General features: G+C 38.2%; 1 pseudogene; it reads right to left on the bottom strand.

The window, feature by feature from the left end:
- Positions 1 to 34,046: 34,046 nt before the first annotated feature.
- On the bottom strand, positions 34,047 to 41,609 carry LOC143885831 (pentatricopeptide repeat-containing protein At3g14330-like; annotated as a pseudogene).
- Between the last annotated feature and the right edge of the window lie 30,480 nt (positions 41,610 to 72,089).

The following is a 72,089-nucleotide window of genomic DNA, read 5'->3' as shown; positions in this document are numbered from 1 at the left end:
CAAGTATTTGGTTTTTTCCTTTGAATTTTCCTTCACTATATTGGGATTCCGCATGCCGAATCTCCTGGCCTTTACAATAATCCGCCTCCAAGGGAACAAACCCTCTTTGCACAACCGCCTCCAAGGAATCAACCCTCTTCTCACACCGCCTCAAAGGGTTCAACTCCTCTTCCCAAATACAAGAAAGAAAAGGAAAAATGAAAGCTCACAAGCCTCTAAATAGGCAAATACAAATCTCTCAAGCTCAACACAACTCCAAATGATTGCAAATCAAAGTCCTATGGAGTCCTCTTGACTAGGCGTAAATGTAAGGTTAATTGCTTTCAAGAGGTTGAAGAAGAATCCTTTTGATTTTGAGAGTACAAGCTCTAGGGTTTGCAAAATGATTGTTCAAAAGGTTCTTTGGATGGTCTTGAATAAGGTTTAAATAGCCCAAGTGCTTTGATGACCGTTTGGGGCCAATATTGTAAATATTTGGCCAAGAAAAAGTAAACTACGCAAGCCCCAACGGCTCGATTGCCAGACCGGGGTGATCGACCGAGCTACGGCGGTCGCCCGCCCTTATCGGGTACTCATTTTTAATTTTGAATTTTGAACCACCGCGGTCGACTGGGGTGGCTGTGGTCGTCCTCCGAGGGCTTCCTGTTTGTTTTATTTTTTTTATTCAAAACCTATACGCGGTCGACCGAGCCAGTGGCGGTCGACTGCAAAGACCTTCCTGGATTGCTCCAATAAATCCAGGAGCATATCCGCGGTCGACCGGATTGGCCTCGGTCGACTGGCCCGCTTTTGAAAGGTAATTGTTGGAATTCCAGCAACCCTTCCCCAGTCAACCTAGGTACCTCGGTCGACTGGCCCTGCTTTGAAATTTAGTTTTACAATTTAAAACTATGAGGCAATGGGCTAAGGTCTTTGGGCTTTTGTCCTATATTTTCAAATACTTTTATAAGTTTGTCAAAATATGTTTTAAAGGGTTTTGAAAACATAAATCCATGCAAATGACTCCATGTCAAGAGGACTCTATTACACCCTACATGAACCTTGAGTCTTCTTATGTCTTCTTGAGTCTTTGTCTTCTAGGCACTTGAAATACAGGTGTGACAATCCAAGAGAGAGGGTGAATTGGTAAATTAGAAATTTTAGGCTTAATTAAGGGAGACTAAAAATTAATCTATTTAACTAAGCACTAATTAATCTAACCCTTGTTCAAATAGATTTATCAATAGAAGCTAAGGTTTAGACATTCTAATCATGCACATTTAGCTAACCCTTGTTCAAATGGATATCATAATGCGATTAGGGTTTATAACATTTAATACAAGTGCATTTACTAACCCTTGTTCAATTAAAGCATAAACATAAGTAAGGTTAGAGATTATCAATCACCATACGTGCAAGAGAAGAAAATGATGAGAGAGAGAGACAATGCACACCACAATGAGGACACCAAGATTTATAGTGGTGCGGTCACAACTTGACCTACTCCACTCTTTCAAGTTTGGCTCCTTGGGTACTCCACTATGGTGAGATTTCAAGCCTAATCTCGAAGCTCTTACAACAAGCTTTTCCTTTCTCAATGGCTAAAGCGAAGTGCATCTGCACGAAGCCTTCATCGAGGGGACAAACCCTCATATGCCGTCTTCACCTTTCTTTACGGGCCGAAGAGGAGACCCTCAATGAAGAACCAAGAAAATGTAAAACTCTCAATGCCTCTTACTAGGCGGATTACAACTTTGTAGGCTAAAATTCACTCCAAGAAATAAACAAATAAAAGCCCTATGGAGTGTATCTTGATAACATGTAGAAATGGAAGATCAAAGAGGTTTTTAGCTTTTGAAATAAAATGTTGAAGCTCAAAGAGAAATGGGATTTGATCTTTCTCAAATGTTCAAAAGCTTATAGAGATAGGTTTTAATGATGTATATATAGTGTATTTGAAAATATGACTGTTTGGGGTAAAACTGTAAATAAACGGCTTGAAAAAGTCAAGCAGAAAACACCCAAACGGCTAGTTTGCTCGACTGCGGGGGTCGACCGAGCTACACCGGTTGACCCCCCTATCGGGCTCCCTATTATATTTTCAAATTTCTTACCGTCGCGGTCGACCGGCCACATGGTGGTCGCCCGGCGAGGGCTTACTGTTTCCTCAAACAATTTGGCTCAAAAACCTATCTCGGTCGACCGACCCACGGCGGTCGCCCACCATAGACCAAATTGGATTGTTCTGTTTGAAACAAAAGCGCATCCGCGGTCGCCCAGCTTAACCCGGTCGACCGGCCCGATAAAATTCGAGATGGCCTGGATTTTCAGGTTCCATCCCGCGGTCGCCCGGCCTAGCCCGGTCGACCGACCCTGAGTGAAATTTCATTTTAACTTTAAAATCTAAGGGCTTTTGGGCAATTGGCTTTGGGCTTAAGTCCAAGGTTTTCAAACACATTTTTGGGTGTGTTGATGGTTTTCAAAAATGTAAAATGTTAAATATAAAAACCATTTGAAAACCTTTTGAAAGTGCATTTAAACATAAAATCAAGAGGACTCCAAATACATTCTAAAAGTAAGAACCTTGAGTCTTCTTGGAATGTCTTGGCTCCTTTGCACTTTCTTGGACTTCTTCAGATTGTGAGTGAACTGCTTGACCTTGTTTGGCTCTTGTGACTTGTCCTCCAATCTTCAATGTATGTTGAGGTACATGAGCTGTCACCATGGCATGTTCAACTCCAAGCTCCTTCTTGACACTTGCTTAGGAACTTGTGGGATCTTCATGATGAACTTCTTTACTTGAGCATCTTCAAATGAGAAATACTCCAAGGTAGGTACAAGCTCTTGGTTCCTTTGATCCTTGCTCAAAGAAACCACATGAACAAAAGTAAGATAGAAGCATCTTCCAAGTGAACATCTCATGCAAGTGTTGTAAACCCAAGGGTTTTCCTGGGTTAATCATTCACCTTACCTTCTTGTTTTGATCCTAGCAAACTAAATTGATTAGCATTTATGAACTGATGGTTTCTTTGAGTCTTCAATGCTTGTAGGATGACCACCAAGGCTTGACTTGCTCCAAGTTGAGCCATTCTTCTCTTTGCTTCTAGTGATGACTTCAATGATTCCTATCTTGATCACAACACTAGAGGAACCATTAGTAATCTAACATCAATTTGGGTTTCTTGATCATCAAAATATGAATGGGTTGCACCCTTGGGCTTAGACTCTCCCCCTTTTTTATGATGACAAACTCAAATTGATTATAGGGTGGAGGCTCCCCCTAAATATGATACATATGTAATTTTATGCCCCCCCCTCATTATATGCTTATCATAAATGATGATTAATCATGATTTGTACTATACTTGTATGTATATCTATTAACGCACAAGATAAGCATAAGTAGTCAATTCAAGCATAGAGGAATTGCAAATATGGTTCATGATCCAAATAATCAAATTAAAGCATAGTCAAGAACATATTAACCATAATCAATATGTCATATTTCTCCCCCTTTTATTACATAAAAAAGAGTGAGGAGAGAGAGTCTCCATAGATAGCAAAAGATTCCCTTTTTTTATTTTTTTTTATTTTTGTTAGGAGTTCACTTTTAACTCCCCTTATCTAACTATGGATATGCTTATACATATATCAAAATAACATCCAAATAGGCATGTTCATGAACTAGATGTAGACATTTGCCAAAATTTTAAGTGTCTTAATTAGAGATGATAGTACCGTCTTCCTCTTAGTAACTAAGAAGGCTAAGGGCACCAATTGAGTGAATTTTATATTAAAGTTTGACATCTAGTCATGCATCCAATAGCAAGCACACTGTAAGCCCAATGGTTCCCACCTTGGCATTCCCATCTTCTTTTGATGATTCCAAAACACAAGTGATTTTATTTGGCTATTGTGTTTGAATGTCTTACTTGTAGATCATGATTGTTGGATATCAAGGTTGCTTGGATCGAGGCCAAGAAGCTCTCATTGGACCACATTTGGAAGGCCAAAGACATTGGTAATCCAAGACGCAAGAAGACTTGAAGCATTGCAAAGTGAAGATCATTTTATTTAAGTATCTTTAGATTGTATAAATCCAATCCTAGCTTAGATTTTGAGAAGCATAAAATGTAGTAAATCACACACCCCTAAATAAACCTATAATGGTAGAGTGATTGTCCTTGTGGTGTTCCAAGAGTTTGGAACCCTCATAACAACTCATCTATGTGTGAATTGAAAGTCCAAAATGTCCAAAAATCAAATCAGCAAAAAATCTGGAAAATCTGCTAAAATTAGGCTTCTCGGAACTCCGAGAGAATTCTCAGAACTCCGAGAATGTCCTCGAAGCTCCGAGAAATGGTTCAGGGATCAAATCTTTAATCCCTGGATGTTTTCTCGGAACTCCGAGACATTCTCTCGGAATTCCGAGAATGGTCTGAGTGCAAAAAAAATAGCCGTTGGGACTTCTGCGAAATTACCACTATGCCCCTGTAACGGTCATATTTGGCTTTTGCCTATTTATATGTGTTCTAAACTTCACCAAAACTAATCCTCACACTCTAAAATATTATTGGAACATCCTAAGAGTGATTCAAGCTTATTTTTGTGCCTTTCCACCTATAGATTAAGGATTTGGATTGTAGGCTTTATTTGTAAATCTTCTTCAAGTTTGTAAACCCTTGTGAGGGATTTTTCTTTTCTTCAATCATTGAAAGAAGGGCAAGTGTTGGGGAGACGCGTAGCCATCTCCACAGAGCGAGTGCCGAGGACGCAGAGCTATCCTCAATGTATTTGGGTTGATCCCCCTCCGTTAAGGGAATTGAACTAGTGAAGCCACCAAGAGTTCTTGGTGGAGTGAAGTAGGTCCTTGGTTTGGACCGAACCACTTAAAAATCTCTGATGCACTCTTTCTTGTCTCCTTTACATTTTATTGCACTTGTGATTTTTTATCTTCCGTTGTGCTTGAGTTTTAATTGCCATTTTTATTTTTAAGCTTCCGTATTTTTGTATTTGGCAAAAGTTTTAAACCCTATACACCCCCCACTTTGGGTTGCCATCTAGGGCCTACGAGTATTTCACACACAATCAAGTACATATAGTAGATATAGATACTCATGTAAGCAACAATTCATTCAAATTCTTTCACTTGATTTAGTGTCCACATATTTAAACCACTTCTAAGATCACAAAATCTTTCCTCACTTAGTGTTTTAGTAAAAATATCTGCAAGTTGATCATTTGTATTGATATAAGAAATAATGATATCTTCTTTTTGAGAATGATCTCTCAAAAAGTGATGTTTTATATCAATATGTTTAGTTGGGAATGTTGAATTGGGTTTTTGGTTAGATTGATTGCAATATTGTTGTCACAATGGATTGGAACACATTTCAACTTCAAGTCATAATCTTCTAAGGTGTTCTTCATCCATAAAATTTGTGCACAATAAGCTCCTGCAGCAATGTACTCTGCTTTTGTGGTAGACAGGGCAACAGAGTTCTGTTTCTTGCTAAACCAAGACACTAAGGATTTTCCTAGAAAGTGACAAGTGCCACTAGTGCTCTTCCTATCAATTCTACATCCGGCAAAGTCAGTATCGGAGTATCCTACTAGGTCGAAAGAATTTGACCTTCCATACCATAGACCTAGACTGGGAGTGTCTCTCAAAAATTTGAATATCCTTTTTACAGAGAGCAAATGAGATTCTCTTGGGTCTAACTGAAATCTAGCACATAGGCAAACACTAAACATGATATCCGGTCGGCTAGCAGTCAGATAGAGAAGACTCCCTATCATTCCCCTATATTTTTTCTGATCAACCTTTGGTCCAATGACATCTACTGCTAATTTTGAAGATGTGCTCATAGGAGTGGATTTTGGAGGAGAGCTTTCCATTCCAAATTTCTTTAGCAGTTCTTTTGTATATTTTTCTTGGTTTATGAAGATTCTATTTGCCAATTGATGGATTTGTAGACCAAGAAAATATTTAAGTTCTCCCATCATGCTCATTTCAAACTCATTTTGGATGCATTTGGAGAATTCTTCACACATACTCACATTAGTTGACCCAAAGATGTTGTCATCTACATAGATTTGGACTATGAGTATGTCTTCACCATTCCTTTTGATAAATAAAGTCTTATCGACTTTTCCCATTTCAAATCATTTGCGTAATAGAAATGAACTCAGCCTTTCATACCAAGCTCAAGGAGCTTGCTTCAATCCATATAGAGCTTTGTCCAATCTAATGACATGATCCGGGTGCTTGAAGTCTTCAAATCCAGGAGGTTGCTCAACATATACCTCCTCCATAATATATCCATTTAGAAATACACTCTTGATATCCATTTGATATAATTTGAAACCTCTATAACATGCATATGCAAGACGCATTTTAATGGACTCCAACCGGGCTACAAGGGCAAAAGTCTCATCATAATCAATCCCTGATTCCTGGTTGTAACCTTGGGGGACTAAATGGGCTTTATTTCTTTGGATATCACCATTTTCATCCAATTTGTTTCTATAAACCCATCTAGTTCCAATCACAGGATGATCACTTGGCCTAGGAACCAATTGCCATACTCTATTTCTTTCAAATTGATTTAACTCTTCTTGCATAGCAATCATCCAAAATTCATCATTTTCTGCTTCAACAATAGACTTAGGTTCAATTTGTGAGATGAATGCTAGATGACCACACACATTCCTAAAATGAGACCTAGTCTTAACTCCTTGTGAGGCTTCACCAATAATTTGAGTAGAGGGATGGCTTGCAATAATTCTTTTCCCTTTTGGATCCTCTTCCTCATTCCCTCTATCTTCAATTGACTCACCTTCAATGCTAAGATTTTTCAATGAATTAGTTAAGGTGGAGGTGTTATTTTCACATACGACTGGATTAATCTCATCTTCCTCATCTAAGTTAATTGTCACCCTCTTTTCCTCACTTTGTTCATCAAATTTAACATGTATAGTTTCTTCTACTGTCAAGGTCCTTTGATTGAACACTCTATAGGATTTACTTCTATTTGAATACCCAAAAAATATCATGTCATCTGCTTTAAGATCAAATTTGTGAAGATTATCCTTGATGTTTAGAATATAACACTTACATCTAAAGATCCTAAAGTAAATAATATTGGGCTTTCTTCCCTTCCACAACTCATATGGTGTCTTGCTAGTATGGGGTCTTATTAATATTCTATTTATCACATGGCAAGCTGTATTCACAGCTTCTGCCCAAAAATGTCTAGAAATATTGTTATCATGAAGTAGTGTTCTAGCCATTTCTTGCAAGACCCTATTCTTTGTTTCCACCACACCATTTTGTTGAGGGGTTCTAGGGTTGAGAAGTTATGATCTATACCTAATTCTGCACAATAGTCCTCAAATTGATGATTCTCAAATTCTATTCCAAGATCATTTCTAATTTGCTTGATGTGACACCCTCTATCTCTTTGCAACAAATTACACAACTTGTAAAATTCTTTGAAAGTTTCATCATTGGAAGCAAGGAATAGAACCCAAGTGAACCTAGAGAAGTCATCAACTACAACAAAGACATATCTTTTTCCACCAAAGCTACATGTCTTCACGGGACGAAATAAATCCATGTGAAGTAGTTGTAATGGTCTAGAAGTAGTGATAATATTCTTAGGTTTAAATGAGTCTTTTACTTGTTTACCAAGTTGACATGCTTTACATAAATGATCTTTAAGATAATTTAGTTTAGGAAAACCATCCACAATATTTTTCCTAGAAATTCTAGCAATAATTTCTATATTAGAATGCCCTGGTCTTCTATGCCATGTCCATGTATATTTTTCAAAAGATGCAAGACAAGTAACATTTTGAAATACAACTTCTTCAAGCATAAGAGTGTATACATTTCTATCTCTAGGAGCAATAAATTCAGTTTTATTTTCATTTGAAGTCCTAACAATGCATTTATCATTTTTGAAAAGTACTTCATTACCATTATCACATAGTTGACTTATACTCATCAAGTTATGTTTAAGTCCATCAACAAGCAATACATTTTTAATGGTAATACCTTTGAAATTAATTGTACCTTCACCGATGATTTTTTCCTTGGCATTGTCTCCAAATGTCACTGGCCCTTGATCTTCCATGTTGAGAGTAGCAAATTTGGAGGGATCGAATGTCATATGCCTTGAGCATCCACTGTCGAGGTACCATTTATCCAAGGTGGAGTTGCTACTCAAGCATACCTACAAAATAGAGAGTCAAGTCTTGGGATTAGGTACCCAAATTTCTTTGGGTCCTTTTGGATTAGTTTAATATGAGTTAGCCTTTATTGCCCATACATATCTGCTTGATTTCCTAAAATTGCAATTGTATTTTATACGTCCAAGTTTTCCACAATAGTAGCAAGTAGGAATGACTTTAGGACTAGCATTATGATTCAAATGAGAATGAGATGTTCTGGCCTTTACATTGTGGGTATCATTCTTGTATGAGGATTTCTTTTGGTGAGGTTGGTAACCAAGACCACACTTATCATAAGAAACTTTCATATCAAGTATTTCATCTAATTTTATTTTCCCACACTTGAATTTCAAACATAGTTTTTCATTCTCCTATTTCAACTCCTTGTTTTCCAAATATAATTTTTGAATATTCAAATATATTTCTTGATTTTCTTTTAAAATGTCTTGATTTAAAACTTCAAGATTTTTTACCTTGTCTAATAAGATTTTGTTTTCATTAACTATACATGTGAGTGCATTACATTCTTTCTTAGATTTTTCAAGTTCAAGATTTAATTTTTCTATTTCCTTCATAAGCTTGATGTTCTTGGAAACTTCAAGAATATGTGCTTCTTGAAATTTCTCACAAGCATCATATAAATCATCATAAGTAAAGGAATTATTTTCATCTTCATCATTGTTTTCAATATTAATAGCGGATAAAGAATTTACCTCCTTAGAAGCAAGGTCTTCTTGAACTCCCATGAGGCATATGTGGGAAACTTCATCGTCGCTTTCTTCGCTTCCAGATGAACAACTGAGGCCATCATAGGTTGCACTGAAACTCTTCTTCTTGTCCTTTCCTCTTCTCTTGTTGAACTTCTCGTCGAGCTTCTTGAGAGGCAATCGGATCTTACATGTCCGAGCTTGTCGCACCGGAAACATCTTAATTCATCATTGTCATCTTTCTCTTTTTCTTTTTCTTTTCTTGAACTCTTCTCCTTTTGGAAGTCTCTCCTGTTTGTTCTTGTAAACTTCTTGAACTTTCTCGTGAGGAGGGAGATATCTTCTCTCATAGCTTTAAGGTTTTCCTTCTCGTTTTCACTTCCACTTCCATTTTCTTGAGTTTTGAAGGCTATGCTTTTCTTCTTGGGATCTTCTCTTGGAGCTTCTTGCTCTTCCGTCTCCCTTTTCTTCATCTTCAATTCAAAAGTAATAAGAGACCCAACTAGCTCCTCCAATCTCATGGTCTCTACATTTTTTGCCTCTTCAATAGCAGTTGTCTTGGGATCCCATGTCTTCGGAAGTGATTGAAGAATCTTGTTAACCATTTCTTCGTTCGAGAAGACTTTACCTAGACCTTCCAACTCATTCATATATTAGTGAATCTAGTATACCTTTCGGTGACGGACTCACCGGGTTTCATTTTAAGGATTCTAGATCACTTAGAAGTAAATTAATTTTGGTCCTTTTCACTTGGGTAGTTCCCTCTTGGGTAACCTCAAGTGTATCCCAAATCTCTTTTGCGGTCTTAAGGGTAGAAAGCCTATTGAATTCATCCGCAGATAGAGCGCAAATGAGGAAATTCATGGCCTTGTAATTCAAAGTGAATTCAGTCTTTTCAATATCTTTCCAAGTCTCATTATGGGTGGTTGGTTCGCTATACCTCTTTTCTATAATCCTCCAAATGCCAAACTCTTGGCCTTTTAGGTAAATCTTCATCATGGCGTTCCAACAACCATAGTTGGCACCATTGAAGTATGGTGGCCTAGATGAGGATTGACCCTCATGATATTGAGTAGAGGAAGATGAGGTTGCCATGGATCTTTTCTCTTTTATATTTCAATTAATAGAAATCTCTATTAAGAGCCTTTAGCTATGATACCAATTGAAATCCCAAAGGGCAACCCAACAGGGGGACAATTGGGTTACTTAAAAATTTCTCCTAAATAACTACAGGGAGTGTGAGATTTAAACCTAGATTATGCTAACCCTTGTTTAATATAAAATTTCAAATTAAGGAAAGAAATTACTAAACACCAAGGAGAAGAGGAGAAGAGTAAAGAGACCACACGGAGATTTTTATAGTGGTTCGGTCACAAACGGACCTACTCCACTACCCAAGGACTTGGTCTTTTTCTTGGGATTTTCCTTCACTATATTGAGATTCCACACGCCGAATCTCCGGGCCTTTACAATAAAATCCGCCTCCGAGGGAACAAACCCTCTTTGCACAACCGCCTCCAAGGAATCAACCCTCTTCGCGCACCGCCTCAAAGGGTTCAACTCCTCTTTGCAAATACAAGAAAGAAAAAGAAAAATGAAAGCTCACAAGCCTCTAAATAGGCAAATACAAATCTCTCAAGCTCAACACAACTCCAAATGATTGCAAATCAAAGTCCTATGGAGTCCTCTTGACTAGGAGTAAATGCAAGGTTAAATGCTTTCAAGAGATTGAAGAAGAATCCTTTTGATTTTGAGAGTACAAGCTCTAGGGTTTGCAAAATGATTGTTCAAAAAGTTCTTTGGATGGTCTTGAATAAGGTTTAAATAGCCCAAGTGCTTTTATGACCGTTTGGGGGAAATACTATAAATATTTGGCCGAGAAAAAGTAAACTGCGCAAGCCCCAACGACTCTTTTTCCAGAGAGGGGCGGTCGACTGAGCTACGGCGATCGCCCGCCCTTATCGGGCACTCATTTTTAATTTTGAATTTTGAACCGCCGCAGTCGACCGGGGTGGCCACGGTCGTCATTCGAGGGCTTCCTGTTTGTTTTATTTTTTTCATTCAAAACCTATACTTGGTTGACCGAGCCAATGGCGGTCGACCGCAAAGACCTTCCTGGATTGCTCCAATAAATATAGGTGCATATCCGTGGTCGACAGGATTGGCCTCGGTCGACCGGCCCGCTTTTGAAAGGTAATTGCTGGAATTCCAGCAACTCTTCCGTGGTCGACCTAGATACCTGTAGACACCCCATTTTGCTTTGCCTTAATCGATAAAGAAATTAGTGTTTTTCCATCGGTTTTCCAATGTCTTTCCTTCCCGCGTCCGTCTGTTACATTTCTAAATATTTTTGGTCGTTTCCGTCGTGTTTTGCATGTTTCCGCCAATTGTTGAGAGGGGTTTTTCGGAAGAATCCAAACCAGAGAGAATTGGGACCCATTTGGTGGGCCCGCATTGAACATTTGTTTAGAATGGGATAGGCAATCCTTGGAATTTACCTTTCCTCTTATTCGGTAGGGCCCATTAGTGAATTCAAAAGGAATACATGTGTAGATAAGGGGTGGGCCCCTTATGTAGGCGAATATTGTAAGGTCCTTATGTTAAAATGGTCGGAAATTATTGATCAATGATCAGACAGCCAAAATTTCTTAGAATATTAATCAGCTCCCTAATCGGCAATCGATTCGTTCGAATGTCTTCGCCCCGACACTTGCCATTTTGAAGAATCTTTAAATTTTGACAAATTTCCAATATTGAACCATAGAAATATTCTCTAAAATCCGTTATTTTGGGAATATTTTACATTTAGGTGTTTGGCCTAACCCTTTTCTAGAATTTTATTTCTCAAATAATTTTCTATTAGGAGTTGTTTGGCCGAATACTTTCTTGGGATTTTATTTTCAAAATAATGGTCTTTAGATGCTTTTCGTCATCATCCAATTTAACCTGTCAATTAAGGGACTAGATCCATCCAAGTCAAATATTTTCCCTGATGGCAAGTCTCCATTTTATCAATATTTTTCCTTAGTGGCTAGGAATATCAATATTCTTTTTGGTAGCATTCCACGTATGGAGTTGCTATTGCATGCAAAAGCACCGTTTCTATACAAGTAAGCATGCAAGTTACTTTTTTTGATCTCATTGAGGTGGTAAGATAGAATACAATCTATGGCAAGATGTGCTATAAATGTTAAGCCTTTACTGGTGCAAGGAAGGTGTTATAAAGGCAATGCTCAATCACCTTGAAAAGGAAGGTCGTGCACTTCCTGTTTTTTTTTTTTTTTTTTTTTTACTTATTGGATGGAAATTTCGAGAGACTTTCTTTCTTATCATCTCTGAATATTGGGCAATCCCTCGTTATTGCTTGGCAAGTTTCCATAGGTACTCTATAAAAAGAAAATTGCACAAATTACACCAAGGGGGGGGCTCTTAAAAAAGAAATTTTTTTTTATTATCAAAGCTCGGTCTAATTTTGGGAGGAGGAGATGAAGTCTTTCCCTGGCATAGAAAGAAAAGGCACAACTCTCTCAGTTCCCAGGCTCAGATTCTGCGGATATAAGGGAGAAGGAAGAAAAGCCCAGGTTTGGGGGATGATTGCTCCACAAGAGCATCAGTTCTAATAAAAAAATACAGGGGATCGTATTTTCTACCTTATATTCACTCATGCTCTGTTTTCACCCTCTCCTTTTGATCCCTCTGTTTTGAATCTTTCTGTTAATCTCACCATCTCTGTTTTCAATCTCTCTGGTAATCTCACTCATCCCTCTCAGCCATCTCTATCGTTCCATCCCTACTTCTCAGAAAACAGAGTGTTGGTTTATTTCAAAAGAAAAAGAAAAGTGAAGAAAACCGAATATCGGTTGTTTCACCATATCTCTCGACCCTTCTGTTTTCTCGCTCACTCTCTCTACCACTTTGTCTTTGCTTCATTCTCATACTCTCTGTCTCTCATTTTTGCTCACCCTATCTACCCATCTGTATCTATCTCACCCACATTCTCAGTTTCTCTCTGTCATATCTCTCTTTGTTCTCTCTCTCAATCTACCTCTCTCTCACTCTCAATCTCTCACCATCTCAAATTCTCACTCTCAACCTCTCACCTTTTTTTCAAAAACAGAGCATCTCTATTTTCATCTACATCTCACCTCCTCTCTCTCAACAGCCCCTCTCAATCTCCTCTCTCTCAACAGCCCCTCTCTATCTCTCTTTCTCGTTCTATCTCCCCAACAGAACCAATCTTCTCATCTCTGTATTTCGTTTCTCTCATCCTTATAAAAAATAGAGTATAGTATTTCATCTCTCTCAACAGCCAACTTTTTCTCTCTGTCATCTCTCACGACAGCCAACTCTTTCTCTCAGTCATCTCTCTCAACAGCCATATCTCACCAGCCATCTCTCTCAATAGCCATCTCTCACAACAGTCAACTCTTTCTCTCTATTATCTCTCTAATTCTCACTCTCTCTCTATCACCTCTCTAACTCTCACTCTATCTCTCTTATCTCTCTCTCTCTACCTCTCTCTCCCCATTCACAGTGGGAAAAACAAAGAAAAGAAAAACAAGAAAAAAGAAAAAGAAAAAAGGAAAGAAAGCGGAGAGGATCGCAGCGTCGGCAGGATTTTCAGATTTTTCGGCTCTTGGACTCGGCAGAGATCTCGACTACAGGTTAGTACACTATTCTCAGATTTTTCCCGGATGATTCGGTATTTTTTTATATTTTTGCATGATTTTTAAGCATTTAAATGAATTTAATTCAATATTAAATGTGTGTGCTCAAAATCACGATCTGCATGGGTGTTTCAATTCCGTTCTGTCTCGAAATTTAATACAATGGTCTACTTAAATAGACTAAAATAACTATCGGATCGGATCGGACATTGGATCAAAGGTTTTCAAAAATTTGAGTGAAGAGTGGAATTTTATTTAAAATAATGGCTGAGAAATTACGAAATTCGAAAAAATAGCCATCTCAGGATGATCTATTTTTTGGAATTTCAAAATTTTCTTGTGTTCATCATGTCAGAAAAAGATTAAAGGACGCTTTCTGGAGTCGTAATTTTCTCGAAAATCGTGTTTTAAAAATAGAAAACTCTTCAAATATATCTTTTTGACGAAGAAAAATAAATTATATACTAAACGGATTCAAAAATTAATGAAATTTCGTGGGAAACTAATATGATACTGGTATATTCTACCATGAAGTTTTGAGAATTTTTGGAATTGGTTTGGTATATTATTTTATGCTTTCTTTGAAAATTATCATATTTTGGGAGAATTTTTATAGACATCAGATCATAGATAAAATTTCCAAAATTTTTACAATAGTCTTATATTCCATATTTGTATTCTCTGTAAAATTTTCAGGTGATTTAGATCTTGTTTCATATGGGATGTAGTGTTAATTCATAATCTGGTCTGAAAATTGAAAAATCCAAAACTGATAGTAAATAGTTTCCAAAATTCATGAAAATCTTACAGCATGCTATTTTTGCTTATATCTTATTACTGTATAAATTTCATTGAATTTAGATTTCTACTTCTAGTAGTTTCTGTGTTATTTTTGTAATCTAGTCTTATTATTGTTAAATCAAAATTAAATATAAGCTTAATGTAAAAATCTGCAAAACTCTTTTAATAAGCTACATCTCATTATATCTTTCTGCTGTAGAAGTTTCAACTCATTTCGAATTCGTTTGCAACAGTTTCACTTCTAAAATCACTCATATGGTTTAAAATTGATAAAATCCATTAAAATATTGAAATTAATTGAAATTCATCTGAAAATCACTAAAGAACCTTAAATCTCTGTCACATATTAATTCCTTAACCCATTGAAACAGAAATCTTAGTATCTTTAGATTTCCCTGGGAAAATGGCCAGTGCATCAATAATCGTATCTCAATTGCAACCGATCTTTGACAATTTGAATATTTAAGCTATAACATGTTGTTGCCTCCGAGGTTACTGTCCACGGAAGTCCTGAGATATGCCAGGCAATAAGATGCTATAACCTAAGTATCAAATTGCACAAAGAAAGAGCGCACGATTCCCTTCCTTGGATGCCATTCTGGGCCGAAATTGGTGAACCCTAGAACCATTGGTATTCCTTAAATGTCCAGAAACCGAAAATCCTTGAAATCTGAAATTAATTAACTTCAAGAACTGAAATCGATTCATCTCGTGTCTTTCGGAACCGTTGGATTACGGTTTCTGTCATAAGAACCCTTAGAGCCCAATTTAGGAACACTGGTGTCGTGTCTTGTCCTAAGTTTTAGGGAGTCTTAGGTTTTAGGAGTCCTAGAGTTAGGAGTCCAGCCTCATCACGTACGTTTGCTATGGATAGCAATCATGCCCTAGGTCTAGTTACACTAGTCACCCAATCTTTCCCTAGGACAAGCCTAGTAAACTAGGATGTAGGCTAACCTGCATTAGTCTAAGGAACAACTTGCATTTAGATAAGAATCATATAGCATCTTAGATGAAATCCTAGGATAATAAAATCCTCAACTTGAATTAAATAACTTCTTTTAAAACTGTTGAAACAGTCAATCCCGTCAAGGTCGGTGTCTTAGTTGAGTTAGGCATAAGTAGCTTAGCTTAGGTGCACCGAACTACGTCGACTCTGATCCCAGTGAGGCTTGGGTACGTAGGCAGCTTGGATGTCTGATGGCATACCAACCGCGAGTCGGCTCCACAACAAATTGTGGGGTTTTGTATATTAATTTTCTTGTAAATGCTTAATTAAATCACTTAGGATTTTCCATGAAATTAGAATTTTAGGAGAACTTTCATTTAGATACAAATAAATAAATCAAGATACACGTTTAGGATTCACACTGAAATTAGATCATAGGATGCATGTCACGTAGTTCGCACATTAACAGAGAGTTGAATGAGCCATTTAAAATAAATTTAAAAGAGTTGGCTTTTGGAATCGAAGACCGATTATCGGGCAGGAATGGTGCATGTGGTGGATAATTCCCCATACCTTCCATTCTTGTAACCAGGTAGCGAGTCTAGATTTCTGGTTAATTATGGGTCCTAGATCTCACATCTAGGTGGCGACTCTGTCAGCCTCTTTTATGTGGAATTCGGATTACCTCAGTGATCCCAAGTTCATGTAAAAGACGAATTAAAATCAATAATAAAAATGCACACGCCAATCGCATGGGTACGAGAGACCAAGAGAGAGCGTGGCGTCTCGCGCGCCGCGACCCTCACGCGGGATCGGGTCCCACAATACCCCGGTCAACTGGCCCTGCTTTGAAATTTAGTTTTACAATTTAAAACTTTGAGGCAATGGGCTAAGGTCTTTGGGCTTTTGTCTTATGTTTTCAAATACTTTTATAAGTTTGTCAAAATATGTTTTAAAGGGTTTTGAAAACATAAATCCATGCAAATGACTCCATGTCAAGAGGACTCTATTACACACTACATGAACCTTGAGTCTTCTTGTGTCTTCTTGAGTCTTTGTCTTCTAGGCACTTGCATGAGATGTTCACTTGGAAGAGTCTTCTATCTTGCTTTTGTGCATGTGGTTTCTTTGAGTCTTCAATGCTTGTAGGATGACCACCAAGGCTTGACTTGCTCCAAGTTGAGTCCTTCTTCTCTTTACTTTTAGTGATGACTTCAATGATTCATGTCTTGATCACAACACTAGAGGAACCATTAGTAATCTACCATCAATTTGGGTTTGTTGATCATCAAAATATGAATGGGTTGCACCCTTGGGCTTACAGGTGCTTATTACCTTCCCCAATTGTAACCACAATCCTTACCTGGATATCTGTAATGACAATGCCTTAAGCAAACAGAGTAAAATATAAGGTTCTAGGCCCAGTGCAATGGAAGCCCTGATTACTATTCTTCTAACAAAATTCGAGTCGTTACTCATTTCGTTGGAAGAATAGACACGGGTCCTAGGCCCTAACCTAGGTGGCGACTCTGAATTCTCTTTATCTCGTGAAGTTAAGACCTTGGTCCCGAGTTCGTAAGATACGCAGATCAAATAACACCCCCTATGTAAAACCCGATTGTGGTGATCCCCTGTCGTCCTGCACAAACACGGGAAAAAACCGGCTTCCACAGACTGGCGACTCTGCTGGGGATGATAAAAGAACACGATAATCCCTTTCAGCAGGTCTATTATTAAAATGAAAAAGTTGTAGCTCTATATGGCTACATTGGCATTTTTCAAGAATTTGAAATCAACTAATTTGATTTTTTCTCCGTTCTTAGGGTTATCCTTAACCTGATATAGCCTTCAGGGGTATTCGCAAGCTGCAAAATTTTTCACAAGTTGCGAACGCTCCAGACAAACGAAAATAAAACAAGTGTTAGATTTGCTTTCCAGTACATATACACTTGCTGTGCCTTTTTACAGGGATTGCTAAGAGCCAATGCTCAAAATTATCGCAAAATTGCCGAGAGCCAATGCTCGTAATTACGGAAAAATTGTTAGAGTCAATGCTCGCAATTAAAATTTCACGAAAAAGCCCCGGGAGGCACTTAGGTTTACCCCTTCGTTTTAATTTTCATGCACACACCATGGGAGTTCATTGCCCAATTGCATACCTATTTACCCGGGAGTGACTAGCCCTTGGAATGAATTCAGTTGTATTTGGGATTTCATCACACGAATCTGCTGGTCTCGCATCCATTTGCGGTGAAAGCACCACCACTTTTCACGTTGCCCTTGTGGTGGCATTAAAAAGATGATGTATTAACTTCACACCTGTAGACACCCCATTTTGACCGGACTCAAATTCGTAGCGTTTGTTTGAAACCTTATCAAATCAGTGAGTTGGGATCCCAAATTGAACCCTAGGGTAGCTTAAGGTCTCCCGTGGGTCTCCGTAAAATTTTGTTGAGATCGAGTGCGTTTGCTCAGTGAACGAGCCAAGAGAGTAAGTGCAATGCAGACCAGAAGGGAGGTGAAACATCTGAAAAGGGGGTTGTCCACAAGAGAAGGAGGCGATTATATCACGTTTGTATAAAGGAAAAAGGGGGTTGAATCAGCCTATTCGGAGCCGAGCCAAGTTCGCGCGCTCAACAAATTTTGTGCGCCTAGCAATTATGGGAGTGCCAATATCAGCAGCCATTGTTTTAATATATATATGAAAAATCAAAGAAAAAAAAGGGGAGAATTCTCATTTTCGTTCCAGAGAGAAAAGGAGCGAGAGATTTTGTTTCATTTTCTTCATTCTCTGATCTAGCTCCGATCATCCGCCGGCCATCTCCTTTTCTCCGGCCCCACCATCTTCTCCCCTCCGGCTCCATCTCAGCCGCACCACCTCCACCTCTATCCCACCACCTGCAACCACCCAAACCCTCTCAAACCCACCTCCAAAACCCGAGCACCATCGGCCCAATCACCCAGCTTCGGCCAAGACCCATTCTCCGATCATCTTCTCCGGCGGTTCCGCCGGAGATACAATCCCAAACCCCTTTCTTCACCGAACCCCAATTCTAGAACCCCATCCCATCTCAGACTCTCTTCTTCTCTATTCTCAAACCCTAAACCAGATCTGACGATTTCTCCTCATTATTTCGTTTCCAGCAGAGAGAGAGAGAGAAAAGGATATTCTTCTCCGACGAAAATTTCGTCGGAATCCGATCATCACCACTTTAATTAATCTCCTACTTCAAACCTCATAAACTCTGCCTCAGATCCGAGATCTCAGATCCGAGAATAGCGAGGGAGGAAGAGCTGATTTTCGCAAAAATTCGAAAGAAAGAGTGAGAGAGGTGGAGAGAAGTTTCTCTTCTCCGGTGGCTTGACCGGAACTCCGGTCAAATCATGTTTCACAGGTTATTTTCTTCTTTCCTCAGCCTATCTCCGGTTTGAAAAACTCTAGATCTAAGCCTTAAACGAGATCCGAAACCTTTTTTCTATTCCGATCATCTTCTCCGGCGGAAATCCTGTCGGAATCCGGTAATTTTGCCCAAGATTCATTAGATCCGGTCATTAATCTTGGAAAGAGAGAGAGAGAGAGAGAGAGAGAGAGAGAGAGAGGGATAGAGAAAGTTTGAGAGATGGAGGTGAGCAAAGAAAATCTCAGATCTGAGAAAGAACCCTCAGATCTAAGATCTGAAATGGAAGGATTTGTTTCGATTAGGTTTTCCCTAATCTGAAAAAGGATAGAAAGAGAAGAGAAAACCTAGCCCCAAACCTTAATCCATTCATCTTCATCTGTAACCCTAACTCGGGATCACGAGTTCAAATCCACCATCTGCTTGTGAATTGAAGCAAAATTCTAGCTAGGAAGGTTTCATTAGAGGAGGCTTGGCGTGGAATTGCAAAGGTCAGAGCTAAAATTGTTGTGTAATTGAGATTCAGGTAACATTTCTAACCTTGCTTGTATTGATAAAATGCTTGCGATGGCTGACTTTGCTCTGTCGAAAGTAGGGTATCGGTTCATAAATTTGGACGTAATATGGTGTAAATTGTGTTGGAGGTGAATTGGAAAGTTATGTGTGTTCAATGGATGTAGGAAATCAGATGATCGCTCTACTCCATGTCGAGGGTATGAGTACCATCTGATTTCACAGGAGATCCCTTGTCGAGGGTTTGATTGTGTGCTTTATTTGATCTCGTTTCTTTACCCCATGTCGAGGGTGCGGGAGTAGGAATTATTTGATCCCTTTCTTTTCTTTTATCTTTAGAACATTCTTGGGTTTATTCAAGCTTGATATTGTTACACTTGGATTGGTCATTCCCTTGCAAAATTTCTAGATCTGAATTTCATTTGGTCAGGTTCTATGATTTCCTTTAATGATGTGTGAATGAATATTCATTGAAATTAATATTGTGGGAATCTGGAGTCAAATGTATAACTTTGTAGCTACTCATATTCAATCATGTTCTTCCACTTGATCTGTTGTGAGAATTGTTTAGAAGTGCTGAAATACATCACTATTCTGTAAGTAGTAAGATAGCAAGTTGACATGAATTGATTTAGTTCGGTTTGTTTATTTGGAAGAGAAATGCCCCATCAGTTAAAAAGTGGCTAGGGCATTGTTGCAGATTTGATCCCAAATTGTCAGTCATATGCTCGGTATTTTGGAAGTTTATTGATAGTATTATATGCTAGTGATGCTCCTCTCATAGTGTTTGTACAGTAGAACTGAAGCTTTCATATTCCTTCATTACTGAGTCAAAAGGATACAGCATGAATTCACTTTATTGTGCTTCTTTAATTAGCTGAAAATTAATGTAGTCTAGTGTCTGAATTGAAGGCTATGGTTTCATTTCAGTTGGAAGTTCATTGATTTTTGAGATATTCTGAATAGTCCATAATGAATTCTCTTATTATACCATTCCCTTCACAACAGATAATGCTTATGCTATGAACAGGATGGAATAAGTATGGTGTTGCATTTTGGAAATGGTATAGTACTACTCATGTATGTCTGTTGAATGAGTTGATAAATGGCTGTGAATTACTTTTCTATGGAATCCCTTAACAAAGCCTCATTTGATATTTAGTCCTTGGGTAGGGGATGCTTGAATGTTCAATTGTATCAATACCATGTATATAAAAAAAATGTATTGGTATTATAAATTGCATCAGGTTTTAGTCTGTTCGAAGAGTTATGATGACTTTGTATGGGTTGGCATTCCTTAGGGGGACTTGCCTAGTCTTTTAGATGTCTTTTAGATATTAATAGCCCCATTCATTGCTGGGGCGATGAAGGCGTTAGCCCAAGCCCATTCTTAGGGGACTTGCTCAGTCCAAATAGAGCTCCCCTCCCTTTGTATAGTAGACTTTAATAGTCTTTTAGACACCGATAGAAATTAGACCCCTACTAGGAGACATGCTATGTCTCATTAGGCCATGCTCCTTTGGAGACGAGCCTCATTTAGAGCCTACCCTCAGGGAGGTTGCCTTGATTTTGATAGATAATGTACCCATAGGAGGCATGCCTTGCCTCATTTATAGAGCCCCTATTTGGAGACAAACATTGTCTCATTTAGAGGATTTCCATTTTTAGAAGGCTTACCCAGCCTTATATTAGAGCAGATCATTTTGGAGAGTCTTTGAATCATTCCTCCTTTAAGTTGTAGTATTAGAGAGCCTTTGGCTCATTTGTCTTCGTTAGTGGTTTTTATTAGAGATTTGTTGACTCACTCGTCCTTTGGATAGCATTGTTACAGAGTCGTTGACTCCCTCGTCCTTCAGGTAGTGTTGTTGGAGAGTCTTTGACTCAGTTGTCTTTAGGTGGTTATTAGAGAGTGTCTGACTCATTTGTCCTTAGTAGGGAGTCTTTGACTCGGTTATTTGACTCGGTTATCTTGCTTAGCAGTATTATTGGAGAGTCTTTGACTCATTCATCTTTTCGTGGTGTTATTAAAGAGTCCCTGACTCATTTGCACCCCTCTTTAGTGTAATTAGTTAGGAGTTTCTCCTTTAGAGTTGTCATCATTCTACTTTGATTAGAGACTAACTCAGTCTTATTAGAGCTTTGCTTGTTTGAAATCTTAGATTTGTCTTCTCTGTTCTTGGGGCACTTCTTTACGTGTTGTGGTTCGTCTCTTTAAGACGCTTGTTGTTTGTTCGGGGTTTCCCCTTTTGATTTAGGGCTTTGCCCTAGTTTGTGGTTATGCTTGCGTATCCCCTTGAAGGGTGAAAACATTTAAGAATCCAAAAGCATTAGAATATTTTAAAATCCAAAAACATCAGAAATTCGAAACTCAAAAACATTTGAAAACTTTAAAAATGTCAAAAACATTGAAAACTTTAAAAAATGTCAAAAACATTTGAAAAACATTAAAAACCTTAAATCTTTTGGATTGTTAGGTTTTAATTAGGAGAGTTTGTTTCGAACTACGTTAGCTTGATCCTCTTTCACGAGGTACGTAGTGCAGCTTGGGATCTTTATCCCAAGTCAAGCCAAACTTTTTGTAAATAGCATTTTAAACCTTTTTGAATAAGCAACCTTTAAAACCCTGTTTTCAAAAGATCTTCCTCTAGAGTTAGGAGTTTCTCCTAGATAGAGAGTTTTAGAGTTAGGTATTTCTTTTGATAGTTTGTTTGTTTGTTTGTTTGTTGTGTGCTTGTTTTAGAGTTAGGGGTCTGTCCTAGAGTTATAGGAGCGCCTCCGTCCGGTCAGTCGACGATCCACATCGCCGAGTGATGATTAGAATAGGATACGTTAGTCTACCCTTTGTTTTCCTTAGGAAATATAGCCTAGTTACACATAGGTTGTAGGAATCACCTGCATTAGCTTATGGCTAATCTGCATTTAGTTAGGGCATATAGGGTGTCCTAAAATTCACAATTCACTGGAATTTAAATAATCGTACAAGAAACTTTAATAACTGGTCCGGTCTTTTAGATCGAGTCTAGGATAGAGGTCTAGGTGTCTTAGGCATCCTAGCTTAGAATAGGCGCGAAGAACTACGTGGCTCTGATTCTTGCGGAGGCGAGGATACGTAGGCTTCTTTGGATGAATACCAGACCATCAGAAGACTCGGGCCAATCATTTAGAGTCTTAGGATTTGTTGTGTAGTTATTGTATGTTTTGATGTGTTTTCTTACTTTCTTGTATTGATCCTATACCTTTAGCTATAGCTTGCATGTGTTTGCACATCACCCATTAGGCATGTCACTCATAACCTAGCTATGCTTAGGTGACACATCTTTCATTTTATTTTATGTGTGCTTTTTATCTTTATCCTTAGAAAATGCATGCTTAGGTAGACGACTCCTGAGGATTGTTCCCATTTCACATGATTTTTACCCAAACTTCTTTGAAGTTAATAATAAATGGCATAAGAGACCAAGTGCTTGCACTCGGACGAATTGGAGGTGCTCTTCAGACCTTCTCCATTCGTAACCAGGCACGAACCCATATATATTTCTGGTTATCCATTGCACAGAGGATTTGATTTTAGGGTTCCATGGCATATCCATGGATGGCGACTTTGAGTTTATTTTAGGTATGTCTCGGTTTCGAGCCTTGGCTCCGGATCAAGACATATCTCTTTCTTTTTATATCGCCACTCATGCTATGCTATGAGGGTGGCATCCGTTTTGAGAGTTCCTTGGTAGAGCTCTCCATTCACGTGGATGATCCAGAGGGTGTCAGGGAATAGTTCCCTCGCCTATCTCGGATCGAGGTCCACAACACCGTGCTGGGTTACCCCTGGCAAGTGTCGTTTAATCACATTGGCAAGAGGGACCTTCAAGCCTTCATCCCCTGCATAGCCCAGCATATTGTGCACTTAGATGTGACCGTGTCCTGTCTAAGGACATGTTGAGCTTAGAATTAGGTAAGCCTACTAGTTACTCTCGAGATATGTGAGTGTCATCCAAAATAGGAATACAATATACCTCTAGCCCACTGCGGGCATGTTGAGCGAGTCTAGAAGGTGTTCCCGGGTTGCCACAATTATTGCTTGGGATGTCATTACCCTAGCCCGATGCGCACTCGGTCGCAGCTTACTTTTACCTAAGGGTGTCAACGGATCCACTTCGGGTCGGATCCACCTGTCACAGTCATGATCCATTCAAATTCCTTATCGGTCAGGTCGGAGTCGGTTTGTTCTTTGGATCCTAGTTTCCATGTCATGATCACGATCCATTTTAATTCGGACCGTCCATCGGAGTGTCCTGTTATGTCCCAGTAAGCTAAGTAAACAATTATTTTAAAAAAAAGAGTAAGAATTGCAGTCCACTATTAGTGTGTCTCTATGCATTTTCTTCAACTAAATTAAAAATTTATCTATGTTTAATCTATGTGTAAAATAATGCTTGTAAACAATAAAACTAATCAAAATTACATACATGAATATAATGTATAACTATTATCAAAGAATAAATTACCCTAAAACACCTCTCTCTTTTCTTTTGTGAAAGTATGAAATGAAACGACTGAAATGAGTGAAATCGCATTACCATCCAATTCACTAAGTGATAAGAGAGATTTTGACCAAAATACCCTTCATAGAACGGTTAGCATTAACAAAATTTGGAGGGTATTTTTGCAAAACATTTCGGATTGTGACTATCCAATGGGCATCTGTGGCGTGTCCATACCCAATCCAAAATTTTTCGGATCCCAGATTTGATGATCCAAAAATGCCCATGGATCCTATTCATATGTTTAGATCCCGTTCATTAACTTTCAGATTTGGACGATCCATCGGACCGTTCGGATCCATTGACACCCCTACTTTTACCCAAGATTAAAGGTTACTTTTAACCTTTATTAGTCATGTTTGCAAACCCATACTGTCGAATTCCTTGGATAAGCAACCATTGTACCTTGGAGGGATGTTCGTCCTACGGTTAATACGCTTAACCAAAAGACCCTCATTCTGGTCCCATCTTTCAAAAGTTATTGCAATCCCTCAAATCACCTCCTTATCCAGACCATCTTGGTCTCAGCCTCGTCCGGCTCTACTGCTTTTTGAGTCTCGATTCCGCCCTAACTATCATTATAGTCAAGACAGCGAAGCTCTGTCCAAATAATGTCCATTTGTCCATAGACCTGCCTAGATCACCCTGGTCAAATCCTTTTGGAGTCATCTCTCCACATAGAGATAAACCTTCCTTGATCTCTTTTTATGGTTAAGAGCGGAGGAGCTCTGCCCAAATAAATATGTCTTCTTGTACGAAAATGATCCTGTCATGACCAATGTTATGGTCACAGTACCGAGCTCTGCTCAATCCAGGTCAGCCTTTTCGAAAAGTTAGACTCATTTCCTGACCTCTGTTTTGGTCAATAGCAGCGGAGCTCTGCCCAACTTAACCCATCTTCTGGTACGAAGATAACCCTGTCATGACCATTTGTCATGGTCACAATACTCGAGCTCTGCTCAAATTCCAATCCGTCTTTTCAAAAAGTTAGACCCATTTTTGAACCATTTGTTGTGGTTCATGGCGGCGAAGCTCTGCCCAAACTAACCCATCTTCTCATACGAATATAATCCCTGTCATGACCATTTGTTATGGTCATAGTACCCGAGCCCCGCTCAAATTCCAATCCATCTTTCTGAAATGTTAGACCCCTCTTTTCCAAACCATTTGTTATGGTCTGTGGCGGCGAAGCTCTGCCCAAATCAACCCATCTTCTGGTACGAAGATAACCTTGTCATAACCATTTGTTATGGTCACAGTACCCGACCTCCGCTCAAATCCAATCCATCTTTCTGAAAGGTTAGACTCATTTCCAAACAATTTGCTTTGGTCTGTGGTGGCGAAGCTCTGTCTAAATCAACTTGTCTTCTTGTACGAAGACAATCCTGTCATGACCATTGTTATGATCACAGTATCCGGGCTCTGCTCAAATTCAAGTCAGTCTTTCCGAAAGGTTAGACTCATCCCAATCACACCATTAAAGTCAAGACAGCGACAGAAATTTGCCTAAATTGTCTTCATCTTCCCCTCGGTAGATGGTCTTTTTCTGACCAGTGTTTTGTTCCTAAAGTCAGGAGTCATAGTCAGGTCATGTTGTCTTCACTTTTTGAGACAACCCTATCCCGTCCATTTTGTCATCCAAAGTGTCGAATCTTTGTCCATTTACCATCTCAAGATCAGGGTGGTCTCAGGTCTCAATTCTAATCTTTCCAAGGATATTTTCCCAGTCAGTGACTGTAGGGGTGGACCTCGCTTTCAGCTCCTCGAATGTCAAGATTCTGTCAAAATTCTGTTAAAATTTGAGAAAATTTATAAAAATTACAAACAAAATACAAAAATACAAAAGCAAATGTTTTACCGTGTTTTTTATCTCTGTCTTATGTATAGATAGATCATGGACAGCAAGGAAGAATTGGATGATTGGATTCACAACTTCGATTTCGTTGAAAATTTTAGTTTCAGCCGATGTGTCACCAACCCCTTCGAGCAGTACTTTCCTTTACTCCCTTCCATTCAAGTCGATTGGAATTTTCTCAGAGCTACTACTCTGTGCTGGGATAAAGACAGCCATGTTTTTCGTGTCAGATTAGAAGAAATCTGTCCCACCTATGAGGAATTATGTACCTTGCTCAGGGTACCAGAGGAAGGACCCTCTGTCAGACTTGTTGTCAGGTCATGTTATGTTCAACGAGTTAAGCAACTTTTCTGCACCCAAGGGCAAGACCCCTCAGACTTCATGACTTCAGAAGGAGTTCTCGTCAACCAGTTAATTGACGCCTTTTCTCCTGCTCGGGACATGGATGATCTTGTTTATCAAGCAGCTCGGCATAGGGCTCTCTTATTTTGAGTACACGCCAAATACCTCATAAGGCAGAGTTCCGGCGAAGCTTCTTTTGGCATTCTTAGTATATTGGATCAGGTCCTGATAAAGCCAATCCCGTACCTATCATTGTAGCCGAAACTCTGAATGGATTAGACAAAGTCCAAGAAAATTCTGCCCGTCAGTTTACAGGGGTATTTTGGTTGCTTTTGGTCAAATAGGGGTATTTTGGTCGAAAAAGTTGTTTTTCTTAAAGAGGGTGGCTCAACCATGTGTTGGAGATGCACCATAATTTCAAATGGGCTGGGTGCATCCATAAAAAATTTGAATTTAAAAGATTTCATTGAAAAAGCTCGAAATACCCATCATAAAGCCCAATGGGTTAAAGCCCACAAAGTGGGAGGCCCATGTGGACCCACCCATGTGGGTCAGCCACATAAGTGGGCGCCCCACATGGGTGGTCCCACATGGTTGGGCGTCCAATACTTGTGGATAAGGATGAGTTTTTTTTTTTTTAAAGAAAGAAAAAGGAAAGAAGAAAGAATGGGATGTTATTTAAAGGGTTTCCAATCAAGAAGCAATCTAGAATATTCTTTTGGTATAATTAGAATACCTTGCTTTGCAAGGAATCCTAATTAGAAGCAACTCTAATTTAGATAGAGGAAAAGATTGGAAACTAACTAAAGTTGGAGTCCTCACATTGGAAGCTTCCTATTCTAATGAAACTCTATCATTTTTTCTATGGAAAACCAACACAACCCTAGGGGAGGGGGATCCAAGAACATCCTACCTTGCTCTCCTTCAAGAAAAAACGTCCCACTTTTCTTCGGTGTTGAGGTCATCTTCCATATTTGTTCTATATAAAAAAGCCATTGGATTTCTTCTTCTTCTTCTTCAACACACATCATATTGGATTATATTCAACGATCCTTGGGGTTTTCTATTACGTTTATAAGGGTGTGTCAAACCGTATATCTTGGATATACACACCCTAGAGACAAGGAGAACGATCAACGGTTAGTATTCATCCTCCATCTAATTTAAGAACAAGAAAAGCATTTTAGGTTAGAATTTTGGGATTTCTTTGTGTATATGGTGTATATGGATGTATTTTTTATTGAAATTATGATATGACATGTGGTGCATCATATTATTCTCAAATCTAAATTTTTACTGGAAAACTAAAATTCTATAATTAAAAATTAATTTTCTTTCGATTTTCTTTCGGTACGAGTTAAAACTCGATTTTCAAAGCAAGTGGTTCAAATCATGGGTTTTTTCCAAATCTAATTTTTTTTTAGATTAAAATACATTAAAAACCTCTGGAAAATAAAATTTCCAGCCACGTTTGATTCGTTTTGATATCGATTTTGTTTTTCGAACGGTAGCCTAGAAAGGGGTATTTTTCGACGACTAAAATCAAATATATAGCAAAACAACTCAAAATTGGATGAAATTTTGTTTCCAGTCATTTTTTCATATTTTCAGATGATTTTTTGAATTAATTTAATGCTATTTTTAATTGTTTTAAAATTGATTAAATCTTAATAAATACCAACGGATTTGAAAAGTCACGAAGCTTTCCAGATCATTAGTTTAAACATATTTGAAATTTTTTGTAGAGTAAAATTCTGAAAATTAAATTTCCTATATGGTGATATATTTGAAACATCGTTTTGCATGCGGTAAGGGTTTTTCATATTAAAATTAATATTTTTCAGAATTTTTCTATTCCAACCAGTAACATCTGTTACTGGAATGATGAAAAAAAATATTCATTAATTTTCAAGAGGTTTAAATATGTATTTTAAATTTTTTATGATGCTTCAGCTTAGAATTTCAAGGAAACCATTGATTTTTCAATGAAAATTGAGTTCTTGAAAATATACTGATTTTTTGAATTCTGAAATTTGGAGGTAAAATAATATAATTTACATCTGATCTACCACGATTTTTTCATAATTTTAGGATAACAGTAAGTATTACTTATGATTTTATTTTCTCAAATAGCCCGTTATTGTTAGGTCTGGAATATGCAGCAAATCGTAATAAAAATTAAATAAATTTTTACAGTAGGCTACTATCATTATTATTATATTACTGTAAAATGTTGAACTAATTTGGAATACGTTTACAATATATTTCTTTATAAAATCACCAATCTAGCCTAATTTTGATAAAATCATTTAAAAATTCAATTTAATTCTAAAGATCATGAAAAGTTCCAGAACGCCCTAATTTTCTATAATACATCTAATCCTAAAGTTAAGTAAATAGAAACCTTACAAATCTATAACTTCCTTTGTAAACCTGCTATTCTAGATTAGTTTTGATGCAAGGGTTGAATTCATAATTGTTTCCTTATTGCGGTCAACCTAAGCTTTTTATCATCTAAACTAAATATATTGTTGGCTCCGAGGTCTTTTTTCACGAAAATCCTGAGAAAATGCCAGGTGACAATATATCATAGTTTATTTGCTGAAAAGTGTAAGGGTAGAAAGCACGATTTCCTTCCATGAATTCGACCTACGCATGGAGTTATTCAACCCTTAGAGCCTTAGGTTTTTCCTGAATTTTAGATGTTGGGAATCCTTATAAAATAGAAAAATCATTCACTTAATAAAATTGGGTTGGGCAAACCCAAGTTCAAATTGATCTTGGAACCGTTGAATTGCGGTCCCACCTCGTAGGACCCCTTGGAGCCCTTTTAGGAACAATTACGCCACGTCGTGTTCTAGGTTTCAGGGTGTCCTAGAGTTAGGAGTTCAGCCTCATTACGGCCGGTCGCTATTATTAGCAACTGACCCTTAGATTAGTTTCACTAGTAAACCTCTTTTCCCCAATAGGACAAGCCTAATTAACTAGGATGTAGGGCCCACCTGCATTATTTTAGGGAACATCTTGCACCTAGATAGGGCCATAAAATATCTTAGATGAAGTCCTAGGATAATAAAATCTACTCAACTTGAATTAATTAATTTCTCTTAAACTGTTGAAACAGTCAGTTCAATCTAGATCGGTGTCCTAAATGTCTTAGGCATGTAGGTTAGTTTAGGCCACCGAACTACCTCGAGTCTGATCCCAGTGAGGCTTGAGTACGTAGGGAACTTGGATGCTTAGATGGTATACCAAGCACGAGTCGATCCTACACACACTTCAGTAGGATTTTAGGATTTTCTTTTATTTATTTCTTGATCATTTTCAAACCCTAAATTAAATTAATTAAATCACTTAGGATTTTTGCCAAATTAAATTTTAGGAGAACTCTCACACAGATTGAACCAAACCGAATCAAGAGAATCGAAAGATACATTTAGGAATCACATTGAAATTAGATTATCTAGGATGCATGTCCCTTAGTTCACACATCAATAGAGTTTAAATGAGCCTTTAAAAGAAATTTAAATGAGTTAATCTTTAGAATTCAATACCGGATTATCGGGCGAGAATGGTGCATATGGTGGCAATCCACCATACATTCCATTCTCGTAATCATGTAACAAATCTTGACTTCTGGGATCGCAGATCATTGCAGTGTCAGTTGTGGGTCCTAGGTCCCTTACCTTGGTAGCGACTCTGGTAATTCTCTTTTGCGTGAAATTCGAATTTCTTTTGTGATCCCAAGTTCACGAAAAAGATGATTTATATTAATAATAAAAAGCACACGCCATTCGCGTGGGTACGAGAGACCAAGAGAGGGAGGTGGGTCGTGCTCCTCTCGCGAGATCGGGTCCCATAGACTGGTGACTCTGCTGGGGACCACCTAACGTCATTAAGATTTCAAAGGATAACTCATTTGGATTTATTTTAATTGGCTTATAAAAACTCTATTTTATATGCTTGTGTTGCTTTTTGATATATTAGTTTGTATGTTTTGCTCTATTTTCTTATCACACTGTACTGCAAACTAAATCTAATAAAACTTGAAGGCATCGTAGATTGCGAGAACTTATTTCACACACTTATATCACTTGCATCCAAACCCTTGCATCTCACATACACATACGTCTTATTTAGGAATCCGGAGTGTTATCTAGCATGGTTGACTGGAATTTCATCATCTGATGCCTCTGTGTTATAGAAGCATTCCACTCTTACAAGCGTAAACGGATCCGCTTGTTTACGTACTGATACTCCGGATACTAGTACAGTATATCGAATACGGATTCGCGCTAAGGGAGCCCTTCGCCTTACTCCTAGATTACTCCACACATGCATATAGTACGAACACGCGTGCACCACGTGTGTGAGCCTAAATTAAAATATCATACCTATTTGTGTCTAGATTAGGCCAGAGTCCATCTTCCAATGGCTACGATCGGTCCTTAGGTACACAAACAAAGTCATGAGTCGAGATCCTATCTCCACTCCGCTAAATTAGGATTATAATTGATGCCTTCAGGTAACACCAGATAAGATGTAAGAAGATTAAAAGCTTTTCCTTTGGGATTAAGATATAAATCTCATCTTTCCCAAGATCTCATAGGTTAGTCTCTTCTTGATCTATCCTTCCACATCGATCATGCGCGATCTCGCCAAAGCATTCGATCATAAATTGTGGTTTCTCTCCTAGTGGTCTAGCCATACCTCTGTCATCCCTCATCTCTTCCTATTCAATCCCACCATTTTAAAATTCCCTCTTATTCAATTCCATAGTTCTCAAATTCTATAAATTCCTTCTTTCATTTAGACATGTCATTCCCTATCAATGTGTTCCATCATTCTTAGTCTTAGGTTATCCCAATTTGTCTAATATGATTAGCCTTGGCTAGGAAAATCCATTTTTTGGGTTATATAGTCTTCCTCGTGGATCGTTACCTTAACGTCAACCATCCAGTCTTTATCTTCTAAATCTTATTCTATGTGTGATTTAATTCTCCTTTTCCTATCATTATATGTCATGCATCTGGTGTCTTAGAGTTTTCCTAAACCATTTTATTCATTTAGGATAGGGTTTCCCTTCTCGGTCGTTCAACTTAGGTTATCATTCTCTTAGATTCATTGCATCCCTAGTTTAAGGATAATTCCTTCTCACCCTAGGGGCAACCCTGTTCATGATAATATGTTAGGCCCTTCAGAGTTCATTCTGATAGTCCTTAAACTAGGGGCATTCCCCTGCACCGTTATGTCTTCATCATCATATTCACCATCCCTATTGTGTGCTTGGCCTATAATCATTTTTCAGTCATTGAGTAGAAAACACTCCTTGAATGTTAAGCTTATACCTTGTGTTCATTGTTTCCATTTTAGGAAGTTGACACCATAAATAAACCCACTACTCTTAGGGTTCAGATCTCTTCGCGGTTGAGAGGAGACTTGTTGTGGACCCCGATCCTGAGATAGAGGTGAGGGAACGGGTCCCTAACACCCTCTGGATCATCCACGTGTGAATAAGAGCTCTGCCAAGGAACTCTCGAAACGGATGCCACCCTCATAGCATAGCACGAGTGGCGATATAAAAAAAGAGATATGTCTTGATCCGGAACCGAGGTTCGAAACTGAGACATACCTAAAATAAACTCAGAGTCGCCATCCATGGATATGCCATGGAACCCTAAAATCAAATCTTCTGTGCAATGGATAACCAGAAATATATATGGGTTCGTGCCTGGTTACGAAAGGAGAAGGTCTGAGAGCACCCCCAATTCGTCCGAGTGCAAGCACTTGGTCTCTTATGCCATTTATTATTAACTCCAAAGAAGTTTGGGTAAAAATCATGTGAAATGGGAACAATCCTCAGGAGTCGTCTACCTAAGCATGCATTTTCTGAGAATACAAATAATAAGCACACATAAAATAAAGTGAAAGATGTGTCACCTAAGCATAGCTAGGTTATGAGTGACATGCCTAATAGGTGTCTAAGTTCTGATGTGCGAACACATGCAAGCTACAGCTAAAGGTATAGGATCAGTACAAAAAAAGAGTAAGAAAACGTATCAAATCATACAATAACTACACAACAAATCCTAAGACTCCAAATTATTAGCCCGAGTCTTCGGATGGTCTGGTATTCATCCAAAGAAGCCTACGTATCCCCGCCTCCACGAGAATCAGAGCCACGTAGTTCTTCGCGCCTATTCTAAGCTAGGATGCCTAAGACACCTAGACCTCTATCCTAGACTCGATCTAAAAGACCGGACCAGTTATTAAAGTTTCTTGTATGATTATTTAAATTCCAGTGAATTGTGGATTTTAGGACACCCTATATGCCCTAACTAAATGCAGATTAGCCCTAAGCTAATGCAGGTGATTCCTACAACCTATGTGTAACTAGGCTGTATTTCCTAAGGAAAACAAAGGGTGGACTAACGTATCCTACCCTAGTCATCACTCGGCGATGTGGATTGCCGACTGACCGGACAGAGGCGCTCCTATAACTCTAAGACAGACCCCTAACTCTAAAACAAGCACACAACAAACAAACAATCAAACAACCTATCAAAAGAAAAACCTTAACTCTAAAACTCTCTATCTAGGAGAAATATCTAACTCTAGAGGAAGATTTTTTAAAAAACAAGATTTTAAAGGTTTTTGAAGAAGATTTGAAACATTATTTACAAAAAGTCTAGCTGGACTTGGGATATAAATCCCAAGCTGCACTACGTACCTCGTGGAAGAGGATCAAGCCAACGTAGTTCGAAACGAACTCTCCTAACTAAAACCTAACACTTCAAATGATTTAAGGGTTTTAATATTTTTCAAATGTTTTTGATATTTTTAAAGTTTTTCAAATGTTTTTGACATTTTTAAAGTTTTCAAATGTTTTTGAGTTTCGAATTTCTGATGTTTTTTGGGATTTTAAAATATTCCAATGCTTTTGGATTCTTAAATATTTTCACCCTTCAAGGGGACACGCAAGCATAACCACAAACTAGGGCAAAGCCCTAAATCAAAAGGGGAAATCCCGAACAAACAACAAGCGTCTCAAAGAGACGAACCACAACACATAAAGAAGTGTCCCAAGAATAGAGAAAACGAATCTAAGATCTCAAACAAGCAAAGCTCTAATAAGACTGAGTTAGTCTCTAATCAAAGTATTCAATGACAACTCTAAAGGAGAAACTCCTAACTAATAACACTAAAGAGGGAATACAACTGAGACAGAGGCTCTCGAATAATACCAAGAAAAGATGAAAGAGTCGAAGACTCTCCGATAATATCGTTAAAGAGACGAAAGCGTCAAAGACGAATGAGTCAAAGACTCTCTAATAATACCAACTAAGAGACGAAAGCGTCAAAGAAGAATGAGTCAAAGACTCTCTAATAATACCAACTAAGACAACTGAGCCAAAGACTTTCTAATAACACTATCTAAAGGATGAGTGAGTCAACGACTCTCTAACAAAAAATCACTAAAGAAGACCAATGATCCAAAGGCTCTCTAATACTACAACTTAAAGGAGGAATGAGTCAAAGACTCTCTAAAAAGGAGCTGCTCTAATATAAGGCTAGGTAAGCCTTTTAAAAATGGAAACCCTCAAATGAGACAAGGCTTGTCTCCAAATAGGGGCTCCACAAATGAGGCAAGGCATGCCTCCTAGGGGTACACTATTTGTCAAAATCAAGGCAACCTCCCTGAGGGTAGGCTCCAAATGAGGCTTGACTCCAAAGGAGCATGGCCTAATGAGACATAGCATGTCTCCTAGTAGGGGTCTAATTTCTATCGGTGTCTAAGAGACTAGTAAAGTCTACTATACAAAGGAGGGGAGCTCTACTTGGACTGAGCAAGTCCCCTAAGGATGAGCTTGGGCTAACGCCTTCATCGCCCACCACCACATAAAATGCATCTATTCACATTAGACAGCCTTACTAATTAATATTGAGTGGAAGTTAAGGCATCAGCAATGTTGGTTTATACTTACAACTAACCTAATTATGGCAGATCAACAGACATGATGTTGTGTAAATACCAAGTGCATCTACCTTGAGTTTGGGATGGCATTCACCAATAATCCTTGCAGAAGCATGCCCCATCCTCAAAATGGTGGAACCGATTTGTGTCCCTCAAGACGATGACCCTCTTTCCAACCCTTGAAATAATCTTCATCGAAGAATGGCAGTCCGAACAGACTCGAAGGTTTTTAGTGATCCGAATGGGCATGCCAATGCCAGTGTGGATGAGCCCAAACACGACAGCATGCCTCTCACTGTGCTCGCACACCCACATTACCTTCATTTCCGCACGTACGTCGTGGAGCACAACGCTAGTGTCGGGGACATAACCAGCTGCCTTCATTGCCTCCATGACATCCTTCCAAACTCTTTTGTACTCTGCCGAACGATGGAACCCTGCACTTCCTCCCGCCACAAAAGTATGAATTCTATTATCAAACTGAATCCAACTACATCCCACCTCTTTTCTAAATCCTCTTTTTTTCATCATATCTCTCACCTCCTTGACACCCTCCCACCTACCAGCTGCCGCATACATGTTCGATAGCATAATGTAATTTCCAGCATTGTTTGGCTCCAGATCAAACAACCGGTTTGCCACTGTCTTTCCCAGCTCAAGTTTTTTGTAGAGTCTGCACGAATTGAGCAAAGACCTCCATATGCTACCACTTGGGCTCATGGGCATGTTTGCTATCACATTTAGTGCCTCCTCGATCAGTCTTGCTCGGCCCAACAGATCAACCAAGCACGCATAATGATCTACCATCGGTGAAACACCGAAATCCCTCTCCATTTGCTCAAACAATCTCTGCCCCTCTTCTACGAGCCCAGCATGGTTGCAACTTGAAAGCAAGACAATGAAGGTGACCCCATCTGGCCTAAAGCCCCCTTTGTCAATCATCTCATTGAATAACTTTAAAGCTTCACTCGCACAGCCATTAACCGCATAGCCCATGAGCATGATATTCCACGACATCAAATCCCTATCGAGCATTTCATCGAACAGTTTCCGACTATATTCCACAGCCCCACACTTGGCATACATGTCCATAAGTGAATTCAGCACCAGCACATCAGGTCCCAATCTTGCCCTAACAATCTGAGTATGTATCTCTTTGCCACTTCTAATGGCTGTTAGTAGTTGTGGACCCCGATCCGAGAGAGGGGCGGGGGACGGGCCCCTCACAGCATGAGTGGCGATAAAAGGTGAGATACCTCTCGATTCGGGGACTAGCCCAGATTCGAGGCGTACCTTAAACAAAGAAGAGTCGCCATCCAAGGAAGTGGGCCAAGGATCCCATACTATGCTCTGTTGCAACGGATAACCAGAGATTATAAAAAGAGGGTTCGTGCCTGGTTACGAATTTGGAAGGTCAAAAGAGCACCTCATCCGCCCAAGTGTAAACACCTGGTCTCTTATGCCATTTATTTAATGATTTTGAAGAGTTTTGGGCAAAAGTCATATGAAATAGGAATCAATATCTCCGAGAAGACGTCTATCTAATCATGCATGTCTCGGAGATGAATAATGAGTACACCTAAAAGAAATGAAATAAGTGTCACCTAAGAATAACTAGGTTATAAATGTCATACCTAATTGGTGTCTAAGTTCTGGTGTGCAAACACATGCATGCTACAGCTAAAGGTATAGGATATGTACATGAAAGTAAGAAAACGCAGCAAAACATACAACACAAATCAATTCTATACACGACTTGACAAAATGAGTCCTAACTCTAATGCGACTTGACTCGGACTAAGATGGCCGTCCATCCCAGCTGCTCTACGTATCCCGGCCTCGGGAAGAATCGGAGTTAACGTAGTTCGATGCCCTATTCCAAACTACTATGCCTAACCATCTAGAACCGCTATCCTAGACTCGATTCCACTAGACTCGACTGATTTTTAAAGCTTTTTTGTACAATTGCTTAAGTTCATGTGAGTTATAATTTTTAGGACTCTATATGCCCTAACTAATGCAAGTTGGTTAGCCTTAAGCTAATGCAGTTGGGCCCTACATCCTATGTGTATCTAGGCTGTGCAATCTACTGAAAACCATGGGTTGACTATATGCTTCCTAGTCTAGCCATCGGTTCGACTAGATGTCTAACCGATCGACTCGAGGCCTCCTAACTCTAGGGACACTCACACGATAGGACACACCATATCAATACAAATCAGGATAGACTCCTAACTCTAAAACATCCCAAACAGCTAGGACAGACTCCTAACTCTAGGGGAAGATCTTTTTAAAAAGGTTTTGAAGAAGCTTTCTATTTTTTTGAGAATTTGAAATGCTTTATTTTTAAAGTTTTTGCTGGACTTGGGATGTGGATCCCAAGCTGCACTACGTACCCTGTTGAAAGGGATCAAGCCAACGTAGTTCGAAACAGATTTCCTAACTACTCTCGTAAGGACTCAAGATTTTTGAGATTTTTGGTTTTTCCGATGTTTTTGAATTTTCAAGTGTTTTTTTAAATTTTTGAATGTTTTGAGTTTTTGACACCAGAGAACAAACCCCTATCATCATAAGGGTAGGACAAACTCATGAATATCCCGCAAAGGTTGGACAGCATCCTATGCTCTGCGGGGGAAAAAGATAGAATAACAACTCTGCAAGGGTTGGACAGCATCCTATACCTTGCAAGAGCGGATAAAATCACATGATTTGGTGAGAGGTTGGAAAGAATCCTAACCTCTATGATGATAGGACTGACTCCTGAAACTGAAGGACTGACTCTCTAGCCAAGGAGAGACTCCTATGCTAAGGAGTGACTCTGAAATTAGGAATTCTAAGAAGGATGTGCTACTGAGACAAGGCATGTCTCTTAAAAAAGATGGAGGACAACTATGACCAATGAGACAAAGCCTGTCTTCAAAGGGTATGATTTTCTCTGCACGAGACAATAGCTTGTCTCCCTAAACAGGGGCTCTAGATGACTCTTTCATCACCCTGGCAATGAGAAGGACCTTATGTTTTAAGGGATACAAAAGACTGGGCAAGTCTTAAAATGAGAGAGGGGATTGCTACTTGGACTGAGCAAGTCCCCTAATAATGGGCTTGGGCTAGCGCCTTCATCGCCGCTGCGATGAATGGATTATCTAAAGTATAAGGGCATCTAAAAGATTACAAACTCTCTACCTAAAGAAAGGAAGATAAGAGCAGAGGGTACTACCACATCAGGTAAGTTCTTCTAAGACTGGGCTTGGGCTATCGCCTTCATCGCCCTTTGCGATCTAAGCTGTCGATATCAAAATGGTGAGGGCTTATCAGCCGACAATCTTTTCAACAGTGCAATATTTTGCTATGACCCTCTATCATCATCAAGCACATTTGAACTAATTGAGTGACTTATATAACTCTTCAGGAACCATGTCCTTATCATGACAGAATATAGCAAACAATAATTGGAGACCAAACAAATTGGCTCACACCACCTTATGACCCAACAAAGGAAATTCACATTATTCGGTGGTTGAGGGACAGGGGGTTCACATTATTAAATGACCATCAAATAGTCCATCCCCAAAGGACTAAATTGATACCATATTCAGATGAGTGAACACTGGGTTATGATTAGGGTCCAAATGTAAAGTAAAGGCCCCAAGATGTCCCCCTTTGTGAATCTGATAACAACAGGCTTCCATTTACATAACCATGAGATTAAGAAAGTATGCCTATTCAATTTTTGAACTTTCTATATTTTAGCAAAGGCATTGCCACAGGCATCATATTTTAGCGACAATATTCATCTTGAACACAAAATATCAGAGCTTTGACAACTTCTAGTGACTACTTTATTGTTTGATGGAAATGGAAGGAGACAAATTGACTAAAATTTAAACATGACTAGTCATTCAAACCAAGGAAGTATACCAAGTGGATACTGTAGAAAACTTCTACAATCATCAAATATTCTTGAAACAACTTCTCAATGGAACTTCGATTAAAACAGGTGATAAGATTGAATTTCACATTTCATTGTAGAGGGTCGACTATAGCATGGGTTCAAAACTTGGGGTTTCATCACTTTAAAACCTCATAGAAATTATTTTTTCTTTCAAATTCTAGTGCCCCAAATTACTATATATAAAAAAAAAAAACAGATGACCAATGCACTAGAACAAAATAAAATCCGTGGATGCACCATTACAGTCAGTCTATATCAGAATCAATGGTTTTTAACACAAGAGAAATCAACTAAAGAAAACAATGCATAACAAGGAAAATAATTGATGGATTTAACGAGAGAATAACCAACATGTACATAACAAAATCAAGCTTATGAAATCTCTGGTTACTCTAGAAGCATAAGATTAACATGAAATTAGGTGATTCATCCATTTTTATGCCTGCAACATGAGGTAAAAATTATCACCTAATTTCCATTCTCAATTTAACACAACTAATCTCATGATCCATTCACCTCAGATGTTAAACCTCAAATTATACTCAAGAGTCAAATTCAAATTCAGGAATTAATGCCATAATATCGAAAAATCAAGGCAAACAACCATGAAGATTTCAGTAATTCAAGTAGGGTAAGAAATGTTACCTGAACCTGTTGATGTAGCTCACCCGGACGTAATGTGTCTGAGACTTGCAGAATTTGCCAAAAATTCAACGAACAAGGTCCGATCTAGAAATTTTAAATCAGAAAAAGCTCTAGATCTATGAGAGAACATGAGGAAGATAGTGATATTTCTGTGGAATTGGAGGAGAAAGGTTCGGATCAATGAGAGATAGTTATATATCTTATGAATTAAAAGGTAGCAAATGAGGGTTTGAATACAAAATAAAATAAAATGGGGTTAGATCGAGATGGAATTTGAGGCCAATGGATCTGGTGGTTGATTAGCACTTGAAGACGGCTACAAATCCCTTTCTCTTCTCTATATTTTTCTCTGTAGATCTAGGATTTTCAACAAATCAGCAAGGCTCCCCTCTCGATTTTCTCCTTCACAGAAAATGAGCTCTCACAAGTTCTCTTTTTCTCTTTGGTTACTGTGATGATCGAAATAGCTTCGAGAGTCAATCGGCCTAGCTCAGTAGAATCCTAGGATTCCGATGAGATTTCCACCGGAGAAAATGAAGATTCTTCTTCCCTTTCTCAAACTATTTCTCTCTTTCCATCTCAAATCTCTTCTCCTTGATTTCTCTATGCTCTCACCTCTCTACTCAGATTTCAGATCTTGGCTAAAAATTGATCGAAACAGAGAGTACGACCGGTGTCTTGCAGACGATCGACCAGAAAAGCACCACCGGAGAAGAAGAAAAGAAAGAATAGGGTTTGAAATCTCAGATCTATTTTCTCTCTCCCCTTTTCTCTGCAAAAGCTTTGATCCCTCTCTCTCTCTCTCTGTTTTTCAGATCTGAGAATAATCCTCCGATCGGATTAGAAAACAAAGATCTATTGGAAAAAGTAGGAGATCTGAGAGATCGGAGCTCGCCGGAGATCCCGATGGAGAAGGTAGGTTTGGGGATTTTCTCCTCTGTTCTCTCTCTTTCTCGCTCAGATTTTTCGATAAAATGAAAACAAAAACCTCCTCTGCCTTAGATCTGCAAGTTCTCTTCGCACGAATTTGAGATCCGAATTTCACAAATGCTTAAAATCCGAAGAAAAATCGAATTACAGAGATAAGCTAGGGTTAGAATTTGAGATCATTGAGGATGATGCTGGCCGATGGCCGGTCAAATTCCGGCACGAATCCGGCGAGAGAAATCATCGGAGAAGAGGATTTGGGCTGAGATCCCCTTTTCCCTCCCTCTCTCTCTCTCTCTATGAGATTTTTTTCTTTTTTTTTTTTAGAAAAAGACTTAAACTCGTATTTATAAAAAAAATTGGGTGATGATATTGGCACTACTGATTGATGAGCGCGCGGTTCACGCGGATTTTGATAAGGCGTGCGAAGAAATTATGTCCTTTCTGGAGTAAAATCTCCCCCTCTCTGGATAAACTCACCCCCCTCTCTGGATAAACTCACCCCCCTCTCTGATTTACACTACGAACACCTCTTTGGCTCGTTTGCTAGGCAAACGAGCTCGGATTTTGACGAAATTTTAGAGGGACCTACCTGGAACCCTAAGCTACCTTGGGGTGAAATTTGGGACCCTAGTTCATTCATTTGATGGGGTTTTTCTCAAACTTGGAGGGTTTAGGGCACGGTCAAAATGGGGTGTCTACAGTAGTGCACACGCAGGAAGAACCGTAGTGAGAGTAACCCAACTGAAACTCAAACTCTCACTCTACATCTTCCTAAACACATCCAGACACTCCCCAACTCGATCTCAACGGACAAACCCAACAAGTAGAGTATTCCAAGAGAAAATATTTCTATGAGGCATATCATCAAACAGTTGGCGGGCATCATCCAAACACTCTCCACATTCAGCATACAATCTAAGAAGAGCATTGTTCACTACCTTATCAGGAAGAGTAACATCTCTAGACTTTAAAACCTCCGCATGGACCGCCCGGCCGAGGCCCAATTCCGAAAAATCGGAGCATGCTTTGAGCACAGATGAAAAGACAAAATTACCAGGCAGCAGGAGGAGAAGCGACCGGAGGTGGGGATGATGGACGGCGGCTGCAAATCCTCCTTCTTCTACTCTCTCTTGCGGATCTCTCCCTTCTCTCCGATGCTCTCTCTGCTCTTCCCCCACAAAAAAAATAAAGAAAAACCTCCTTAATTTATGAAAATCTCAGATCCAAATCTGAGATTTTCCTTCCAAATCTCATTCTTCCTCTTAAAATCGGTGGTGGGATGGATCTGCTGGAGGTTGGAGGCGAAAATGTGGAGAAGATGATTGGGTTTGATCGGATTCCGGCAAGCTTGCCGGAATCAATGGGTTTGCCGGAGGTGGAAAGGGGGCAAAAACAAGGGATAGGGTTTGAGGGTTACAGATGGGGTGGTGGTTGATGGTGGAGGTGGTGCTGTGCGATCGGAGCTCCGGCACCATTGCCGGAGGAGAAGAAAACCTTCCCTCTCTCTCTCTGCAATTCTTGCCCAAATGAGAGCTCCCTCCTCCAATGCCCTAACCGAATGGCCCTTTTTTAAAAGCAAGAGGGTGTGCTGATTTTAGTACCCCCAAAGCTTTGATAACTACACCCATCCAATTAGTCTTTTTTCTCTTTTGTATATATACACATGAGCACTAGTATGGGCACACCCCTAGCCTGATGATTCACTCCCCTATCTACTTCTTTTCAATAGGGCAATGATATTGGCACAACCATCACTCGGTAGTTGCACCTCCTCCTCCGCCCTTTCTTATTTTATTGCCTTGGGGAAATGATATGGGCACAACCTTTGATTTTATAAACCGTCACCCTTTTACTTTAGATGAGGGAAATGACATATTCTACCCCTTTTTGGACAGCTCCTCAATCTTGAAAATGAAAACCTCCCTTTTACTTGCCCCATCCGAATGACTTCTATAACAAAAGGCCAATTCTATCATACCCCCAATTTAATAACCACAACCCCATTTGTCTTCTCCTCTTCACACATTTAAACATGGGGAATGGATATTGGCGCATCTCTCCTTCTGATTCTCTCCCATTAATAAACAATATCAGCACATCCCTATCGTGATATTAGCACTACCCATCTCGATAATTTCAACCCCTCCCTTTTAGTGAGATAGAAACTTGGTAATGGCAGCCCCCTCATGCAGTCTTTTCCTTCTTTACTTGTGTACACTATCCCGGCTCGTCCGCTAGGCAAACGTACCGGATTCGGACGAAACTTTAGAGGGACCCCTAACCTACCTTATAAATGAATTTAGGACTCTAAGACCATGGTTCACTAGGGTTTCCTTCCAAATCAAGTTATTGGGGTTCGGTCAAAATGGGGTGTCTACACTTGTTTCTCCACCACCCTCTGTGATAACCCTAGCATCTTCTCCCTCCTCCCCTTCCTCACCGATGACAGAAAACTCAAATAATCCTTCACCCATCACCGTTGCTAATACTCTCGCCTTAGTTCTCAGGCAATTGCAAGAGATCAAGGATGAAAACCAAGCCATCAGAGCCCAGCTTGCTGAGAAGCTTGGGCCCTCATCTTCTAAGGACAAGGGGCCCATGTACCATACAACTACTTCAGAAGCGCCTATCCAGCTTGTGTTTTTTCCTATTCCTGATAAGACCGAGGAAGATTTTGAGAAAGAATAGTATAGCGAGGACAACAGTAAATCTTCTCAGACGATGGTTGATAAGACAGTTATGGAAAAATGAGACAGCCTTACCAGGAAAGTTCAAGATATTCAGCTCAAGAGCAGGGATGTTTCAATCCAAGTGATCTCACACTCTTCCCTGAAATTCGTCTCCCAGCAAGCTTTCAGATGCCAGATTTTGACAAATATGATGGTGTGGGTTATCCAATCACGCATTTACAGATGTTCATCATCATGTGTCAACCTCAAGGTTTATCTCCTGAACAGATGGCTCAGTTGTTTCATGTTTCTCTGACAAAGGTTGCTAGAAGGTGGTTCATGGTCTTAGACAAAACTCGTTATAGGACATGGAAAGATATATGGGAGCAGTTTATCAAATAATTCAAGTGTGATGATGGCACAGAGATCACCAGAAAAGACTTAGAAAGAACCGAACAAGACACAAAGGAATCTTTTCTAACATTCGTAAAAAGATGGAGAAGGTTAGCGGCACAGATGATGGAGCAGCCTTCCGAAGAAGAACAAGTCCAGATAATCATGAAGAATATCTACCCTCAGCTCCAATATCACATGTCTCTCCAATATTATCCGGACTTCAAACACTTTATTGTAGCAGGCATACAAATTGAGGAAGCTATGGCTCAGGGTGTGTTTAACCGAAGTAACTCGTATAATAGAGAATTCAAGAAATCTCCATCAGCCCAAGTCGGTAACGTTTCTTGTTCCAATGCTCAGTCATCAAGATCCCAAAATCCCGTGGTGACGAATTATACCCAACCCGCTGCCGCACCTCGACCACAGGTCCAGACAGAATTTACCCCTCTCCCTCTTTCACCATCTAAGATACTCAAGGAGTGTCTAGCCTCGGGTCACATAACCCTACCCGACATTAGGGCTCCTCCCAATCCTTTGCCAGCAAATTAGCGAGCAGACCAACACTGCGAATACCGTAGAAGTCCCGGCCATCTCACTGATAATTGCACTGCCCTAAAATTCAGAATCCAAAGGTTGCTCGACAATAAAGGCCTTGTATTCCAGCCAAGACCCGATGTTACCCATAATCCATTACCTGGTCATGCAAACCCTCCTGCTGCTGTTAATGTTATAACCATAAGAGTCCCAGATCTTGACCCTCCCACTCTTATCTGTGCCTTAGAACTGACCTATGAACCTCTAGGAATTGCCAAGGCGGATCTTTTTGAAGAAGAAAGAAGATACAGACATGAAGATGTTCCAGTAGCTGCTATTCAGAGTAATTTTACCTCCCCCGAGCCTCTAAATCCAGACGGTTGCAGCAGTCAAAGTTTAGCCCTTTACTTTTTTATTGAGTCAAGTCATTATGGTCAGTCCAGTTATTGAGTCAAGTCTTACAGTTCTACAGTTCAAGGTCAATGCCTAGTCCAGGCAGGTTATCTTTTGCATTCCTTCTTAGTTTGAAAGTTGTGAATCCTGAGCCTGTTCGGATAGGTCATTTAATGTAATAGCTTTTTATTAAATAAAGTTTCAGTCCCACTAGCTCATATGTGTAGACACCCCCATTTTGCTATACTTTAAAAAGCAAAAGATTTAGTAGTTTGTCAAGTTTCGAGTCTGTATTCCACTTAGGATTAAACATCTGTGCATTTTAGGGTAGATTTTGCCTCGTTGAAGGAATTCTGAAGTTGATTCGCGATCTTAAAGGTTTCTAGGGTGTTCCAATGGTATCTAGAACATGAAAATTCAAGTTTCCAACCAACTGAAAAAAACTGTTATTTTTAGAAATTTTGAATTTTTCCGAAGTTTTGCCCATTTTTACACTACAGGGGTATTTTGGTCATTCTCGATGTGTCTCGTTTGACCCCCGAGTTATATTTGAGAAATCTTGAGTGATTTTACAAATTTTGAAAAAGCTGCTATTTTTAGAAACTCATGGGGCTTCCACATTTTCATCATCTTATGGATATTTCAATCATTTCTCATAATCCAAAATTATCTCGAGGGTACGGCTGATAGATTAGAAGTAATTTCGTATGATTTGGAAAACCTGCTAAATTTAGATCTCTCAAGATTTTCTCTTAGTCTTGCACTTCGGGGGTTGAAAGGACCAAGTTTTGGGTTTAGAAATTTATCCTAAGTGATTTAGAGAGTGATGAAGTGAGATTAGTGTTTATTAATTATTGAAAGATATGGGGGTAGTTTGGTAACTATACCAGGGGATACAAGTGTAATTAGTAAAAAGGGTAAGGGGGTATTTTCGTAACTTCACAAGGGGACACAAGAGTAATTAATAAAAGGCTAAGTGTAATGTTCAAGAACACTTTGGGTATTAAATGTTAGCATGGCTTGGGAAGAGAGAAGAGTGACACTTGGAAATCCAAGTGTCATATCTCTCTCATGCACTCTCATGCAAGCATACAAATCAAGATTAATTCATTTTAATGTTGAAAAATTGAAGAAAAATTCGTGCAAAATAATGGAGAGATACATATAATTTGATTTGTGGTCTGGAAGAGTTTGCAAGCAAAGTTTGATTTCAATAAAGTGGAAATAGAGAAGAAATGTCATCAAATTGTAAGTTTATTCTCATCTGCCGAGATTATTTTTATTCCTGTGAATTATACACTTCGTTTTAGGAATTGTGATTAACTACAAAGTTGTAGAACTTTTTCTTCTAGTATGATTTCATATAAATTGTTCTTGATTTGGTTTTGAATGGAGAAAGTTATAGCAGTTTTACTAAACTGCAGTTTAGAAAGACATGAAATGGTGATTTTTTATCTTTTTGGGTTACTTCCAGAAAGATTTAGCCGGAGTGATTAACATAAAAGTTTCTGGAAAAATTATTTAGAAGATGTTTTATCTTTATAACTTATTCTAGTTTTGAGTGTACAAATAGATATATGGATTTTAAGATTTCAGTTTTAATTGAAACCCTATTTCAAATATCAGGTAGGAAAAGTTACTTTTCCGGCAAGAATTGGCCGTAGCTGTTAACATGGAAGTTTTTGGAAATATTGTAAAAAAAATCTTTTATGTTTTATGATAAGACCAGTTCTAAATGGTTCAAGAGTTATACTCATTATAAGAGTTCAGTTTTGAAGGAAAAAGACAGATTTTGTGCAGTTTGATGTTTTACCTTTTACGGCCATTTGCTGAGTAATTTGACCGTAGTTATATACTAAACAGATGTTCTTTGGTCTATATTCTACAAGTTCTAAGTTTACAAGTTTTAAAAATTCATCCATTTGATTAGAGTTTTTGAGGGTGCAAAATAGGGGTAATATGAACTTTTGTTTAAAAGTATGTTTTGGGTTTGAATCGTAGTCCTCCCACCACATATGACTTGTGCTGGATGTTTAAGACCAGAGAAAGGTATTGATTTAGAAAATCCTAATGCTGTAGGATTTGAAGAAGAAAAAGAGAAAGAGGAGAGAAAGCGAAAGCGAAAGGGCAAGGATAAAGTGATTTCCTGTAAGTGATGTGGTACCTGTCAGTATGCATTACTTGTTATGCAAACCAACAAAGCAAAATGCCTGTGATGTGAATAAGAAGAATTAATATTATATATATATATATATATATATATATGTCCTTGTTTGAATACTTTTGGTTTGTTTGACTGGTTTGTCTGACTATTATATGTCCTTGTTTGAATGCTTTTGGTTTGTTTGACTGGTTTGTCTGACTATTCTTCTTACTTGATAAGTTAGAAGCTGATGCAATGTGTTTAGATCCGTTCTAGTATAGTTATTTGACTTACATCAAATTTGAAACTCTGCATCTGCACATTATAACATGGTCCCTCCAGTGGTGTATCTGGACATGGTCCCGCCAGTCGTGTATCTGGACATATGGTCCCGCCAGTGGTGTATCTAGACATTATAGTATGGTCCCACCAGTGGTGTATCTGGACATCATATTCATTTTTAATCCGAATCAGCATTTGAGTTTGAATTTGAAATTACACTTGAAGTTGTACTTGAGAATGAGCATGACTAAGATATATTTCTGTCAAGATAAACAAGTTATATTCAGTCTACTTTGATCTATACTGGAAAATGCTATATAATATCCTGCTCAGTAGCAGTTAGTGATATACTGCTAGATTACTATATTACTTACTAGCCCTGTGCTAATGTGCGTGATGTTGCACACTTCAGACTCCGAGGCATTTCCTGTCTTCGACCCGTCTGTTCCGAGGCCAGAGTACCGAGGTTGAGTTCAAGAGAACGTGGCTATACAAGAGTGAGTAGGGCAATGTATTTTGGTTTTGTTGTTATGTATATGTAAAGAGACCCTGTGAGGCTTGTATAAATGAAAGAAAGTTTCTTTCATTTCGTTGTCTTCTAGTTATTTGTGGATATTATGTTTATATTTGGAGGCCTTGCACATTTGCCGGGTTCGCCTAGTGAGTGTGCGCGCCTGTCTCGTGCCCCGAGAGTTCCCGGGTCGGGGGCGTGACAGGGGTATTTTAGACATTTCCAACATATCATATTTGGTCCCTAAGTTGTGTTTAAGAAATCTTGAGTCCGTTCATAAATTTTCGAAAATCTGCTATCTTTGAAATTTCTCAGGGTTTTCCCTAGTCTCGCCAAATTCTAGCACCTCAGGATAATTTGGTCTTTTCCTGTGTAATTCTTTTGATCCCCAAAATATGTCTGAGAGATTATGAATGATTTCCTGAATTTTGGAAAACCTGCTAAATTTAGAATTTCTCAGGGGTTTCGCTTAATTTGGAAATTCTAAGTGTTGAGGGCATTTTGGGTATTTTCAGGAGATACCAAATGATCCTGTTTAATATTGCTTACCGAAATGAACCAATTTTAAAAGTTTCTATTTTTGAAGTTTGACCAAAAAAACTTTCCATTTTTAATTTTTCCCTTTAGGGGTGAACCAATCTGAGGGTATTTTGGTCGCATTTGGATGTCTAACAGTCAAATAGAGGCATTTTGGTCCGAAAAGTTGTTTTCCAAAAAAAGATGGTCCGATCAGGTGTGAGGGATGCACCATAAATGTCAAATGAGTTGGGTTCATATATAGAATGTTGAATTTAGAAAGATTTTATTGAATTTTTAAGGAAAAACCCAAAACCCGTGTGAAATGGCCATTTGGGCTAAAGCCCGCAAAGATGTAGCTCATGTGGGTTCACCCATATGGGTCAACCACCATGGTGGGCGCCCCACATGGCTGACCCACATGCGTTGAGCACCCAACCTTGATGATGTCACAATGGTGACATCATATTTGTTAAAATAAAAATAAAAAGAATAAAAAAAGAAAAGAAGGAAAGAAGGAAAAGATGAATGATTGCTTAAGAAGGTTTTCTTCCAAAGAAGCAATGTGGAATGAGAATAGCATGTCTTGATTGACAAGAAATAAAGATTGGAATCAAATCCAGTTTGGAAATAAGAAAGAAAGAAAGAAAGCAAGAGGGGAAAAGTGAAAACAAGCCAAAAATGGGAGCTCTCACATTGGAAACTACTATTTCTCTCTTAACCCTAGCTTTTTTGTATAACAATAAAAGCAAACAATCCTACGAAGGATCCAAAAAAAAAAATTCAAATTCGTCATTTTTCTCTCTCCTCCCAAAAAAAAGAGAAAAAAACCTCTTCTCTCTTGAAATGTGTTCATCTCTCTCAAGGGTTCTTCACAAAAGGGATTCTTGAATTCCCCTTTCTTCTTCAACAAATCACACATCAAGGATCTTTGGGGTGTTCTTTGGGTCTTTTTCATTATATTAAAGTGTGCGACAAAGCGTATACCTTGGATCTACGCACCCTAGAGACAAGAAGCGCGATCAACGGTAGGATCTTTATTTTTCTAATATCAAAAGTAGAAAAGCATGCTAGGGTTTTACTTTTGATAGATCAAATCAATGAATTTTTCCTTGAAATTCCAGTATGTTATAATATAGATTATAATTTTTCAAAATCCAAAATTTCACCAAAAAATTAATTTTTCTCCATTTAATAATGATTTTCTTTCGTGTTTTATTCAATATGGATTTAAATCGGATTATCAAAGAAAGTATTTGAAAACGTGGGTTTCTTTAAAAACTGATATTTTTTGGGATTTCTATAAAATAAATACTACTGGAACCTTAATTTCCAATCGCAGTTTGGCCGTTTTAATTTTCATTCTATTTTTCAAAAAATAACCCCGGAAGAGGTTATTTCTTGATGAACGAAGCCAAAAATATATCAACCCATGTCCAAAATTTGTGAAATCTTGTTTCCAAACCAATTTCTTGATTTACAGACCACCCAAAAATGTTTGGATTTTTTTGAAGTTTTTTAATCGGGTTTTAAATTATTTTGAATTTCGGCCATTTTTAATAAGTATCAAAAGGTTTTACAAATTGATGAAACTCTCCAGAATTAATGTTCAATAATAAATTAAATTTCTCATGAAATTTTTTTTCGACAAAAGGCTTTTTTATTTATTTTCTAATCGCTTCTTAGTTTTACGTGTCGTAATTCTTTTTTATATTAAATTAATGAAATTTCAAATCTTTTTCCTACAAACCAGTAGTTTAGGCATTTAGAAGGTTACTGAAAAATTTTCAAAAGATTTTACAAAGGTTTAATATAATTTCACAATTTTCTTTTAAAAAAACCGATTTTAATTCCTAGGAAACAAAATCCTATTTTTATTCAAAAATCACTTTTATGGAGGAGCATTAATTATTAGGTCTTGAAATTTTGACATTAAATCATATAACCTATTTTATATCTACTGGAATTTGTACATGAATTTAGGATACCATTTAATCTACTTTTTAAGTTATTCATTGATTTTATCCGAATTTTGTGTGAATTGTAATTGGCATCCAATCTTGATAAACACCTTTGAAATTTTTACAGTAATCTAATACCATGATTTTATCTATATTGTAACAGTTTTACTTGATTTGAGATTCGTATACTATGAGTTGATTTGTTAATATGCAATCTGACCTAAATTTTGGAAATTTAGAAATTGATAGAAAAAATTATTCCAAATTCATGAAACTCTTTCAGTAGTCTAAACTCATTCATATCGTGTTACTAAAAAAGTTGTAATAAATTTGGAGTTCGATTGCTTAGGGTTACTGTGTAATAATAGCAATATGGTCTTAATGTTAATAAATCACAACTTAATAGCAAATCAACACAAAAGTCAGTGAAAACTTCCAGAAAACCTTAATTTTTCATCATATATTTAACCTTAAAATTATTTGAAATGGAAATCCTAGAGGTTATAGATTCCCTTTGTAAATTGACTATGTTGTGACGGTTTAACTACCGAGATCGCATTCATAATCGTATACTAATTGTGATTGTTCCTGCATAATTTGAGCATGTAAATTATAGTATGTTGTTGGCTCCGAGGTCCACTATCCATGAAAATTCTGAGAATCATGCCAGGCAATAATATACTATAATTTATGTGTTAAATTATTCAAGGATTGAGAGCACGATGCCCTTCCATGGATGCAACTCAAGGCTGAAATTTGCCAACCATAGAGCCTTTGGTATTCCTTAGATGTTATGAATCGAAAATCTTTGAAATATTGAAAATTATTTACTTAATAAATTAAGATCATTTGATCAATGCTTTTGGAACCGTTGGATAACGGTATCTCTTCGTAAGGACCTTTAGAACCAATTAGGAATACTTACCTCACGTTGTGTCCTAGGTTTTAGGGTGTCCTAGAGTTAGGGAGTTCAACCTCATCACAACTGATTCCTATTATTGGCAATTGAGTCATAGATCTAGTTACACTAATTATCCCTTTTCCAATAGGACAAGCCTAGTTACCTAAGATGTAGGTTCACCTGCATTAGTCTAAGAGATGTCTTGCACTTAGATAGAACCATATAGCATCTTAGATGGAGTTCTAGGATAAAAAAATCTACTTAACTTGAACTAAATAATCTCTCTTAAACTGTTGAAATAGTCCTTCCAGTCTAGATTGGTGTCCTAGATGTCTTAGGCATGTAGTTTAGTTCAGGCACCGAACTACGTCGACTCTGATCCCAGTGAGGCTTGGGTACGTAGGCAGCTTGGATGCTTGATGGCATACCAATCACGAGTCGGCCTCACACAGAAATTGTGGGATTTTGTATATTAGTTTTTTTATAAACTCTTAATTAAAATATATAGAATGTCCCTCAAATTAGCATTTTAGGAGAATATTCATATAGATTGAATTCAAACAAATTAAGAAAATCAAGATACACATTAGGGAATACATTGAAATTAGATCTTAGGATGCATGTCACATTGTTCGCACATTAATATAGAGTTAAATGAGCAATTTAAAAGAAATTCAAAAGAGTTAACTTTTAGAAATGAAGAACGATTATCGGGCAGGAATGGTGCATGTGGTGGTAACTCCACATACCTTCCATTCTCGTAACCAGGTAACAAGTCTAGATTTCTGGTCAATTATGGGTCCTAGATCCCTCATCCAGGTGGCGACTCTGTCACTCTCTTTTGTGTGGAATTCGGATTGCCTTAGTGATCCCAAGTTCACCGAAAAGATGAATTAAATCACACCTTGCTAGGCTCAGCGGCTTACCCCTGCCCTTATGGGTACTGGGTTGCACGTTTGTTTGCACCCTATGGCTTGGTTGCTGCCTGCTTGGTTGGGTAATTAAAATCAATAATAAAAAGCACACGCCATACGCGTGGGTACGAGAGACCAAGAGAGAGGGAGGCGGGTCACGTTTCTCCTCTCGTGGGATCGGGTCCCACCATATGTGTTTGTTTCTCAAGGATGCTTTTGATCTTAATAACAATAAAAATAACACTCCCTCCTCAAATGAGGAAGAGATCAACAAAACTCTCATTAGGTTGCAGCAAATGCTTAAACAAGAGGAAGAGCACCGACCTCAACCTTCCAAGGAAGAAATTGAAATGATAAACACTGGCACTAAAACTTTAATCCAGTAAATGCCAATTGGAAATACATTACCCTCCTAAAGAGCGCGAAGAATCAATAAACCCATTTCGAGGACAGAATGATTGACTAGAAGCGCTACAACCGATACGAGGGGCAAGACCTGGATGAAAAGCTCAAAACAATAAAGGAAGTGAGCAACATATGTTATACAAGAGGCATGGATTGGAAACAACTTTCATGTCTCCAGTCGATGTCTTTGGTTCCCAAATTCATCAAGTGACTATGTGAAACTGACAAATTCAAGATAAGAAGGTTTAGAAGCAAGTATCAAAAAGCGATCATCAAATATCAAGAGTTACCTGTTGGTGTCAAAGAATTAGTTCACCCGATCAAAGACGAAAGCATATATCAGAATCTTGAAAGAAGAAGACACATCATCTCTTACCTAGAAATGCTGTCAAACTCTGTGAAAAAAAAACAACAATAAAGAGAATTAATCAGCATAGATCAATTTCAAATATGAACATTGGAAGGCCTCCTTTGGCCGAACAATTCCCAAACTCATGACCCAATGTCAAACAGAATACCCGTGATCAAACCCTTTGAGCCTGAATAAAATTCCTATGAAAACCATCAAACTAGGGGCATCTGCCCCGAACTACGCGAGACATGATCCCTACACTGGAGTACGTAGGCAGATCGGTCAAACCGAGTTCGGTCGTTTCAAAAGAAGAAATTCAATTGTTTCAAAAAACAAGTCAATCGAAAAAAGAAAAAAAAAGAGAAGTCGATCGAAAAGAGAAAAAAGAAAAAGAAAAAAAGAAGTCAATCGAAAAAGAAAAGAAAAAAGAGAGTCAATCAAGAAAGAACAAAAGAAGAAACAATTTACCTTAAAACTAGGGGCATCTACCCTGAACTACGCACAACCTGATTCCTACCCTGGGATACGTAGGCAACCTGTTCACAGGTTCGGTGGACATCTTTGCAAAGCATTAAGCCTTTTCTTTGAAAAGTTCCATCCTACCTATAAAGTATTTCAGGTGTTCAAAATCAAGGTTCTAGACCCAAAAATAAAAATAAAAAATAAGAAAGAAAAGGACGGAGTTTGAAGATCTGCTAGATTGAAAACCGAAAAGGGCAGTGTAAGCAAAATTTAAGATTATTCCCCTGCTAAGTTGAAAACTCGAAAGGGCAGCTTAGGCAAAAGTTAAGGGGATAGCCTGCTGGATCGAAAACCTAGAAAGGCGGTTCAGGCAAAAGTTAAGGCCAACACGGTCCGCCAAGTTGAAGACCCTAAAGAGGTGACTTGGTCACGGTAAGATAATCATTATAAGAATGCTACAACTGGTATCAAGACAAAAGATCAAATAGAAGTTCAAGCAAGCTTAAATGACATCCTAGAAACTTGGGGCATTGAAACCAAGCAATCCTAAGAACTGTAATCATATCCTTGAAGCATTATTATTTTAAGGAAAAAGTCAAGTGTTTAACAATTAAGAAACTATTCCTTAAAATGATAGACTTACCAAACAAAATATTAACTAAGTCAGAAGCGTCACTGTGGTCGTTAGTGTAGCCAGTCAATCTTTTCCATTCTAAGTTCACTCTTTCAGAGTTCCTCAATTCTTTGAATAGCGTCCTTTACGCAAATTTTCTTTTTAAGAAGAATCGAATCGCTACCCTTGTGATGCAACTGTCTTGGTGAAAGAGGTCCAGTGTTGTCAACTCCCTGGAATGGTACCAGAGCCAAGTTAATCCTGAAGGAAAGACTTCGAGAATCTAGACAAAGAGCTTCATTTCAAAGAAGATCAGCTCAGAAGCATTCAGAAGTAGACACGTCCGAAAGTGTAGTTTCTATAAGAAGACTATGCCCTAGAAAGGCACCTAAAAGCTTACAAGGGCCTTGGATGCAATGGTGGTTGAGCCAGCTTCTCATAAAGATGAACCAATAAAATTTTGAACTTCCTTCGAGACAGTTGAATACTATCCTGGTCAAGAAATGTTGGTCTAAACACTTGTCAGGGGAAATCCCATTTTCTAATTTTAGTATTCAAAAAAGCCGTTGTTCTAGGTTACCCATTCCAGGTATTTAGATCAAGGTTTCAGTTATCAAAATCCCCAGCAGAAAAAAACAACAGTATCTTTGCGAAAAAAATCTTGGTAAAGCTTCCTGAAAGTGTTCCTAACTCGTTAGTCATGCTTCATCATTCCTAATATTTGTTGTCGCGTCATTTGGCAAAGTCCTAGTGTCAATGTCTTCGTCGGGCACGATCTCTATTGTCTCCGATTTCGTCCGTCACCAATTTCAAGAAACTAAAGTTCATCAAATTCAACTTCCCATCAAATTCAAGTTCATGAAAAAACTCCAAATTCTTCATTATCGAATTCAGCAATTCATCTCAACCAAAATTGTCTCATCTCTTTGAGCCCGTTTAGGAACGGTGCCTCATTTTTCGACTCCATTTGGGAATGGTCTCTTACGTTCTTTGAGCCCATTTGCGAACGGTGTCTCATTTTTCGAGACCATTTGGGAATGGTCTCTTATCCTCTTTTAAGCCCCATTTGGGAACGGTGTGTCATTTTCTAAGTCCATTTGGGAATGGTCTCTTACATTCATAGAGTCTGTTTAGGAACGGTGTCTCATTTTCTAAGACATTTGGGAATGGTCTCTTATCCTCTTTTGAGCCCATTTGGGAACGGTGTCTCAATTTCTGAGTCTATTTGGGAATGGTCTCTTACCTTCCTTCAACCCGTTTGGAAATGGTGTCTCATTTTTTGAGACCATTTGGGAATGGTCTTTTATCCTCTTTTAAAGCCCATTTGGGAATGGTCTCTTATCTTCTTTGAGCCCGTTTGGGAACGGTGTCTCATTTTTCAAGTCCATTTGGGAATTGTCTCTTATCTTTTTGAGCCCGTTTGGGAACGGTGTCTCATTTTCTGGGTCCATTTAAGAATTGTTTCATATCCTCTTTGAGCCCGTTTGAGAACAGTGTCTCATTTTCCGAGTTCATTTGGGAATGGTGTCTCATTTTTTGAGTTCATTTGGGAATGGTCTCTTATCCTTGTTTGAGTTCGTTTGGGAATGGTGTCTTATTTTTTGAATCCATTTGGGAATGGTCTCTTATCCTCTTTTGAGCCCGTTTGGGACGGTGTCTCATTTCTGAATCCATTTGGGAATGGTTTCTTATTCTCTTTAAGCCTATCCGTAAAGAAAAAAATGATAACTCATTCATAGTCTTCCATATGAATATGGCGCTTCATTCCTTTGAGCCCACTGGGCAATGGTGTCTCATCTCTTTTAAAATCCGTTTGAGAATGATGTTTGTTCCTTACTTTGCAGAATCCATTTGAAAAGGGTATCTCATTCCCTCATTGCCCGTTTGAGAACGGCGCTGCATCATCTTTCATTCTAAGTTGCGTGATTTTCGCTCTTAGATTGAATTCAGTTCTTCATTATTTTGAACTACCAGCTCATGGTGTTAAGAATAAATGATCTTGATTATATTCTAGGACTTTGTCTAAGGTCATGCATTAGGAAACATTTAGCATATATTTTCATTTAGGTTGCATTGTGTGTAGTGAATCTTTTGTTGATTAAAGCTACGCAAAATGGCTCTGTCACTTTTACTTTGATATTCGATGACTATGTCATCTCTATCAAAGAGGGGCATCTGTAGACACTCCCATTTTGCTACGCTTTAAAAAGCGAAAGGTTTGGTTGGTCAGTTAAGTCCCCAAGTCAGTCTTCCGCATTAGATTAAGTATTATTGCATTTTAGGGAAATTTTTACCTTATTTTAGGTGTTTTGAAGTTGATTCGCAATCCTAAATGTCTCTAGGGGGTTCCATTAATCTCCAGAAGAAGATGATTCAATTTTCCAATCAAGTGAGAAAACCTGTTATTTTTGGAATTTCTCAGGATTTTCCCCATGTCCATCAGTTTTTGCAGTTCAGGGGTATTTTGGTCATTTTCAGTGTGTTTGATTTGATTCCCAGAGTGTGTCTAAGAAATCATGAGTCATTTCATGAATTTTGAAAAACCTGCTAAATTTAGAATTTCTCAGGGGTTTTACTTGTTTTGGAAATTTTGTGTCGGGGGCATTTTGGGCATTTTCAGGGGATTCCAAGTGATCATATTTGATATCACTCATCAAAAGAAAGCGAACTTAAAAACTTACTATTTTTTAAGTTTGCCCATGAAAACTTTCTATTTTTGACTTTTCCTCTTTGAGGGTGATTCGATTTGATGGTATTTTAGTCGCTTTTGATCAAATAGGGGTATTTTGGTCCAAAAAGTTATTTTTCCTAAAAAGGGTGGTTCAACCATGTGTTGGGAATGCACCATAATGTCAAATGGGTTGGGTGCATCCATAAAAAAATTGAATTTAAAAAATTTCATTGAATTTTTATTGAAAAAGCCCGAAATACCCATCATAAAGCCCAATGGGTTAAAGCCCACAAGGTGGGAGGCCCATGTGGGTCGGCCACATAAGTGGGCGCCCCACATGGTTGGGCGCCCAATACTTGTTGATAAGGATGAGTTATTTAAAAGAAAAAAAAAGGAAAGTAGAAAGAATTGGATGCTTATTTAAATGGTTTCCAATCAATAAGCAATCTAGAATATTCTTTTGCTATAATTAGAATACCTTGCTTTGCAAGGAATCCTAATTAGAAGCAACTCTAATTTAGATAGAGGAAAAGATTGGAAACTAACTAAAGTTGGAGTCCTCACATTGGAAGCTTCCTATTCTAATCAAGCTCTATCCTTTTTCTATAAAAAACCAATACAACCCTAGGGAGGGGGATCCAAAAATGTCCCACCTTGCTCTCCTTCAAGAAAAAACGTCCAACTTTTCTTTGGTGTTGAGATCATCTTCCATATTTGTTCAATATAAAAAAGCCATTGGATTTCTTTTTCTTCTTCTTCAACACACATCATATTGGATTATAATCAACGATCCTTGGGGTGTTCTATTACGCTTATAAGGGTGTGTCAAAGCGTATATCTTGGATATACACACCCTAGAGACAAGGAGAGCGATCAACGGTAAATATTCATCTTCCATGTAATTTAAGAACTAGAAAAGCATGCTAGGTTAGAATTTTGGGATTTCTTTGTGTATATGATGCATATGGATGTATTTTTTATTGAAATTATGATATGATGTGAGGTGCATCATATTATTCTCAAATCCAAATTTTTACTCGAAAACTAATTTTCTATAATTAAAAATAAATTTTCTTTCAATTTTCTTTCGGTGTGGGTTAAAACTCGATTTTCAAGGCAAGTGGTTCAAATCATGGGATTTTTCCAAATCTAATTTTTTCTGAATTAAAATACATTAAAAAACCTCTGGAAAACTAAATTTCCAGCCACGTTTGATTCTTTTTTATATCGATTTTGTTTTTCGAACGGTAGCATAGAAAAGGGGTATTGTTCAACGAATAAAATCAAATATATAGCAAAACAAGTCAAAATTGGATGAAATTTTGTTTCCAGTCATTTTTTCATGTTTCCATATCACCCAAGAAAGTTCATGATTTTTTTAATTAATTTAATACTATTTTTAATTATTTTAAAATTGATTAAATCTTAATAAATACCAAACGGATTTGAAAAGTCACAAAACTTTTCAGATCATTAGTTTAAACGTATCTAAAATTTTTTGAGGAATAAATTTCTGAAAAATCAATTTCCTATATTGTTTTATCTTTGAAATATCATTTTGCGTGCGGTAAGGGTTTTTCAGATTAAAATTAATATTTTTTGTAATTTTGCTCTTCCAACCAGTAACATATGTTACTGGAATGATGTAGAAAATTTTTCATTAATTTTGAAGAGGTTTTGATATCTATTTTAAATTTGTTATGATGTTACGGCTTAGAATTTTAAGGAAACCGTTGAATTTTCAATGAAAATTCAGTTTTTGAACATAAACTGATTTTCGAGTGCTAAAATTTGGATGTAAAAAATATGATTCATATCTTATCTACTATGATTTTTTCATGGATAATAGTAAGTATTACTTATAATTTTATTTTCTCGAATAACCAGTTATTGATAGGTCTGGAATACGTAGCAAATCGTAATAAAAATTGATGGAATTTTTATAGTAGGCTTCTATCATGATTATTATGTTACTGTAAAAGTTTGAACTGATTTGGGATATGTTTACTATATATTTCTTTGTAAAATCACCAATCTGGCCTAATTTTGATAAAATTATTTAAAAATTCAATTTAATTCTAAAGATGATGAAAAGTTTCAGAATGCCCTAATTTTCTAGAATACATCTAATCTTTAAGTTATGTAAACAGAAACGTTAAAAACCTATAACTTCCTTTGTAAACTTACTATTCTAGGTTAGTTTGGATGCAAGGGTTGAATTCATAATTGTTTCATTATTGCAGTCAATCCTAAGCTTTTTATCATCTAAACTAAATATATTATTGGCTCCAAGGTCTTTGTCCACGGAAATCCTGAGAAAAATGCCAGATGACAATATATCATGGTTTGTTTGTCGAAAAGTGTAAGGGTAGAAAGCACGATTTCCTTCCATGAATTTGACCTAAGCATCGAGTTAATCTACCCTTAGAGCCTTACGTTTTTCCTGAATTTTAGATGTTATGAACCCTTAAAAAATAGAAAAATCATTCACTTAATAAAATTGGGTTGGGCAAACCCGAGTTCAAATTGATCTTGGAACCGTTAGATTGCGATCCCACCTCGTAGGAGCCCTTAGAGCCGTTTTAGTAACACTTACGCCACGTCGTGTTCTAGGTTTTAGGGTGTCCTAGAGTTAGGAATCCATCCCCATCATGGCTGGTCGCTATTATTAGCAACTGACCCTTAGATTAGTTTCGCTACTTAACATTTTCTCCCCTATAGGACAAGCCTAATTAACCTAGGATGGAAGGCCCACATGCATTAGTTTAGGGAACGTCTTGCACCTAGATAGGACTATATAGCATCTTAGATGAAGTCCTAGGATAATAAAATTTACTCAACAATTAAATAATCTCTCTTAAACTGTTGAAACAGTCAGTCCAGTCTAGATAGGTGTCCTAGATGTCTTAGGCATGTAGCTTAGTTTAGGCCACCGAACTACGTCGACTCTGATCCTAGTGAGGCTTGGGTATGTAGGCAACTTGGATGATTAGATGGCATACCAAGCACGAGTCAACCCTACACACACTTCAATAGGGTTTTAGGATTTTATTTTATTTATTTCTTGATCATTTTCAAACCCTAAATTAAATTGATTAAATCACTTAGGATTTTTTCAGAATCAGATTTTAGGAGAACTCTTACATAGATTGAACAAACCGAATCAAGAGAATCGAAAGATATATCTAGGAATCACATTGAAATTAGATTATCTAGGATGCATGTCCCTTAGTTCGCACATCAATAGAGTTTAAATGAGCCTTTAAAAGAAATTTAAATGAGTTAATCTTTGGAATTGAATACCGGATTATCGGGCAAGAATGGTGCATATGGTGGCAATCCACCATACCTTCCATTCTCGTAATCAAATAACGAATTTAGACTTCTGGGATCGCAGATCATTGCAGTGTCATTTATGGGTCCTATGTCCCTTACTTAGGTGGCGACTCTGGTTATTCTCTTTTGCGTGAAATTCGAATTTCTTTTGTAATCCCAAGTTCACAGAAAAGATGATTTATATTAATAATAAAAAGCACATGTCATTCGCGTGGGTACGAGAGGCCAAGAGAGGGAGGCAAGTCGCGCCCCTCTTGCGGGATCGGGTCCCACACATGCGTCTATATGGAACCAAGCAAAAGATCATTGAACCAATCGTTCGTTTCTTTCCTCCGCGGGAATTCTCTAGTGATCTCGCCAAAACCATTACTCTTAAATGGTAGAACAGGGAGACTGTGTCCACTCATGAGCTAGCCGCTCCACATGCAAATGAAGTAGCAATCAATTACTATTCCTTGCTAGAAAGGGATGTCCTTCAGGGAACCACAGCTCTCGGATGTTGATCGACCCGCACGGAAGACAGAGAACACTGTGTTTTCTTTTCTTTTACTATCTTTTGTTTTGTAAATAGCCTGTCAAAGGCCCCTGTGTAAAAGAAAAAGGAAATGTGAATAAATAAAAGTATGTGCATATGTATTGTATCTACTCGGTTCATTTGCTCTGGGCCTAGAGCCTTATATTTTTGCTCTGTTTGCTTAAGGCACGGTCCATACAGATATCTGGGTAAGGGTTATAGTGACAATTGGGGAAGGTGTTAGGCCCCCCTCTTGTCCAGATTAATCTGGTCTCTTAACTTGCATTGGCATTTTTCTAAGGATTTGAATCAGGATAATTTATCTTTCTATCCTTTATTTTTAGTTATGCTTAATTCCAGGATGTAAATAAAGATGAATTTATAAAAAGACCAAAAATAAGCGGTTGTGGCTTAGTCCCGCATGAGATCATATGTCACAAACCCAAGGAGGGAATTGCAACTGATCCCAATTGAGTCCCTGTAGACACCCCCATTTTGCCCTGCTTTAACCAATAAAGAAGTTATTGTTTTTCTTTCTGTCTTTCCCAGCATGTTCCGTTTCCATGTCCATTTTATACATTTTCTAAATCTTTTCGGTCATTTCTACCATGTTTTTCTGCATTTTCACTTAGGGTTGAGGGAGTGTGCTCACAAAATGATTATTCCAAGTACAAGAGGTTTGGGCCCACTAGCCCAAAATCAATTTGAATAGAGAGACCCATATTTGTCTCAGCCATGGGGTGGGGTCCACCATGCGTTCAACATTGTGTGGGCCCTCTCACGTACAATTTGCCCAAATTGCCTAAATAATTAAGTTATAAAATGATAACAAAGAGGCACAATGGGACTCGAGGGTTCTGATAACATCTGCACCTAAGCCTTCGAAATCCGAGCACTTCATTTATAATGCTCAAATTTGACCTTTCTAATACCCAGCATGGACGGTAATAAATAGCTTTATTCTCCATGAATAGATTTTATTTTCTAAATATTGGCCTTAGGATACTTTTCATCATAACTTATCAATAAAGGCACTTGATGCATCCAAGTTAAGTAATTCCCTTTTTGGTAAGTATCCGTTGTCATTAGGAATTGGGTATTTTAATCTCCTTTATGTACCAATCCATATGTGGGGTTGCTATTTAAGGCAGCAACAACAAGCAAAAATGACAACATTTTTTTTTTTTACGTGTGAGAATGGAAGCTGTTGAAATGGTAAGATGGGTGCTAAAATGGCCATGCTAGGTGGGACCCGCTATCATTAAAAATTCGATTTTAAGATCTAGAGTTTCGGCCATGAATTCGGACCTACCATGTGCCCTACTATTATTTTCTCACTTGGCCCATTTAAGGTAGGCCCACTTGTGTGAAAACCCAAAATCTCATGTTTGTAAATGTTTTGGCTGTTCCTCATCCATTCAAATTAAAAGGGGACTTTGCATAAGGTAATCAACTAAGAAAGAAACTCATGTGGGGTCCACAAATTGGACGTATCGGATTATCTTATGGCGGTAGGTTGCAGGGTGCGACCAATTTACACCGTAACCCATCAAATGGATAGATCGGAACATCCTATATATGGAGACGATTTACGAGGTGTTACCGGTTTTACGTTGTGGCATATAAATTGGATTGTTGGGATCATCTCGCGAAATTGATTTAGAGGGGCACATCTCATTTATATTGTGCTCCATCCAATGGACAGATTTGATCATCCTATGGAAATGGCAGTTGAAATACAACCAATTTACGTTTTGGCTCGTCAATTGGACTGCTCGGATGAACCTATGAAAATGATTTAAGAGGGACAACCAATTTACATAGTGGCCTAACAAATCAATGGTTCGGATCATTCTACCGAAATAATTTGCGGGCCACAATTAATTTATGTTGTGACCAATCAATTGGATGGATTGGATCAGCCCATGGAAATAATTTCTAAGCACGACCGATCACAGTAAGTGGCCGGTATTGATCACCAAATGAAGAGGGCATACAAGTGTTTTTTAAAAAGTACACAATTGTATCGCCTACGCCATAGAATGATCCGAACCATCAAATTATGCCCCCATCTTTTAATAAAATCATTAAATAAGGTAGGATCTCGCCCATGTCTGCAAAATGAAGTGTGCTGCTACCGTGCTACAACGTAGGGATGATCCAAACCGTTCAGATGGTATGTCTATTTTTTAACTTGATTAAATCCTTAAAACATGGTGTACCCCTACTCATGTAAAGAAGGTACCATGGCACGATCCGAACTATTCATTTGGAATGGGCCCGCTGTTTTAATAAAATTTTGAGTGTTATGTTAAAAGAGGCGGGGGGGGGGGGGGGGAGGGGGGGCGGCGTTGCCAATTGAAAATAAGACTGATCTAAAAATATGAAGAGAATATTAAGAGCTGTGAGTGAAAGATTAATAGATCCAGGGAGATGAGAATTCGATTGTATTAAACGGGGTTTTATTGTTTAAGGCATATCTTCTCTTTTAAGAAAGAGTGGGAGTGTCCTTACCAAAGATAGAGGTTACTAAAATAGCAGATCAAGTGATGAAGATGACAGCAGCTACGGTTCATAATTTCATATACATTTAAATAGCAACTAATTGTTGGTGTCCAACAATAAAAAGCAAGAGGAATGATGCTTTGAAAACTTGCTATATCTAGCGTGCCACATGGAATGAAATTGTATGATTGATTGTTGTCTGGAGATAAAACAACGGAAGGTTGGGTTGTACGCTGACAGAAATTGCATTTTGCCTTCTTTGATATCAACATCCGTTTTCATCTTTAGGCAGCCATGGAAAAGTATGGAAGCTTGCTGAGTTAATTGTAGTAATTAATGCCTTGCTAATAAAATGAACAAGGATACTTTATTCCAATTTTGGACGAGAATAGCAAGGTTGCCATATGGAGTTTGTGTGGGATTCATACTAAAAGGATTGTGGGGTTGCTGATTCAAAAAAAAAAAAAAAAACTCTCTCTGACTTACATAGCAGCCCTCTCTACCTTTTTCAGGGACGATTGGCAGACATCTCTCCTCCCCTCTCTTCTTCCACATCTCACGTTTTTTAGGCCTCTCTCTCTCTCTCTCTCTCTCTCTCTCTCACCTTTGCCCATCACTCCATTCCCACCGCCAAATTTGGCCTTCGTCGAAGGATCAAGTCACGACGAATTTCACCAAAAGCGAGGAATTGGCAGCAAGCATCAAAAGAGGCCGAAACTCCATCTTTGTGTCGGCAAATTTTCTCGAATGCGGATCGGATCGCTACCAAAGCTAGATTTGCGCTTACATTATATATCGACGAACACTCTTGGATTCAGCTTGGATCGTTACCAAAGGTAGGTTCTCTCTTCTCAGATTTCTCTAGAATTTTTCTGTATTTGTTTTACATATTTTTTGCATGATTTTAATATTTAATAGAAATATGCTTATTTAATTCAATCTTACATGGGTTGGCTCCTAATCATGTTTTGCATAGGGGTTTTACGTCCGATTCGTCTCGAAATTTAATACGAGGATCTATTTAATTAGACTAAAAGAACTATCGGATTGGATCGGACATTAGACGTAAGGGTTTCTGAAATTTGAATGAAGTTTAAGATTTAATTTGAATTAATGGCCTAAATATTAGGAAATTGAGAAAAATAGCTACCTTAGGATGATGTGTTTATCAAAATATCATAATTTTCTTTTGTTCTTCATATCATAAGAATGTTAGAGAACATCTTTCAAATTCATAATTTTCTCAAAAATCATGTTTAAAAATATAGAACTCTTAAAAGATATCTTTTTCAAGAGAAAAAATGGAAAATATACCAAATAAGTTCTAAAATTAATGAAATTTTGTAATAGAATAATTTTATACTGATATAATCTTCCATGAATTTTTCATGATTTTAGGTATCTATTAGGTATGCTTTTTTATGTTTTCTTTTGAAACAGCCAGCTTTTGTGTGGTTTGTTATTAATATCAAATCATAATTAAAACCCTTGAAAAATTTACATTAGTCTTATATTGAGAATATCATGTTACTATAAAAGTTTCCATTGCTTTGGAATTTTGTTGCTAGGGGAAGCTGTGTAAATCCATAATCTAACCTGAGTCTTTATCAATCGGAAATTGATAGCAAATAGTAGTATAAATTCATGATATTTTCACACTAGGTTATATTCATTCATACCTTATTACTGTAAGACGTTTAATTCATTTGGAGTTCGATTGCTAAGGGTTTCTTTGTAATTAGAACAATCTGGTTTCAATATTATCATAAATTAATAGCAAATTATCATAAGAATCCATGAAATTTTTTTAGTAAGCTATATGCGTCCATATCATGTTACTGTAAAAATTTCAACTTGTTTGGAATTCGTTTGCAATGGGTTGCTTTCTAAAATCACCCACTTGGTATGAAATTGATAAAATCTCTTAAAAATCGAAATTAATCATAAACATCATGAAAATTCCAGAAAACTTTAATTTTATATCATGTATTCATTCCTCAAACTGTTGAAACAGAAACGTTAGGTGTCATAGATTTCCTTTGTAAAATGGCCTGAGTAGGATAGTTTAACCGCCAAGATTTCATTAATAATTGTATCCTAATTGCAATCAATTCTTGATGATTTGCGCATTTAAATTATAGTATGTTATTGGCTCCGAGGTCCATTGTCAATGAAAATCCTGAGAAATATACTAGGCAATAACATACTATAACTTACGTACTAAATTATTCAAGGGTGGAAAGCACGATTCCCTTTCGTTGATGCAACTCAAGGCGAAAACTTGCCAATATTAGATCCATTGGTATTCCGTAGATTTTAGGATTCGGGAACCTTTAAGGAACTGAAAATCATTAACTTCTACTAATTCAATCAATTTACCCCATGTCTTTCGGAACCGTTGGATTGCGGTTTTCATCGTAGGAACCTTTAGAGCCCCCTTTAGGAACACTTATGTCATGTCGTGTTCTAGGTCTTAGGGTGTCCTAGAGTTAGGGAGTTCAGCCTCATCACGACCGATTGCTATTATTAGCAATTAAGTCACAGATCTAGTTACACTAGTTACCTATTTTTCCTTATAGGACAAGCCTGGTTACCTAGGATGTAGGTTCACCTGCATTAGTCTAAGGGATGTCTTGTACTTAGATAGGACCATATAGCATATTAGATGAAGTCATAGGATAATAAAAGCTACTCAACTTGAACTAAATAATCTCTCTTAAACTGTTGAAACAGTTCTTCCAGTCTAGATTGGTGTCCTAGATGTCTTAGGCATGTAGTTTAGTTTATGCACCGAACTACGATCGACTCTGATTTTAGTGAGGCTTGGATACGTAGGCAGCTTTGGATGCTTTGAATGGTATACCAAGCACGAGTCGGCCACAAAAAATGGTGGGGTTTTGTATATTATTTTTCTCTAAATTCTTAACTAAATTAACTAAATATATAGGATTTTTCTCAAATTAGAATTTTAGGAGAACATTCACTTAGATTGAATCCAAACAAATCAAGATACACATTAGGAAATACATTGAAATTAGATTTTGGGATGCATGTCATATAGTTCGCACATTAATAAAGAGTTAAATGAGCCATTTAAAAGAAATTCAAGAGAGTTAACCTATCAAATTGAAGACCGAATTATCGGGCAAGAATGATGCATGTGGTGGTTACTCCCTATACCTTCCATTCTCGTAATCAGGTAATGAATCTAGATTTCTGGTCACTTATGGGTCCTAGATCTCTCATCTAGGTGGTGACTCTGTCATTCTCTTTTGCGTAAAATTCGGATTGCTTTAGTGATCCCAAGTTCACAGAAAAGATGAATTAAATCAACAATAAAAATCACACGCCAACCGCGTGGGTATGAGAGACCAAGAGAGATTGACATGGGTTGCGCCGCCCCTCTCGCGGGATCGGGTCCCACAGTTTGGCGACTCTGCTAGGGACCACCAAACTTCATTAAAATTCCAAAGGATAACTGTGGACCCCGATCCGAGAGCGAGGCGGCGGTGGGACGTGCCCCACGCGCTAACTCTCTATGGATCATCCACGTGAATGGAGAGCTTTACCAAGGAACTCTCGAAAGAAGTGCCTTTCACAGCATGAGTGGCGATATAAAAGGTGAGATACCTCTCGATTCGGGGACTAGCCCAGATTCGAGGCGTACCTTAAACAAAGAAGAGTCGCCATCCAAGGAAGTGGGCCAAGGATCCCATACTATGCTCTGTTGCAACGGATAACCAGAGATTATAAAAAGAGGGTTCGTGCCTGGTTACGAATTCGGAAGGTCTAAAGAACACCTCATCCGCCCAAGTGCAAACACCTGGTCTCTTATGCCATTTGCTTAATAATTTTGAAGAGTTTTGGGCGAAAGTCGTATGAAATGGGAACGAATATCTCCGAGAAAACGTCTATCTAATCATGCATGTCTCGGAGATGAATAATAAGCACACATAAAAGAAATGAAAGAAGTGTCGCCTAATAATAGCTAGGTTATGAGTGTCATACCTAATTGGTGTCTGAGTTCTGGTGTGCAAACACATGCATACTACAGCTAAAGGTATAGGATCTGTACATGAAAGTAAGAAAACACAGCAAAACACAAAACACAATTCAATTCTACACATGACTGGACAAAATGAGTCCTAACTCTAATGCGACCTGACTCGGACCAAGATGGCTGTCCATCCCAGCTGCTCTACGTATCCCGGCCTCGGGAAGAATCGGAGTCAACGTAGTTCGATGCCCTATTCTAAACTACTATGCCTAACCATCTAGAACCGCTATCCTAGACTCGATTCCACTAGACTGGACTGATTTTTAAAGCTTTTTGCACGATTGCTTAAGTTCGAGTGGATTGTAATTTTTAGGACTCTATATGCCCTAACTAATGCAAGTGGTTTAGCCTTAAGCTAATACAGGTGGGCCCTACATCCTATGTGTATCTAGGCTATGCAACCTAATGAAAACCATGGGCTGACTATATGCTTCCTAGTCTAGCCATCGGTTCGACTAAATGTCTAACCGATCGACTCGAGGCCTCCTAACTCTAGAGACACTCACACGACAGGACACACCATATCAATACAAACAGGACAGACTCCTAACTCTAAAACACCCTAAATATCTAGGACATACTCCTAACTCTAGGGGAAGATCTTTTTGAAAAGGTTTTGAAGTTTTTTGTATTTTTGGAGATATTTGAAATGTTTTATTTTTAAAGGTTTGGCTGGACTTGGGATGTGGATCCCAAGCTGCACTACGTACCTCGTGGAAGAGGATGAAGCCAACGTAGTTCGGAAACGATTTTCCTAACTACTCCTAAATGACTCAAGATTTTTGAGATTTTTGGATTTTCAGATGTTTTTTATGTTTTTTTACTCAAGATGACAAAATCCTATCATCATAAGGGGAGGACAGGCTCCCGATATCCCGCAAAGGTTGGACAGCATCCTATGCTTTGCGGGGGAAAAAGACAGAAACACGACTCTGCAAGGGTTGGACAGCATCCTATAACTTGCAAGAGCGGATAGAAGAACATGATCTGATGAAAGGTTGGATAAAATCCTAACCCCTATGATGATAGAATTTGATTCCTGAACAAGATGACTGACTCTCTAGACTAAGGATGGATTCCTATGCTAGTGGACTATCAAACCAAAATAAAGCTCACAAGTAATAAGGAAAAAAGAGACCTTGTGCATATTTGGCAAAGGAAAAACACCTAGCCGGGCCGGACAGCTGCCTAGCCCTAGGGTGCAACAAATGTGCAACCCAATACCCATAAGGGTAGGGGTATGCTGCCAAGCCGAGTAAGGTGTTCTCCCAAAACCAAACGACGCACAAAGAGGAGGTTTGGCAAGAGAATGAGACTGGGTAAGTCTCTTAGACACAGAGGTAAGATAGAGAAAAATGCTAGCAAGACTGGGCAAGTCTCCTAAGCATAAGGATGGGCTCCAAGTAACCTTATCATTGCCTAAACAATGATAAGAAAATGAGATAACTGACAGACCAAGTTGGTCTTCGACTAGAAGAGGGTTTAAGACCTGTGAGACTAGAGGTAGTCTCCTAGGGGTTGACTCAGGTTGATTCATTAATGAGACAATGCCTGTCTCCAAAGATTTGGATCTAAAAGACTAGGCAAGTCTTTTGAGAAAATGGAATGCTATTTGGACTGTGCAAGTCCCCCTAGAGATGGGCTTGAAATGACAAAGGAAAGAAACCTGAAAGACTTAAACAGTCTCATAAAATGAAGAAAAGATTAGAAGGAAAAACATTACTAGGACTATGCAAGTCCTCTAAAATAATGGGCTCGGGATGACTCCTTCATAGCCCTTGCAATGAGAGGGGATTCTAGTATCTAAAGAAAATTAACAGAAATCTATAAGACTGTGTTAGTCTATCAAAGAGAGAAGAAAATGCTACCAGATAATCGCAAATTCCATTCTATTCTTATAAAAATAAATCAAGTGCTAAGCAAAGAAGAATTTTCAATAAAAAAAAAATCTATAGCAATCATAAAATGATAAACAACATTAATTAGTCCAGACCAGCCGCTGGATAGCCTAATAAAGTAAAAGAAAACAATATCAAACACTTCTATGCCCAACCACAAACACCACCCCAATATGGGGATGAAATCAGATGATGCTAAAGTAATCATCTGATATCATATACACATGATAATATTTCTATATCCCGCCTTGAAATCAGACAGTACTCATGTCGATAATATCGAATAGAGTAGTCATCTGATCTCCTTCTTCCTATTAAACAATTTATTTAAATAAAAAGGAATGAGTATAATAAGCTTTGAGATAATCTCACCTGAACAATCCATTTATTACCGTCTTCGAACCCTAACTCAAAGCTTAGTATGAAAGAGAAGTATTAAATTTATAAATACTGGACTATAGGCTTAATTTTGGAAATCCTTATCGAAATCTTCTCAAATTTTATTTCAAAGTACTCTTTATTCTGTTTTTTTTTTATATTTATCAAGACAAAGAAAAATGATTTTCTCTGCATAAGACATAGCTTGTCTCCCTAAACAGGGACTCTAGAGAACTCTTTCATTGCCCATGCAATGAAAAAAGGAACCAAAGGTCTAAAAGACTAGGCAAGTCTTCTAAAGAAAAGAGATAAAAGAGGATGTTAGTGAGACTGGGCAAGTCTCCTAAAAGAGAAACGGGATTCTAAGTATCCTTATCATTGCCTCTACAATGATGAAAGGATAGGACAACTACCAGACCAAGTTGGTCTTCAAAAAAGGGAGTTTCTAATAATGAGGCTAAGCAAGCCTCCTACGCGCGACTCAATAATTAGACAAAGCCTGTCTCTTAAGGATTTGAATTTCATGCTGAGACATAGCTTGTCTCCCTAAAAAGGCTCTAGATGACTCTTTCATTGCCCTTGCAATGAAAGGACAAATTCTAAAGGTTTCTAAAGACTATGTAAGTCTATAGAGAGAGAAGAAGAAAGAAGGGGGTATTACCACGACCAGGTAAATCCCTCTAAAGATGGGCTTAGGCTAGCGCCTTCATCGCCCCTACGATGACCAAGGGCTACTGATGTTTATAGATACCTAAAAGGCTAAGAGATCCCTACTTTAAGAAGGGGAAGGAAAAGGGGAAGGAAAAGGGAATGAGGTACTACTATGACCTAGTGAATTCCTCTAAAGATGGGCTTAGGCTAACGCCTTCATCGCCCTTTCACAATGAGAAAGGGATAAAGGTTCAATTATATCTAAAAGACTAAGAAATCTTATATACAAAGAGAGAGAGGGGAGAGGGTACTACCACGACCGGGTAATTCCCTTCAAATATGGGCTGCTATTTTGAGAGAGAACAATTGAATATGTAATGGGGCTGCTTAGAGATAATAGTGAAAAGAGGGCTGCCATTAATGAAATGAGGGCTGATATATCAAGACGGTAATGGCTGATTTCATCGCATAGAACATGAGCTGAATTGCAAAACAGGGACTGATTTCATCGCATAGAACATGAGCTAAATTGCAAAACAGGGGCGGCTGATTATCTACATGTTGATATAAACATCCAAGAGGATGGCTAAAATAAAATTGACGTGAACTGAACACACATACAATCATAGATACAAAACTGAACATATTCATGGGCAGGGAGACAAAACTGAACATACTTATGCTGTTATAGACATAACTGAGCTGAAATTAGATCAAACACAACATGTACAGGATAACCGATATTCAGCTGAACTAAAATCATTTACACATATAATGATACAGACATAGCTGGGCTGAAATTGTATATAAAGACAAAGTTGAATTGAGATTCGATGTGCATATGGTGATAGTGACACAACTAAAAAAAAATGTATGGTAGGATCACAAAAAATTACAAAGTATAAGAGGCACACTAATCAAAGCAGATTAACTACTCCAAACTCAAATATCATAGAATCCGTCATGCTCAATTTTATGTGTCCAAAAAATCATTCAACCACAAGCAAAACAACTTAACAGTGTTTCAGCTTAAAAGAGAAGAACTTCAGCTAGCCTATAGAGTCTCCCAATTTATTCATTTTTTCTTTATAGAACAGAATTAAGAAAAATGAAATTTTAGGTCTTAATGCATACATTTGAAACTAAAACTGAACTAAAAATGAATAGAACATTCAGATCTCAAATTCTATCACAACAATCAAAATCTAAAAATCAAAATTAGTGATGAGTTGAAACCAGAATTCTCAGATTAGAACTAGCATTAAAAAAAAATTAGTTAACAAGACATTTTTAAGAATAAAAATTACCTCAGCTCTTTAAAGTACCTTTTCTTGTGTTAGAATCCTGGTTTAGAATAAGATAATTGAATTCACAGCTATTGAATGATGAGATTTGCTTGAGGTAGCTGAAGATGTGAAGCACCGACCAGAGTTCATGTAGATCTGCCGGATTCCGACGAGATCTACCGGAGAAAATGAGGAAGAGGAAAATCTGTGAAGAAATCACCAGATCTAATGGCCCAGATCTAATGGCAGATGGAATGGAAATCAATCGAGGATGTGTAGCCGGAGGAGATGAAGAGCAGAGATGAGCAACAAAGATTAGGGTTTGAAAACTTGGATCTAATATTTGATAACTTAGATCTGAGCATGAAGGAAAATGATAGCTGAGAATTTGAAAGAAATATGAAGATAAAAATGAAAAGAAAAAGTATAAGAATGGAAAGAAGATCCAGCCGAAGCTTGGCCGGAGCTCTGGCGAAGTTGATCGTAGAAGACAAGAAGGTTAAACCTTGAGGTGTTGGATTTGGCGAGATCTGGGAAAAAAAATCTCTCTCATTTTCTCTCTCAGATTTGGGGAAAACCCTCTGTTCCCAGCTTTTCTTCTTTTGATTTCAGATCTGAAATTTCAGAGCTTTGCCGATCGGATCTTTGTGTAAAATGGCCGGAAAAAGACCGGTCGGATTTTGACCAGAATCCAGCAAGGAGTTGAGCCAGAGAAGATAAGAGAGGAGGTTAGGGTTTGGAAAATTGGGGATCTTGAATTTGGATGAGGGAGAGATGGAAAAGGAGGGAGAGATGGAAAAGGAGGGAGAGATGAGGGAAAATCAAATAATGCTGATGGACAGATCTCCGGCGAGCTCGTCGGAGGAGGAGGTGTCTGGAAAATAGGGGGAATGAGCTAGGGCTTTGCTGGCTTTTTTTCTCTACTCTCTGTGATTTTTCTCCATGAAAAAAATGAGCTCTCTCCTCTATGACCTTGCTCGATCGATATTTAAAGGGGAAAAAAATAATGACATTAGTACCCCTTCTATTACCTTAGACAACCCCATCTAGGATAATCCACCCCCTGTTGTGGTTTACACTACGGACACTCTCTCATCTCGTTCGCTAGGCAAACGCGCTCGGAATTCGACGAAATTTTGTAGGGTCCTTGGTGGGACCTTAAGCTAGCTTGGAGAGAAATTTGGGACTCTAGCTCGCTGATTTGATGGGGTTTTGAACAATCATGGAGGGATTTAGGGCACGGTCAAAATGAGGTGTCTACAGATGCCCCTCTTTGGCAGAGCGTGCTTGTCGCGGGAATGTAAAAGCTGAACAGACAACACATTTTGACTGGCCCAAAATGAATTGAGCAGAAAGAAAAACGAAGAAAGTGATTTTGGAAAAATCGAATTGTTGGAAGGAAGTGATGCCTCGGGGGTCTTGAATGGAAGGGATGCATCGGGGGTTTGAAAATGGAATAGGCTTTTGGTACTTCTCATATTTCTACGCTCGGGCGGATGCTCTCAGGAAGAATTTGGTTTTAAAATTTCACATTCAACATGACTTAAAATTAATTTGGTGAAACGCTGGACAAATAACTCAGCATTCAAAACATATTGGTGAGATAGCCTCCCACCAGACACATAACTCAAGTAACACATCGGTCACACAGGTATTCCTGACTCCGTACTTGGGTGTCGGTACACTGTAGAACGGCGGATCATGACTTGACTTTGTAAGAACAATATCATAACTAGATAGAGTTGCGGTCCAGCTTTTCACCAAACTAAACAAGAAAGATCGACAGTTGAATAGAAATTTTGATCAAGGGTCCATGGTAATAAGCCATGAAGAGCCTTGCAGAGAATGAGGGTCCACAGTGGTAAACCGTGAAGAGCCACGCAATGAATCTAGGGTCCATGGTAGTAAGCCACGAAGAGCCTCGCGGAACAAATATTTTTTTATTTTTTTTTTAGGAAACTAGAAATCGAGGGTCCACGGCAACAAACCGCGAAGAGCCAAGCCATAATCCGGGGTCCGTGGTCCGTGGTAATAAGCCACGAAGAGCTCAGCAAGAAGAAATCGAGGGTCCATGGTGGTAAGCCACGAAGAACCTCGCAAGAAAGATATTGGGTGATTAATGGATTAGAAAAATTGAGAATCAAGGGTCCATAGCCATAAGCTATGAAGAGCCAAGAAGTAATCGAGGGTCCATGGTGACAAACCGTGAAGAGCCACGCAATGAATCTAGGGTCCATGGCAAGAAACCATGAAGAGCC

The sequence above is a fragment of the Tasmannia lanceolata genome, unplaced genomic scaffold (genome assembly GCF_043159265.1).
Source record: "Tasmannia lanceolata isolate RefF3 unplaced genomic scaffold, GAP_Taslan_0.1 ptg000011l, whole genome shotgun sequence".
NCBI lineage: Eukaryota > Viridiplantae > Streptophyta > Magnoliopsida > Canellales > Winteraceae > Tasmannia > Tasmannia lanceolata.
Note: the sequence above shows the minus strand (reverse complement) of the source record. Positions and strands in the feature narration are given on the sequence as shown.